We start from the raw sequence: 63,667 nt of genomic DNA on the forward strand, positions 1-63,667 counted from the left end.
GTAGGCTAAATTGATGGGCACTGGTGAGCTCCATTGATGGGCACTGGTGAGGCTGCATTTGATTGGCGCTGGTAGGCTGCATTGATGGGCACTGGTGAGCTGCATTGATGGGCACTGGTAGGCTGCATTGATGGGCACTGGTAGGCTGCATTGATGGGCACTGGTGAGCTCCATTGATGGGCACTGGTGAGCTGCATTGATGGGCACTGGTAGGCTAAATTGATGGGCACTGGTGAGCTCCATTGCTGGGCACTGGTGAGGCTGCATTTGATTGGCGCTGGTAGGCTGCATTGATGGGCACTAGAGAGCTCCATTGATTGCCGCTGGTGAGGCTGCATTGATGGGCGCTAGTGAGGCTGCTTTGATGGAGGCTGGTGAGGCTGCATTTGTTGGGCGCTTCATTAAAAAGGAATGGGGTATACATGGGCAAGGCAAAGGGGTGGAGTCAGGGGTTGAGCCGGGGGGGGGGGGGGGGTTCAAAATTAGGTTTCGCCTAGGGTGTCAAAAATCCTTGCACCAGCCCTGACCGCCATACCTTAAATTCGGCTTTAAGGAACTGGACTCCTGTAGCTTATGGACTTTATCTTATAGAACAGAAGTCGGCAACCCTGGAGAACTGGAGATCTACCTGAACAGCATGGAAGAGATCAAAGATCACCGGGGTGCAGCACGTTTTCTTTAATACAGTGCAAAGATTACAAGAAAGGTTCATTGTATTTAACAGTATTAGACTGGAGGATGAGAAGAAGGGACGTTTTTCAAGTACTGCTGCCTAGAGTTTTAGGGGAACTAAAGGTCTCATGGTCAATTCTGGTGAACCATATGTAGTGGTCAGTGATGATAGGAGATGATCATTTGATTGACAAAGTGCCCAGTTATTACGGTAGAGGTATAGGTGTTCCTTTTGGAACATATTAGTTTCTATAATTGGCACATGGAAACCCGTTCCTGGGATAGCATGGTCCACCATGAGTTGAGAGGTTGTGAGGACTGAGGATCATCCTATGCCATCTTCTCCATAAGCGTCAGTCAGTAGAGCTGTGTCCTAGTCCAGCATCCATAGCTTAAGCCAATGGAAGCAAGACTGCGTTGGGTAGCCCTATCTCACATGTGAGCAGGGTGCAGGTTGTGTGATGGGCAGTAAACACATAGAGTCCAAGTTAATTATTAGCAATATATTGTAGAAAGGTCCAACACAAAACAGCCTGGCCCGGCAGGTAACCACGACCGCCTGCAGCCACTTATGAACTGAGACAGAGGTCTGGAGACTTAAAATAGGCCAACACTGTCTGCAACGAGAAGCGGAATGCAGCCTGGATGGTCCTCGCTCGAAAGGGGGAGACTTCTGGAAGACAGATAGATGTAATCCCTGCGCTGAACCTACTCCTCCGGAACTTTTCCCTACAGCTAAGCACTGTTCCTGTCCCGATATTAGTCACCCGCATAAGGCACAACAAATCCAAGAGCTGGAGTCTTTAAAGACTCTGCCTGACCCAAGATGGCCACTGAAGTCACGTAGGGCACCAGCATAAATTATATAGCTGCCTGCACTGACCCTACTCCTCCGGAACCTTTCCCTACAGCTAAGCACTGTTCCTGTCCCGATACTAGTCACCCGCATAAGGCACAACAAACCCAAGAGCCGGAGTCTTTAAAGACTCTGCCTGACCCAAGATGGCCACTGAAGTTACGTGGGGCACCAGCATAAATTATATAGCTGCCTTCCGTTGACCAAGTTCCTCACAACGTCCTTCCCCTTATGCATTGCCGCTTCAGTCGAGTGCCACCTGCCCTGAGGAGCACAGAGTGCACCTGCCTACACACATAGGGTGGGAGATGAATGGGGAGACTGTCTGTTGCCAGTAGCTCTGTGATGGCCCATGAGGGGAGGCCCAATGGGGTCGTGATTTACCCGTTAGAGGTTATGAGGACTGAGGATCATTCCATGCAATCTCTGCCATTAGTCAGTACAGCTATGTCCTAGTCTGGAATCCATAGTGGTTGTCAATGAAAATAGCACTGTGTTGGGTAGCCTTATCTTGCATAGAATGGCAGATGAATGGGAAGACCACAAGGTGCTTTGACCACAAGGGGAAACCTGACCCCCCCATCACATGGCCACCATCGACAGGTAGACCGCAATGGACCTGTTGCTGACCCCACTATAGAATATACCTAAGAAAAAGGTAATTCCTTGAGAAAAATAAATCGAATGGGCATGTATGGAATGGAAATTGTGTGTTTTTAAATATGAAAGATAAAAAAGACAAGAAATATTTTTAAAGTAAGCATAAAAAAGTTTTATTGTATATTTTATGTAGTGCCGGTACTCCTATGGAGTACGAGCTATATGTTAAATTTAGTTTTTGCCCAAAGCTTTAATGAGTTTTGGGACTAATTGTGCTAAATTTGTACTTTGGCATCAGTTTGGCTGGGCTGTATAGAAGTTCTGCCTGGTCATAGGTGGGGTTGTACACCTGTGAGAGGCTTTAGAACGCAGTCTGGATGGACACATTGGTTCCGAAACAGAGATTGGTACCCAATCAGTGGGCACATTTGTCTCACTGCATAATCCGGGAAGGGGTACTTAAGGTGCCGAAGTCACGTATTTTGGGGTTCCGGTCCAGAAGTTGTTGCTGACTCCGTGGTCCTGGTCCTCCTGACCAGCCCCCAGGGGCCCTCGTGGCCTGGGGTGCGGATCCATCCATTCCCGAGCCTCAGAACTGGCTAGTTCGAGGCGCAGTAACTGGAAGGAGGATTCTAAGGTGTTCCGGTGCTGTCTCGGGTTTTGGAGAGGCCCACCAACTCTACACACGACCAGGGGAGGACTCTTCAGTAAGAGGGCCACGCACAAGGCTGGCTGCTCGGTAAGAGCCTGGAAGCTGAGCTGCCATGGACGTTGATTGAATCCACAATTCTTACGGTATCGCCGGACCGGTTGAAAGATTCTGGTACAGTAAGAAAAGTTCCAACTTCTACCCTTCCAGTTGTAACCAAGTTTCCAACTTTCCAACCAAGTCTGTGTGAGAGACTTTGAAAAGCTAGAATTACCTGTTGGCTGCTAAACCCAAAACTTAAGGATTTATCCAACAGTTAAAGAGTCCAGTTGCGAGCGGCTGTTCCCTGGACTGTGTACATAGAAAATTACTTTTATTGAAGTCAACAGGTTCCGAGCACCTGAGCTAAACTTTACCCCGATACCCTCTATTCCCAACTAAGAGACCGAGTTTGTTCAAACGTTTCATGCAAAATAAAAATCCTAACAAGGAACTCAAGTGTCGGTCTCTACAGTTACTGGGTCATCAACCCTGGGAACCCCTAGACAAGAACAACGAAGTACGAGCTGGCGGAGGTAACTGGTAAGACCGCATCAAACTCAGCCGCTCCTTCGGGGGTAAGTGCTACATTTATATGGAACAATGCTACTAAATAAATCCCAAAAAGCACAGAGGAACGGGAGCTAAACTATCCTGCTTTCACAGTACACAGTACTCTACTGTTGGGCTGTTCATCATTTTTTCTGGGTGGTTTATCTCACAGCTGGGTTTATCTCAGCAGTTCAACAGAGGCACAATTTGGAGGATTTTTATTTTCATGTTTCGAGTAGGGAAGGATTCGATTTTTTGCTGCCTGTGCCCCAATAGAGGAGATTTCTCTTCATTTCCTGTTCTGTCTCAGTGTTGGCAGAGGTTCTCTGGTGTGGAAGAGTGCCAAATGCCGCAATGCTAAGCTCTGTTCAAAAAAAAAAAAAAAAAGTGACATTATTCATTAACCAGAGCTGAGGAAGCCAGAAACATCCTCAATGGGTGTCACCTGGCCCAGAGTTATATTGTCACGTCACTCCTCCTCAGAGTACAGGTGTGTCGTGTGTGTGTGTTCCATCACAACATAGAACCAGCAGCACAAGTTCTACAACTTCTGGATGGAGTGCAGGTTTCTCTAGGAGAGGTCTCGCCGCATACAGCCGGATTTGACAGAACGATTGCCTGGGAGGACCGCACCACCTGGGGTATCCAAGTCCTTCAGGACCACCATGACTAACCTGGGGGTGGCCTCGCTGATTGTGCTGGGACTCATGCCAGGTAGGATTGTTTTGGGTGCTGACATTTTATGACTTTCATATAAGAGAGAGCTAAAGGTACAAAATGCAAGGTGCAAAGTGGCAGGACAAGCCAACATATGTGCCGCCAGTATTGGTCCATTGTTCTGTCTATCATTGTTCTGGACCCCCCAAGTGTCAGTGTGTCATTGTTCTGGACCCCCAAGTGTCAGTGTGTCATCGTTCTGGATCTCCAAGTCTCAGTGTTGTTCTGGGACCCCCAAGTGTCAGTGTGTCATTGTTGTGGAGTCCCGAGTGTCAGTGTGTCATTGTTCTGGGACCCCTAAGTCTCAGTGTTGTTCTGGGACCCCCAAGTGTCAGTGTGTCATCGTTCTGGATCCCCAAGTGTCAGTGTGTCATCGTTCTGGATCCCCAAGTGTCAGTGTGTCATTGTTCTAGGACCCCCAAGTGTCAGTGTGTCATTGTTCTAGGACCCCCAAGTGTCAGTATGTCATTTTTTTGGATCCCCAAGTGTTAGTGTGTTATTGTTCTGGACCCCCAAGTGTCAGTGTGTCATCGTTCTGGACCCCCAAGTGTCAGTGTGTCATCGTTCTGGATCCCCAAGTGTCAGTATGTCATTTTTTTGGATCCCCAAGTGTTAGTGTGTTATTGTTCTGGACCCCCAAGTGTCAGTGTGTCATCGTTCTGGATCCCCAAGTGTCAGTGTGTCATTGTTCTGGACCCCCAAGTGTCAGTGTGTCATTGTTCTGGACCCCCAAGTGTCAGTGTGTCATTGTTCTGGACCCCAAGTGTCAGTATGTAATTTTTTTGGATCCCCAAGTGTTAGTGTGTTATTGTTCTGGACCCCCAAGCGTCAGTGTTGTTCTGGGACCCCCAAGTGTCTGTGTGTCATTGTTATAGGACCCCCAAGTGTCAGTGTGTCATTGATTTATATCCCCAAGTGTCAGTGTGTCATTGTTCTGGACCCTAAGTGTCAGTGTGTCATTGATCTAGACCCCCAAGTGTCAGTGTGTCATTGTTCTGGACCCCCAAGTGTCAGTGCATCATTGTTCTAGACCTCCAAGTATCAGTGCGTCATTCTTATAGACCTCCAAGTGTCAGTGCGTCATTGTTCTGGACCCCCAAGTATCAGTGTTGTCCTGGGATCCCCAAGTGTCAGTGTGTCATTGTTCTTGACAGTTTCTTTGGTCATCATGGGTATCTGAACTCCATATTATTCATTGCTGACATCTTCACAGCACCCAGTTGTCAGGACTCCCAATTTAAATCTCTAATATTTATTGCACATTCCTCTTGAATACATCCTATAGAAGTATGGTATAACAAATCCACACAAGTCATGTCATAGTGTACAGGTATCGATGGCTGTAACAACAACAGTTCCTGTTTGCCTCCCCATTACTTCCCGTCTTCATAGAACAGTAGTTACTGATTAACTGCACTACCTTTTGATTCAGTGGATGGAAAGTGATAACAGCTTTTTACACGATGTTGTCAAAAGTATTGGGACACCCGCCTTTACACGCACATGAACTTTAATGGCAGTTAAATTTGGGAGAACCTATATATTCAAGTAAGGTCAGGTGATCCGTGTTCTGTGCCACCTTGATGGCTGTCTGGGTCGACGTGTGTCGTACGCCCCAGGCTGCTAGCCCCGGAGATCAGGCCTATCCCGTGGGGGCATCTGGCTCCTTGGCTGTGTGAGGGCCTATCCAGAAGTAAGAGAGCAGCATAGGGTTGGGTCTGCGACTTGCAGTCCAATCGAAAGTGACGGTTCTGCAGGCCGGAGAACCTGTCGTGGTCGGAGGTAGAAGGTGAGCGGTCGCCACAAAGGGACCAACCAACTTTTCCAGGGACCACAGTGAGTAACTGAAACAAGTACCAGAGCAGTACTCTCACCGAAGGTGCGCGGTGGAGAATCGGGAAAATTCAGGCGGTGATCAAGTCAGGGACCCAACCAGTGGAGGAGACGCTTGCAGGGCAGCCTTGTGTGTCAAGCCAGGGACTGAGCCATGTAGCAGGGGTGAAGCTTGAGAAGTATCTGGAGTGCCAAGCTAAGGACCCAGCAGGGAAGTGTGGGTGACGGTTGAGGGAGATACCAATGCCAACCTTCTAGGAGCTCAAGGGATTCAGAGTCAATGAATCAGAGGGTCTAGTGAGAGTCCGGAAGCTCGGTGTTGAAAAACTAACAAGAGGCAGTTGTAGTGAAGCTGAAGGAACTGTTACGTTTGAGTTAGGAACTGTTAAAGAACTGTTGCCATAGGAGACAGCATTCCTGCATGTGCAGAAGTGGTGCCTTGCTGGAGGCCTTTCCCTGCACGGCTGTCCTCCTATTGAAGTCTCTGAGTCTGCCAATTGAATCTATAACTACTAAGGGTGTCCTGGAGTCCTGAAGGACTGTCAAAAGAAATAAAACCTCGTTTAAATCCAAGAAGTGTCTGGCGCCCAATGACTTTCACCATCCGCTATGCCTCACAACCCACCACATATTGAAGGATGTCAGCTGTCTTTGGCCTTGAAGGTCCTCATTAGACTGGACAAGGCCGGAGACCTTGCTAAATCGGTAATCTTCTAGCAAAAAATACGGATTTTAACTTGTAAGCCACAAATGTCAGAAATCGGTTTAAGCATGAAAGGGATGAACAAGAGCGAACAAAGTTCACATACAAATAATGTATAGAATAGAGACAATATGTAAACTCAGTGTAGTACCCCATCATTGGTATCAGTGGGAGGAATAGTGTCCCATCATTGGTGTCAGTGGAAGGAATAGTGCCCCATCATAGATATCAGTGGAAGGAATAGTGCCCCATCATTGATATCAGTGGAAGGAATAGTGCCCCATCATTGGTGTCAGTGGGAGGAATAGTGCCCCATCATTGGTGTCAGTGGGAGGAATAGTGTCCCATCATTGGTGTCAGTAATAGTGCCCCATCATTGGTGTCAGTGGAAGGAATAGTGCCCCATCATAGATATCAGTGGGAGGAATAGTGCCCCATCATTGATATCAGTGGAAGGAATAGTGCCCCATCATTGCTGTCAGTGGGAGGAATAGTGCCCCATCATTGGTGTCAGTGGAAGGAATAGTGCCCCATCATAGATATCAGTGGGAGGAATAGTGCTCCATCATTGATATCAGTGGGAGGAATAGTGCCCCATCATTGGTATCAGTGGGAGGAATAGTGTCCCATCATTGGTATCAGTGGGAGGAATAGTGCCCCATCATTGGTGTCAGTGGGAGGAATAGTGCCCCATCATTGGTATCAGTGGGAGGAATAGTGTCCCATCATTGGTATTAGTGGGAGGAATAGTGCCCCATCATTGGTGTCAGTGGGAGGAATAGTGTCCCATCATTGGTGTCAGTGGGAGGAATAGTGCCCCATCATTGGTGTCAGTGGGAGGAATAGTGCCCCATCATTGGTGTCAGTGGGGAAATAGTGTCCCATCATTGGTGTCAGTGGAAGGAATAGTGCCCCATCATTGGTATCAGTGGGAGGAATAGTGTCCCATCATTGGTGTCAGTGGAAGCAATAGTGCCCTATTGTTGGTGTTAGTTGGAGGAATAGTGCCCTATCATTGTTGTCAATTGAAGAAATTTTGCCCCATTGTTGGTGTCAGTAGGAGGAATAGTGGCTCATCATTGTTGTCAATGGAAGGAACTGTGCAACATCCTTTGTGTCAAGGGAAGGAATAGTGCCCCATTGTTGATGTCAGTGGAAGGTATTGTGTACTTTATTGGTGTCGGTGGAACGAACAGTGCCCCATTGTTGGTGTCAGCAACAGGAATTATGCCTGATTGTTGGTGTCAGTGGATGGAATGCCACAAGGGCCTGATAAAGGCAAGCAAAGGGCCACATCCGGCCCCCAGACCACAGTTTGGAGACCAATGATCTAGAGCAGAGAAGTCAAACTCAATTTAATTTTGGGTGGCATCAGCATTAGGTTGCCCTCAAGGAGCTGGTTGTATCCGTAAAACTAGATGTCCAGAGCACCCCACTTCCCTTACATCAGATATCAAGAGCCCCCCCCCCTGCTATCATAAGTCAAGAGTTCTTCGTCCTCCCTTACATCACAGTGCACCACCTTACCTTGTTCTGCTACAGGGAAGAAGCTAGGGGCAGAGCTGGGAAGCAGAAAGTGGGGAGTCTGGAGGAGGACCAGAGGGGGGCTGGATTCTGCTGAATGCTGATGAGACCAGGGAAGGTGGAGAGGAGGGGGTGCTGCGGCTGCACAGAGAGGCGCATGTTCTGTAGGAGGAGTTCTGTATTCCTCTCTGCTACCGACTGCTAAGGGTGGGGAGGGCAGATACGAGCCTCCCCGTGGCTGCATGAAGGATTGCCGGATCTGGTTGAGGAGTTCTGTCCTCCTCTCTGCCGCTGACTACTGAGACAAGGTGAGGACAATAATGAAGGGGTTTCCGCAGCTGCAGAAGAGGTGCGAGGGCCACATGAAATGGCCAGGATTCGACCCCCCCGGGCCTTGTGTTTGACAAGAACATGAAGGCATTATCGGGGGGATTACTATGCAAGGCCGGGACAAGGGGTGGGCAGGAGGGACAGCCGCCCAGGGCGCAGTGTTAGCGAGGGCGCCTCTTCATCACATGCAATTCCCAGATCAGTGGCTACCAATCAGCAGGGTGCAGATTCATGTCTACTATGACAGCTACTAATGTCACACACTCTCCGGCCCATCTGCCTACAGCTGATACAGGAAACACACTGGGCACGTGCAACTACCTTGTTTTTACTTGAAAGCAAGCAATTGGCCAAACGTGATTTTGCCCCGTTCACAGAGAATGAACCCACCAGCAGTTTTAATGGTTGAATAGCTATGCAATTTTTTTTTTTTTTTTATAAATACACCCTTGTGTTCTTGCAGCTTGACATATAAATCCCATTGTCCCAAAAGCTAGCTACACTTTAGCATGCCAGCTAGAAGTGAATCACATTTCCCTATAGCCGTCATCAATAAAACATTATAGGCATTTTAACAAGTGTTTTTAATTAGTTTATTTAACGCGTGTTTTATGAACATTTGTTTACAATGAATCCTTAGAAAGCGAATAATTAGCGGTGTTGTGTGTGTGCTAAACCGACACACAATACTAGAACAGTGGTCATCAATGTACAAGGTATAGGGGGCCTCAAATGTGGCCCCTGATGTCTCCAAAAGGGCCAAATATAATATATTGCTACTGAAGAGGAATTTCAAGGAACCCTTGAAATAATTACCAGTTCTTGGAGAACCCTCCTAACAACCAATTCTTTGGTGGGAAGAATTCCCCTTACATTGGTGGTCAATGAGTAGAATGTTCCTTACATTGGTGATCGGTGGGAAGAATGTTCCTTACATTGGTGATCAGTGAGAAGAATGTTCCTTACATTGGTGGTCAGTGAGAAGAATGTCCCTTACATTGGTGATCAGTGAGAAGAATGTTCCTTACATTGGTGATCAGTGGGAAGAATGTCCCTTACATTGGTGATCAGTGAGAAGAATGTTCCTTACATTGGTGATCAGTGAGAAGAATGTTCCTTACATTGGTGATCAGTGGGAAGAATGTTCCTTACATTGGTGATCAGTGAGAAGAATGTTCCTTACATTGGTGATCAGTGAGAAGAATGTTCCTTACATTGGTGATCAGTGAGAAGAATGTCCCTTACATTGGTGATCAGTGGGAAGAATGTCCCTTACATTGGTGATCAGTGGGAAGAATGTTCCTTACATTGGTGATCAGTGAGAAGAATGTTCCTTACATTGGTGATCAGTGGGAAGAATGTCCCTTACATTGGTGATCAGTGAGAAGAATGTTCCTTACATTGGTGATCAGTGGGAAGAATGTCCCTTACATTGGTGATCAGTGGGAAGAATGTTCCTTACATTGGTGATCAGTGAGAAGAATGTTCCTTACATTGGTGATCAGTGGGAAGAATGTCCCTTACATTGGTGATCAGTGAGAAGAATGTTCCTTACATTGGTGATCAGTGGGAAGAATGTCCCTTACATTGGTGATCAGTGAGAAGAATGTCCCTTACATTGGTGATCAGTGAGAAGAATGTTCCTTACATTGGTGATCAGTGGGAAGAATGTCCCTTACATTGGTGATCAGTGAGAAGAATGTCCCTTACATTGGTGATCAGTGAGAAGAATGTTCCTTACATTGGTGATCAGTGGGAAGAATGTCCCTTACATTGGTGATCAGTGAGAAGAATGTTTCTTACATCGGTGATCAGAGGGAAGAATGCTCTCTATATTGGTGGCCGTTAGGAAGAATGCTCCTTACATTGGTGATTAATGGGAAGAATGCCCCTTACATTGGTGGTCAATGGGAAGAATGCTCCTTACATTGGTGGTCAGTGGGAACAATGCCCCTTACATTGGTGGTAAGAATATCCTCCTTACAGACAGCTGAAAAGATCATTAGTAATGTTTTTTTCGTGCTGCCAGAGTGAAACACATTTCCATGACCCAATACATTGTATCTTCTAAGCAGGACTCTTCTTCAACTTCAGCTTCCTCCCATAGGCATAAGGCCTGATAGGCAAGGATCCTTGGACTCACTTCCTCCCCAGGCAACAAACCTGGGAGGCAGGAGTGGATTGCTGGCAAACATACCTCATTGATTGGCCAGAGTGAAATACATTTCCATAACCCAATAAATTGTATCATCTGAGCAGGACTCTTCTTCAACTTCAGCTTCATCCCCCAGGCAGCAGGCCTGACAGGCAAGGATCCTTGGACTCCCGTTCCCCCAGGCAATGGACCTGGGAGGCATGAGTGGATGGTTGGCATACATTCCTCAGTGATTGGCCAGAGGTGAAATACATTTCTATAACCCAATACATTGTATCTTCTGAGCAGGACGCTTCTTCAACTTCAGCTTCCTTCCGCAGGCAGTAGGCCCGATAGGCAAGGATCCTTGCATTCAATTCCTCTCCAGGCAACGGACCTGGGAGTCAAGAGTCATTTATTGGTACAAACTCCTCTGTGATTTGCCAGGGTGAAATACCTGTAAATATTCAAATAAGGAATAAATATTCTACTGCTGTCTTTATCATGCAGGCCCTTTGTTCTTTTATATGTGTGTTGTAGCCCTGAGGAAGAGTGCCAGGGGCCCTGAAACATGTCGTAAATTTTTATCATACCGTCATGTGAATCAATTAAAAATCACTTGGTCTCAGCAATTATTGGTTTAGTGTTATTATTACGTTTTTTATTGCTGTCTTTATTATATAGACCCCATTGTTCTTTTTTAATGTTGTCCAGGGTCTCTGAAATGCGCTGGTTGTTTTATCCTACCCTAATATGAATTCATTAAACCAGCTTGGACACTTGGTTTAGGGCTCTTGTCTCATTCTCATTGTTTTTATTGCTGTCTTTATCACTTTGTTAATTTATTCTTCTCTTTGGGCCTTGCAGCCCTGATGAAAGGGGAGTGCAGGTCCCTGAAACCCATCAGCCCCATAATTAATAAAAAAAAAAAAAAAAAAGCTTGGGCTCTAAGAATATTTGTGTGGCACTCTTATTAGATCCTCAAGGTTTTATTGCTAACCCTTATCATATAGAAGACCCTGTTGTTCTTTTGTTCTTCTCTTTGTGTGTCGAGTTCTGAGAAAGGGGGGGATTGACAGGACCTCTGAAACACGTTAATTGTTTTATCCTACCCTAATTTGAATTAATTAAAACTGCTAGGGTGCTTGGTTTGGTGTTCCTAATCCTTTCTCACTGTTTTTATTGCTATCTTTTTCATATAGCCACTTTGTTCTTTTGTTGTTCTCTTTTTGGGTCTTGCAGCCCTGATGAAAGGGCAGTGCAGGCCCCTGAAACGTGTTGGATACAAATTAATTTAAAAATGCTTGAACTCTAATGCAGCGTACACATGACTGGACTTTCCGGTAAACTAGGTCCGACGGTCTTCCCGACGGACTTTCGGCGGAGTTCCGACGGACTTTCAGAACGAACGTACTTGCCCACAAAAGATTGGACTAAGTCCGTTCGTTTTGAACGTGATGACGTAAACGGGACTAAACAAGGAAGTTTAGTAGCCAATAGCTTCCCTTGCGTCGTATTTGGTCCGTCGGATCAGCACACAGACATAGTTTTTGCCGAATTAAGTCAGTGGGAATTGAGTCCGTTGGATAGATTTGAAACATGTTCTATTTCTAGGTCAGTCTGATTTTTCTCCCGAAAAATGAACGGATTAGCCCACACATGTTCGGATTGTCCCACGGACTAATCCCGTTGGACCTAGTCTGCCGGAAAGTCCGCTCGTGTGTACGCGGCATTAGAATGTTTGTATGGTTCTTATTACATATCAGTATAGATTAATTAAAAAAAATGCTTGGTGGTCTTTTTTTATCATTCTCAAGTTTTTTTACTATTATCTTTATCATATGGACCCTCTGTTCTTTTGTTCTTCTCCTTGGGCTCTGTAGCTCCCATAAAAGATAGGGCAGGCTCCTGAAATGCATTGGATACAAATTAGTTTAAAAAGCTTACACTCTATGAATATTTGCGTGGCTCTTTTATTGCATTCTCAATAATTTTATTGTTTGTTCTTATCATTTAGTTTTTTGTTTTTTTTGCTGTTTTGTAGCCCTGATGAAGGGCAGTGCAGGCCCCTGAAACATGTTTTGGTTTTGTGCTCTTATTATATTCTCAAGGTTTTTATTACTGTCTTTATCATATGGACCCCCTGTTCCTGTGTTCTTCTCCGTGCGTCTTGTAGCACTGATGAAAGGGGGGCACAGGCCCCTGAAACTTGTTGGATACATATCAATTAAAAAAAAAGCTTGAACTCTAAAATTATTTCTATGGTCTCTTTTTCCATTCTCAATGTTTTTTCTAAGTATCTTTATCTTATGGACCCTTTGTGCATTTGTTCTCTTTGGGGGTTGTTGCTGTGATGAAGGGTATTGCAGGCCTCGGGTACAAATTAATAATAATAAAAAAAAATGCTTGGACTTTTCGTGTGGTGTTCTTATGTTGTATTACATTCTCAAGCTTTTTATTGCTGGCCCTTACCATATGGACCCTTTGCTCTTATTTTTGTTGAAGGGGGAAGTGTCAGGGCCCCAAAACGCGTCAGTAAAGATTCATTAAAAACCACTTGAACTCTAATTATTATTATTTGTGTGGTGCTCTTTTTTCATTTGCAAGGTTTTTATTACTGCCTTTATCTCATGGACCCTTTGTTCTTTTCTTTGTGATTTGTAGTCTTGAATAGGGTGTGCTACGGCCCCTGAAATGCATTAGATTAAATTATTTTAAGACCACCTGGACTCTAAAATGATTTGTGTGGTGCTCTTTTTCCATTCTCAAGGTTTTTATTAGAGCCTTTATCTTATGGACCCTTTGTTCCTTTGTTATTCCCTTTGGGTGTTGTAGCCCTGATGAAGGGTAGTACAGGCCCCAGAAACCTGTTGGGAACAAATTAATTAAAATGCTAAAACATTTTATGTGGTGCTCTTACATTGTATTATGATCTGAAGCTTTTTTTTTTATTGCTGGCCCTTATCAAATGGACCCTTTGTTTTTTAGTGTGTTGAAGGGGGAAGTGCCAGGGCACTTGAAACACATCAGTATACATTAATTTAAAACCACTTGGACTATATAATTATTGTTTTTGTGCTCTTATTCCAGTTTCAAGGTCTTTATTACGGTCTTTATCATATGGATCCTCTGTTCCTTTGTTATTCTCTGTGGGTCTTGTAGCCCTGATGAAGGTTAACGTAGGCCTCTGAAATGCGTTTGATACAAATCAATTAAAAAATCTTGGGCTCTAAGATTATTTGTGTGGTTCTCTTATTACATTCTCAAGGTTTTTATTACTGAACCATGCGTCATATAGACCCTTTGTTCTTTTTGCTCTTTTCTTTGTGTGTGGTAGCCCTGATGAAGGGGGAGTGGCAGGGCCCCTGAAATGCTTCAGTATAAATTAATTTAAAACCTCTTGGACTCTAAAATTATTTGTGTGGTGCTCCTTTTCCTATTCTCTAAGTTTTTATTACTGTCTTTTTATCTTATGGACCCTTTGTCCTTTTGTTTTTCTCTTTGGGTGTTGTAGCCCTGATGAAGGGTAGTGTAGGCCCCTACAAATTAATTAAAAAATGCTTGGACTCTGAAATTTTCATATGGTGCTCTTATGTTGTATTACGATCTCAAGCTTTTTATTGCTGGCCCTTATCATATGGACCCTTTGTTATTTTCTTTGTGTGTTGCAGCCCTGATGAAGTGCCAGGGACCCTGAAACATTTTAGTATAGATTAATTTAAACCCCTTGAACTCTAAAATTATTTGTGTGGTGCTCTTTTTCTATTCTCAAGGTTTTTATCAGAGCCTTTATCTTATGGACCCTCTGTTCTTTTGTTCTTCCCTTTGGGTGTTGTAGCCCTGATGAAGGGTATTGCAGGCCCCTGAAACGCCTTGGGTACAAATTAATAAAAAAAATGCTTGGATTGTAATAATTTTCATTCTCAAGGTTTTTATCACTGTCTTTATCATATGGACCCTCTGTTCCTTTGTTCTTCTCTTTGGGTCTTTTGTGTTGCAACCCTGATGAAGTGCCAAGGACCCTGAAACGTGTCAGTATAGATTAATTTAAACCACTTGAACTCTAAAATTATTTGTGTGGTGCTCTTTTTCTATTCTCAAGGTTTTTATCAGAGTCGTTATCTTATGGACCCTCTGTTCTTTTGTTCTTCCCTTTGGGTGTTGTAGCCCTGATGAAGGGTAGCACAGGCCCCTGAAACCCATTGGGTACAAATTAATTAAAAAATACTTGGACTCTAAGAATTTTGTTGTGGTGTTCTTATGTTCTATTATGATCTCAAGATTTTTTTATTGCTGACCCTTGTCATATGGACACTTTGTTCTTTTTCTTTGTGTGTTGTATCCCTGATGAAAGGGGGGGGGGGGGGTGCCAGAGCCCCTGAAACATGCCATTATACAATCATTTAAAACCACTTGGACTCTAAAATGATTGGTGTGATGCACTTTTTCCGTTCCTAAGGTTTTACTATCTTTATCTTATGGATCCTCTGTTCTTTTGTTCTTCCCTTTCGGGTGTTGTAGCCCTGATGAAGGGTATTGCAGGCCCCTGAAACGCCTTGGGTACAAATTAATAAAAAATGCTTGGATTGTAAGAATTTTCATTCTCAAGGTTTTGATTACTGCCTTTATCATATGGACCCTCTGTTCCTTTGTTCTTTTCTTTGGGTCTTGTAGCCCTGATGAAGGGTAGTAGAGGCCCCTGAAACCCGTTGGGTACAAAATAAATAAAAAATGCTTGGACTGTAAGAATTTTCATTACGTTGTATTACGATCTCAAGATTTTTATTGCTGGTCCTTATCATATGGACCCTTTGTTCTTTTCTTTGTATGTTGTAGCTCTGATAAAGGGTAACACAGGCCCCTGAAACCCGTTGTTTACAAATTAATTAAAAAATACTTGGACTCTAAGAATTTTGGTGTGTTGTTCTTCCGTTCTATTTTGCCAAGGCTTGTTGCTTTGTGTAGGTCTGGAGACCAGTGCTACAAAGTAACAGTTGTCTATAGACAACCTGGACCTGTTTTCAGAATCAACTCAGCTGGAGAACCCGCGCCTCAAGGTGAGGCAGCGCTTACCAATGCAGCAACCTGGTGGCATAACCCAGGAGAGGAAGAGTCAGGGGGAAGACGGGGCCAACAGACAGAGATTGCAGACGAGATTCTTCAAATAGCTCCCAGGTTGCTCAACCAGTTCGCAGTTTCTGTTGATCCTCCTATAAATGCGGGTGAAAGTGCCTCGTGCCTCCTTCTTATCTACAGACAAATATTTACCAGGATTGCGGTAGTGACAGGTCTCGCCGATGATCCGTGCGCTCACCGCAAGAACGCCATTGTCCTCGAAGAGCAACGCAGTTCATAGAAGTGATCGGTTCAGAATACTTCTGTAAATGTCTCATAAATGAAGTCCTGGTCTTGGTGGGGAAGCGTCTTTTCCAAGCACAGCTGACTTCCTGTACGTCTTTGAGCTCCACTTGGTGCATCTGGGGTGCCAAGGTTCGCCATCACTGGTCTACGCTGAGATGTCGTCACCAGTCTGCTGCAGGCAGGAGGAAGCAGTTCCTCAGTCTCCTCTTCCCCAGTGATCACCCAGACTGTACACTGTAACTTTGTAGCAAGTCACAAGCTGAGAGGCTGCAGCGGAGGGTGGGAGGGGACGGAGAGATGGACGCACGAACCATGGTCTGTTCACAGTGTGTGCAGGCAGGCAGGAGCAAAATAAAATGCAGCTTCTACAGAAGACCCAGCCACTGTAGGGAGCGTTGCCCAATTGTTACTAGAATACTGCAAGTGGGGTGGCCTTGAGTCCCCAGCCACCTATCTGTGGTAGCAGCCCTGAGACTACTGCAGCTGATCGCCTGTAGTACCAGCCATGGGACTTGTCCAGCTGCTCAGTTGTGGTACTAGCAATGGGACTCTCCCAGCCGCTCACCTGCAGTAGCAAATCTGGGACTTCTCCAGTTTCTCACCTGTGGTACCAGCAGCCGTGGGACTGCTCCAGCCACTCATATTTGGTTCCAGTTCAGGCATACTTCCAGCGCCTGCCTGTGGTACCAACTGTTGGATTTTTTCAACCCCTTGCATGTGGTATCAATCCTGGTATTTCTCGAGCTGCCCACCTGTGGTACCACACCACAGATAATTCCAGCTGCTCGCCTGTGGTACCAGCCCTGGGACTTCTTCAGGTGCTCACCTGTGGTACCAGCAGCCATAGGACTGTTCCAGCCACTCACTTTTGGTACCAGCTCAGGCATCCCTTCAGCCCCTGCCTGTGATACCAGCTGTTGGACTTCTTCAGCCCCGTGCATGTGGTATCAGTCCTGGTATTCCTCCAGCTGCCCACCTGTGGTACCAGCCCTGGGAGGGACTCTTCCAGCTGCCTTACCTGTGGTACCACACCACAGATACCTTCAGCTGCTCCCTGTGGTGCCATCCCTGGGACTCCTCCAGCTGCCTACCTGTGGTACCACACCACAGATACTTCCAGCCGCTCGCCTGTGGTACCAACTCTGGGACTCCTCCACCTGCCTACCTTTGATACCACCCTAGAGATCACTTCCAGCCACTCACCTATGGCACCAGCCATGGGACATCTTCTAGCTGCTTACCAGTGGTATCAGCAAGTGGACTTGTCAAACCACTCTTCTGCTATAGCAAACTATTGCAGCTGCTCACTTTTGGTACCAGCTCAGGCGCCCCTCCAGCCCCGACCTGTGGTACCAGCTCTTGACTTTCTTCAGCCTTTTTCCAAATTATGCACACTAGGTGGAGCTGGTGATCATAATAAATAGATATATATGACCTATGATCATCAGCTCCATCTAGCCGACACAATGTGGTATTTTCCTTATTCACTTTATTTTTAAGAATAAATAACATTAAATCCAAAAAGAAAACGGCCTAATAACATTAGATTTTTGCCCCATTTGCATTATGGCCACTAGATGGAGCTGATTATATGAGTAGATAAGTATTTCCAGTGATCATTAGCTCCATTTAGTGGCAATATATAGTGTTCATTTTTCCTTATTGACTTTATTCCTATGATGACTAACATTCAACCTGGAGAGAAAATAGCCTAATAATATTCGTAGCTGAAGATCTGAGTAGATACCTATTTCCTGTGATCATCAGCTCCATCTAGTGGCAATATATATTGTTCATTTTTCTTTATTGACTTTTTTCCTATGATGACTAACATTCAACCTGGAGAGAAAATAGCCTAATAATATTCGGAGCTGAAGATCTAGAGTAGATACGGTACCTATTTCCTGTGATCACCAGCTCTATCTAGTGGCAATAAATATTGATGTTTTCCTTATTCACTTTATTCCTATGAATGAATAACATTCAACCTGGAGAGAAAATAGCCTAATAATATTTGGAGCTGAAGATCTAGAGTAGATACATATTTTCCTGTGATCATCAGCTCCATCTAGTGGCAATATATATTGTTCATTTTTCCTTACTGACTTTTTTCCTATGATGACTATAACTTTCAACCTGGAGAGAAAATAGCCTAATAATATTCGGAGCTGAAGATCAAGAGTAGATACCTATTTCCTGTGATCATCAGCTCCATCTAGTGGCAATATATATTGTTCATTTTTCTTTATTGACTTTTTTCCTATGATGACTAACATTCAACCTGGAGAGAAAATAGCCTAATAATATTCGGAGCTGAAGATCTAGAGTAGATACGGTACCTATTTCCTGTGATCACCAGCTCTATCTAGTGGCAATAAATATTGATGTTTTCCTTATTCACTTTATTCCTATGAATGAATAACATTCAACCTGGAGAGAAAATAGCCTAATAATATTTGGAGCTGAAGATCTAGAGTAGATACATATTTTCCTGTGATCATCAGCTCCATCTAGTGGCAATATATATTGTTCATTTTTCCTTACTGACTTTTTTCCTATGATGACTATAACTTTCAACCTGGAGAGAAAATAGCCTAATAATATTCGGAGCTGAAGATCAAGAGTAGATACCTATTTTCCTGTGATCACCAGCTCCATAATATTCGGAGCTAAAGATCTGAGTAGATACCTATTTTCCTGTGATCACCAGCTCCATCTAGTGGGAATAAATATTGGTGTTTTCCTTATTCACTTTATTCCTATGAATGACTAACATTCAACCTGGAGAGAAAAAAGCCTAAAAATATTTGGTTTTGCCCCAGTTCATTTAGAATGAGTAGCTTTGCAATTTGTTTTAGAAATACACCCCTCAGTATTGTGCATCATTAGTTGTAGATTGGATTAGGGGTCCCACCGTGTCTTGGTATGCCCCCCCTGTGACCCCCCCCCTTACATAAGGTTACCGCCCCCCCCCCTCTTTATTATTGGCATTACAGGTCCTCTTTAAAATACAGAGGAGGAACATGTTCTTCCACTGTTTTGAATTCCAGAGATTGCCTTAATGAAAAGCATGGATCAGCCGTGTTTACATACCGGTCACGCTCTGCGGTCCGTGTTTTACCGTGTGATTTGATAGCCTGGCACACGTGTACATGTGTAATAATAAGTGCTGCATTGTGGGTACAGAAATCCTATTCACAGACAATGAGGCCAATGTGTGGCAGAAGGTAATTAAGTCGTGTGTTATTGTTGAGACACCTGGAGGAATCCCCCCCCACAAACTCCATGCAGACGGTGCCACTAGTGGCAAGGACTGAGCACAGCATGCTATATATTAAAGTAAAAGCCACACTGCATTTCATTGACTACACATTCTCCATAATTATCATAGCACCTGAATTTTGCTGTTGCATATTTTCCTCATTTCATCAGCCCCTGCTGCTGGCGGCTACAAAGTTACAATGTACAGTCTGAGTGATCACTGGAGGGGGGGGGAGGGAGGAGACTGAGAAAAGGCCTTCTGTTTTCCGCAGCAGGTTCATCTCAGCCTAGGCAGTGATCTGGTGTCCCCACCTAACCGAAACTGCTGTTTTTGGGTAAGGTGTGGGTCATATTTTGGCCTCCTCCCCTAAAGGTGATCTGAGAGCGGAGATGAGAGTATTGCACACAGGGTGTGTTATTGGGAGGAACATCTGATCTACCGGTTCTGTCAGACTGAAACGTGAGCAGATTGTGCATCTATAACAACATTCCAATGTCGCTACTCATCATACGAGAGAAAGGAGCAGAGTCCTCCAGAAGACTATTCAGTGGCCTGGGAGATGAGAACTTCCCCTGTATTTCTGTACAGATCTCGTTTAGAGGAAGGAGCAGAGCCCTCCAGCAGTGCAGAGTATTTCAGGAGAGGAGAGTTATAGAGGAAGGAGCAGAGTCCTCCAGCAGAGCAGAGTATTTCAGGAAAGGAGAATTATAGAGGAAGGAGCAGAGTCCTCCAGAAGACTATTCAGTGGCCTGGGAGATGAGAACTTCCCCTGTATTTCTGTACAGATCTCGTTTAGAGGAAGGAGCAGAGCCCTCCAGCAGTGCAGAGTATTTCAGGAGAGGAGAGTTATAGAGGAAGGAGCAGAGTCCTCCAGCAGAGCAGAGTATTTCAGGAGAGGAGAGTTACAGAGGAAGGAGCAGAGTCCTCCAGCAGAGCAGAGTATTTCAGGAGAGGAGAGTTGTAGAGTAAGGAGCAGAGTCCTCCAGCAGTGCAGAGTATTTCAGGAGAGGAGAGTTATAGAGGAAGGAGCAGAGTCCCCCAGCAGAGCAGAGTATTTCAGGAGAGGAGAGTTATAGAGGCCGGAGCAGAGTCCTCCAGCAGAGCAGAGTATTTCAGGAGAGGAGAGTTATAGAGGAAGCAGCAGAGTCATCCAGCGGTGCAGAGTATTTCAGGAGAGGAGCGTTATAGAGGAAGAAGCAGAGTCCTCCAGCGGTGCAGAGTATTTCAGGATAGGAGAGTTTTAGAAGAAGGAGCAGAGTCCTCCAGCAGTGCAGAGTATTTCAGGAGAGGAGAGTTTTAGAAGAAGGAGCAGAGTCCTCCAGCAGTGCAGAGTATTTTAGGAGAGGAGAGTTATAGAGGAAGGAGCAGAGTCCTCCAGAAGACTATTCAGTGACCTGGGAGATGAGAACTTCCCCTGTATTTCTGTACAGATCTCGTTTAGAGGAAGGAGCAGAGTCCTCCAGCAGTGCAGAGTATTTCAGGAGAGGAGAGTTATAGAGGAAGGAGCAGAGTCCCCCCAGCAGTGCAGAGTATTTCAGGAGAAGAGAGTTATTGAGGAAGGAGCAGAGTCCTCCAGCAGTGCAGAGTATTTCAGGAGAGGAGAGTTACAGAGGAAGGAGCAGAGTCCTCCAGCAGAGCAGAGTATTTCAGGAGAGGAGAGTTATAGAGGAATGAGCAAAGTCATCCAGCAGAGCAGAGTATTTCAGGAGAGGAGAGTTACTGAGGAAGGAGCAGAGTCCTCCAGCAGAGCAGAGTATTTCAGGAGAGGAGAGTTAGATAGAGGAGCAGAGTCCTTCAGCAGTGCCGAGTATTTCAGGAGAGGAGAGTTATAGAGGAAGGTTCAGAGTTCTCTAGTAGTGCAGAGTATTTCAGGAGAGGAGAGTTACAGAGGAAGGAGCAGAGTCCTCCAGCAAAGCAGAGTATTTCATGAGAGGAGAGTTAGATAGAGGAGCAGAGTCCTCCAGTAGAGCAGAGTATTTCAGGAGAGGAGAGTTATAGAGGAATGAGCAAAGTCATCCAGCAGTGCAGAGTATTTCAGGAGAGGAGAGTTATAGAGGAAGGAGCAGAGTCCTCCAGCAGAGCAGAGTATTTCAGGAGAGGAGAGTTATAGAGGAAGGAGCAGAGTCCTCCAGAAGACTATTCAGTGACCTGGGAGATGAGAACGTCCCCTGTATTTCTGTACAGATCTCATTTCTTTGTCTCCTCTCAGAAGACGTTGGCTATGTGCTGTGTTGGTGGTGGGTTGGCTGCGTTGGGATCGTTGTGTCTCCAGGCGGTTGGGCACCCAGGAGATGTCATCACTCATCACGGACAACTTGTTGACATTTAAAAAGCTTGATTACAACCTTTGGCTTCCAACCATCCTGTCCAGCCCGGGGGCGATGGATCTGGTCAGGTTGGTTTTTTGACAAAATGCAGTGAGTTATGTAACCAGACAAGAAACCTTCATTTACAGTATCTGATCAGGTCGCCCGGGAGTGGAGATCACCTGACCATTTAGATTAGATGGTGGAACCATCTGGCAGCCAATTGTTCGGCAAAATATAATCCCAGGTCTGTACACCTGCTGTGTCCACTATGAGGGGTTCCCACCATCCCTGTTCTGAGTGCCCAGGTCTGTACACCCACTGTGCCCATTATGAGGGGTTCCAACCATCCCTGTTCTGAGTGCCCAGGTCTGTACACCTGCTGTGCCCATTATGAGGGGTTCCCACCATCTCTGAGTTGAGTTCCTGGGTCTGTACACCTGCTGTGCCCATTATGAGGGGTTCCCACCATCCCTGTTCTGAGTGCCCAAATCTGTACACCTGCTGTGCCCATTATGAGGGGTTCCCACCATCTCTGAGTTGAGTTCCCAGGTCTGTACACCTGCTGTGCTCATTATGAGGGGTTCCAACCATCCCTGTTCTGAGTGCCCAGGTCTGTACACCTGCTGTGCCCATTATGAGGGGTTCCCACCATCCCTGTTCTGAGTGCCCAGGTCTGTACACCTGCTGTGCCCATTATGAGGGATTCCCACCATCCCTGTTCTGAGTGCCCAGGTCTGTACACCTGCTGTGCCCATTATGAGGGGTTCCCACCATCTCTGAGTTGAGTTCCCAGGTCTGTACATCTGCTGTGCTCATTATGAGGGGTTCCAACCATCCCTGTTCTGAGTGCCCAGGTCTGTACACCTGCTGTGCCCATTATGAGGGGTTCCCACCATCCCTGTTCTGAGTGCCCAGGTCTGTACACCTGCTGTGCCCATTATGAGGGGTTCCCATCATCTCTGAGTTGAGTTCCCAGGTCTGTACATCTGCTGTGCTCATTATGAGGGGTTCCAACCATCCCTGTTCTGAGTGCCCAGGTCTGTACACCTGCTGTGCCCATTATGAGGGGTTCCCACCATCCCTGTTCTGAGTGCCCAGGTCTGTACACCTGCTGTGCCCATTATGAGGGATTCCCACCATCCCTGTTCTGAGTGCCCAGGTCTGTACACCTGCTGTGCCCATTATGAGGGGTTCCCACCATCCCTGTTCTGAGTGCCCAGGTCTGTACACCTGCTGTGCCCATTATGAGGGGTTCCCACCATCCCTGTTCTGAGTGCCCAGGTCTGTACACCTGCTGTGCCCATTATGAGGGGTTCCCACCATCCCTGTGCTGAGTTCCCGGGTCTGTACACCTGCTGTGCCCATTATGAGGGGTTCCCACCATCCCTGTGCTGAGTTCCCGGGTCTGTACACCTGCTGTGCCCATTATGAGGGGTTCCCACCATCCCTGTGCTGAGTTCCCGGGTCTGTACCCCTGGTGTGCCCATTATATTGATACTTTCCTGAATACTATTTGCATACATTGTATAGAATGTCGCGCTTTGGCTTCCTGGTGCTGACCAATCATTCCTCTTTGCAGCATGGCTGAATGCTATCAAAATCCAGGAGATGAGCACCGAGACCATTATGAAGGCAAAGGGGGATGCTGTAACGCTTGGCTGCACCTACGTGGTGGCTCCCTCTGAGACGGGGAATCTAGACATTGAATGGGCAAAGATGAACCCAGACAGCACCGGCCTGGACACCGTGGTGGGTATCAAAGATATCTATTTTATGGGGAAAACTCCAAAATCAGGAAAATTCCAACTCTACCTGCACCAAATCATTTCCCAGAAGTCGGGGGCCGGAAATATATCAATTATGTTTTAAAGGGAATGACTGCTGTTGGATGGAACGGGATTGTGGGAAATGACTGATAGGTGTAGAATCAAGATTAAGCCCCACCCCTCACTGTGCTAACACCCATTTAATTATCAAATACCAGACCTACTGCATCCAATTGAGATTCTTGCACTTGAATAGAAGGGGGTGGGGCTTAATAGTGGAGGAGCATAAATTGCACCTATGCTTAGCCCACCTGCAGTGTATACTTACCTCCCATGGTGCTCCAGAGAGAAAAGAACGAGTACTTTTGAGTATGAGGACCATGTGACTAACTCCCTAACTGACCAGCACCAATGCTTGGTCATTGGCTGCTATCAAGCTTCAAGCTAATAATTAAAGAAGCCAATGCGTTTCAGGGGTCCAAAAACGCCCCCTTTATCAGGTCTCAAGGTAGATCCCGACCAACTGCTGAGAAGACCGGTGCTGGGAGACAGAAACATTGAAGGTCCAGTTAACTTATAGCCCCCGATGAAGGGGGTGTTTTTGGAATTCCTAGCCTGACCATTACTGGACTAAAGTTTTATCTTTTCCCAGGCAGACAGCTCCTACATCCTCGAGGAGCACCACAGTCTCCTTGGCTTGTAGTATAATGTACCAGAAATTTGAATTGAAGTGCCAAAGCACTGCTGAAGGGTCAAGATAAGATTTTATTCCAGTACGGGTCAAGAGGACCATCAAAAGTTTAACTGCCGCTTTTCAGAGGGTCCAAAAACTCCTCCTTTATCAGGTCTGGAGGTAGAACCAAACCAGCTGCTGACAAGACCTGTGCTGAAAACAAAAAAAAACATTGAAGGTCCAGATAACTTCTAACCCCTGATGAAGGAAGAGGTTTGTGGACTCCCAAGTCTGCTGGGGACATTTAATTGTCTGCCCGACCCTTACTAAACTAAAGTTGTATCTGGTTCCTGGGCAGGCAGCTTCTACACCCCTGAGGAGCGCCATAATCTCCTTGGGTTATAGTTTAATGTAACAAAAATGCAAATTAAAGTGCCACACCACTGTTGCAAGGTCCAGATAAGATTTTATTCCAGTATGGGTAAGGCGGACAATCAAAAGGGTAACTGATGGGTTTCGGGGATCCAAAAATGCGTTCTCGAACTCCCTAGCCTGACCTCTACTGGACTAAAGTCGTATCTGGTTCCCAGGACCATTGAAGGACTAGTTAACATCTAAAGTTGTATCTGGTTCCCAGGACCATTGAAAGACTAGTTAACATCTAGTCCCTAATGAGGTGGGCATTCTCGAACTCCCTAGCCTGACCTCTATTGGACTAAAGTCGTATCTGGTTCCCAGGACCATTGAAGGACTAGTTAACATCTAGTCCCTAATAAGATGGGCGTTCTCAAACTCCCTAGCCTGACCTCTACTGGACTAAAGTCGTATCTGGTTCCCTGGACCATTGAAGGACTAGTTAACATCTAGTCCCTAATGAGGTGGGCGTTTTCGAACTCCCTAGCCTGACCTCTACTGGACTAAAGTTGTATCTGGTTCCCAGGACCATTGAAGGACTAGTTAACATCCAGTCCCTAATGAGGTGGGCGTTCTCGAACTCGCTAGCCTGACCTCTACTGGACTAAAGTCGTATCTGGTTCCCAGGACCATTAAAGGACTAGTTAACATCTAGTCCCTAATGAGGTGGGCATTCTCGAACTCCCTAGCCTGACCTCTACTGGACTAAAGTTGTATCTGGTTCCCAGGACCACTGAAGGACTAGTTAACATCCAGTCCCTAATGAGGTGGGCGTTCTCGAACTCGCTAGCCTGACCTCTACTGGACTAAAGTCGTATCTGGTTCCCAGGACCATTAAAGGACTAGTTAACATCTAGTCCCTAATGAGGTGGGCATTCTCGAACTCCCTAGCCTGACCTCTACTGGACTAAAGTTGTATCTGGTTCCCAGGACCACTGAAGGACTAGTTAACATCCAGTCCCTAATGAGGTGGGCGTTCTCGAACTCCCTAGCCTGACCTCTACTGGACTAAAGTCGTATCTGGTTCCCAGGACCATTGAAGGACTAGTTAACATCTAGTCGCTAATGAGGTGGGCGTTCTCGAACTCCCTAGCCTGACCTCTACTGGACTAAAGTCGTATCTGGTTCCCAGGACCATTGAAGGACTAGTTAACATCTAGTCCCTAATGAGGTGGGCGTTTTCGAACTCCCTAGCCTGACCTCTACTGGACTAAAGTCGTATCTGGTTCCCAGGACCATTGAAGGACTAGTTAACATCTAGTCCCTAATGAGGTGGGCGTTCTCAAACTCCCTAGCCTGACCTCTACTGGACTAAAGTCGTATCTGGTTCCCAGGACCATTGAAGGACTAGTTAACATCTAGTCCCTAATGAGGTGGGCGTTTTCGAACTCCCTAGCCTGACCTCTACTGGACTAAAGTCGTATCTGGTTCCCAGGCAGGCGGTTTCTACACCCCCCCGAGGAACACCACAGTCTCCTTGCCTTGTAGTGTAATGTAATAAAAATGTGAATTGAAGTGCCACACCACTGCTGAAAGGTTCGGGTAAGATTTTTATCCAGTATGGGTCAGGAAGACAATCAAAAGAGTAGCTGAAGCCTTTTGGTGGTCCAAAAAGGCCTCCTTTATCAGGGCTTGAGATAGGACCAAACCAGTGGCTGACAAGTCCTGTGCAGAAAATCACACTGGAAGAAACAAAATACTAAAAAGTCCAGTTGATTTGTAGTCCATATGCATTCATTCAAGACATGACTTTATTTCGATATGGGTCAAGGGGACAATTGAAAAATTATCCAACGCATTTGGGGGGGGGTCTGCTAAAAGGTCCAGATAAGACGTTATTCCGTTATGGGTCAGGAAGACAATCAAAAGCCAGGGTGACAATGGTGTTCCTCAGAGATGTAGAAGCTGCCTGCCCGGGAACTAGATACAACTTAATTTCAGAAAGGCTCCCGGAGGCAATTGAAAGAGCAACCAATGCATTTTGGCGGTCCAAAAATGCTACCTTCATCAGAGCTTGAGTCAGAACCAAACCAACTGCTGGCAAGACCAGTGTAGATAATCACGCTGGAAGAAATACCATTGACTTCCGGTCTATATAGATTGTTTTCAATCTCAAGCCCATGATGAAAGAGGCTTTTTTGGACCCCCCGAAACTCTTTCAAATGTCTCCCTGACCCTTACTGGACTAAAGTCTTATCTGGTTCTGGGGCAGGCAGCTTCTACACCCCCGAGGAACTCCACAGTCTCCTTGGCTTGTAGTGTAATGTAACAAAAAATGGGAATTGAAGTACCACACCACTGCTGAAAATTCCAGATAAAACTATATTCCAGTATGGGTCAGGAGGACAATCATTAGAGTAGTTAACGCATTTTGGGGGCCCAAAAACACTTTCCGTTTATCAGGACTTGAGATAGACCCAAACCAGTTTTCTATCTCAAGCCCCTGATGAAGGAGGTGTTTTTGGACCCCCAAAATGCATTGGGTAATTTTTCGAATGTCCGCTTGATCCTTACAGGAATAGTGATATCCAGACTTTCCAGCCAAGCTCAATCAATTTGAAGACTGGCATTGATACTATTAGATGCCACAATGTTCCTTCTTCATCACTGTTGTTGTACTAGAAACACTTTAGCCTGGGTCAAGTTTACGTTAAACTAGGTAGGCATCGGGGCATGGCTGCTCAACCTGTGGCCCTCCGGTTGTTGCAGAACTACAAGTCCCATCATGCCCCTGCCTTTGGGAGCGATGCTTGCAACTGTCAACCTTGAAATGCCTCATAAGACATTCGCCTTGCAATGCCTCATGGGACTTGTAGTTCTGCACCAGCTGGAGGGCCACAAGTTGAGAACCCCTGCATTAGGGTAAGGTCCAGCAATGACCACCCCCTTCAACAACTGTGGAGCTTAAGACCTCTCATATTCTCCATCATCTTCTTCATCAGATCCTCACCTACATGGACAACCAGGTCGTCGCCAAAGGCCCTTCAGGCCTCATGAGCCGCCTTACGTTTGTTCAACCAGATCCCAGCATGGGTGACGCCTCAATCCACATCACCTACCTCGATGTTGGAGATACAGCAACTTACCAGTGCAAAGTCAAGAAGAACCCTGGAGTGGATTCTAGAAAAGTCACTTTAAACATTCAAGGTATGTAATTGTGTTCTTACTCTGATTGTAGGTGCTAGTTGTGTGTGAGCATGTGCAAAAGGGCTGGGCTCTCAAGCTCCACCCCTGAGCATCCCATGGATGATCTTCCTCCGAACAGCCCATGACAATCTGCTGCCATATGGAATGAGAAGACAGTAGTAACAGGATATGGTGGTAGCAGGATCAGAAGCTAACAATTGTGGCTTCACGTACATAAACTATGAATACTTAAACCTGGCAACCTGAATGAGGATAGGTTCAATTCACTGAGCCATGGCAAGCTCTACAAATAGGCTCTGTAGGGGGGAGAAACGCGTCAGTCAGGTGCTAATTACATATTTAAAAACAAGCCTTCCATTTACATTACATAGCATATTTTGGACCCCGTGATGTCATCACTGGGTCACTGTGCTTCCCACTGTGTAGTCAGGTCATGGCTGGGGGGAAGGGCTGGCAGGGTCCTGAAAACATCACATTAAAGCAGGACTCTACTGGAACTTTTTCTGGAGTGGCCTAGTATGTTAATTATTGTTGTTCTAATAATAGAACCTTTATTTCTCTAATTATAGTAGTACCTACTAATCCTCGCTGCTCGATCGAAGGTGAGCAGAGCTATGGAAAAGACGTCACCCTGAAATGTTCATCTCAGGAGGGAACCCCACCTCTGACCTATACATGGCAGAAGATAGCCGGACCCTCAAATCCTGCAACGCCGATTCTCAACCTGAGTAAGTGTGCCGATGTCAGTCCTGTATAATATATCTTATATCTGGAGAGCGGTGATGTCACTCCTGTATAATATATCTTATATCTGGAGAGCGGTGATATCCGTCCTGTATAATATATCTTATATCTGGAGAGCGGTGATGTCACTCCTGTATAATATGTGTTATATCTGGAGAGCGATGATGTCACTCCTGTATAATATGTCTTATATTTGGAGAGCGGTGATGTCACTCCTGTAAAATATAATATATCTAGAGAGTGGTGATGTCACTCATGTATAATATGTATATCTGGAGAGCAGTGATGTCACTCCTGTATACCGTATATACTCGAGTATAGGCCGACCCGAATATAAGCCGAGGCCCCCAATTTACCCCCAAAACAACTGGCAAACTTATTGACTCGTGTATAAGCCGAGGGTAAGACATGCCTGTCCATCCCTGTGTGTGTGTCCGTCCATCCCTGTGTGTCCGTCCATCCCTGTGTGTCCGTCCATCCCTGTGTGTCCGTCCATCCATCCCTGTGTGTGTGTGTGTGTCCATCCATCCATCCATCCCTGTGTGTGTGTGTCTCCATCCATCCATCCATCCATCCCTGTGTGTGTGTGTCTCCATCCATCCATCCATCCATCCCTGTGTGTGTGTGTCTCCATCCATCCATCCATCCCTGTGTGTGTGTGTATCCATCTGTGTGTGTGTGTGTGTGTGTGTGTGTGTGTGTGTGTGTGTGTGTGTGTGTGTGTGTGTGTGTGTGTGTGTCCAGCCTACCTGTGTCCTGAGCCTTTGTCCCGAGCCTCCGTCCCGTGCCGAGCCTCCTTGCCTCCGTGCCTCGCCGCCGTGCCTCGCCGCCGTGCCTTGCCTCCGGTCCCGTCCCGTCCCGTCCCGTCCCGTGCCGTGCCGTCCTGTGCCTTGCCTCCGTCCCGTGCCCTCTTCGTTCGTCGGCGCCTCGGCGGCCATTGTAAAATTCAAAAGCTGCGCCGCCGCCTTCGCCTGTGATAGGCGGAACACTGAATTTCCCAGCAGCCTGTGTTCCGCCTATCACGTACATCGTATCATCCTCGTCCGTAGTACGAGGATGATACGAAGTCCGTGATAGGCGGAACACAGGCTGCTGGGAAATTCAGTGTTCCGCCTATCACAGGCGAAGGCGGAGCCGGAGGCGCGGCTTTTGAATAGAATGGCCGCTGTCTGTCTGCTCGACACGCTGATCGAGCGGGCAGACAGCGATGACTCGAGTATAAGCCGAGGGGGGCACTTTCAGCCTCAAAAAAGAGGCTGAAAATCTCGGCTTATACTCGAGTATATACGGTAATATATCTTATATCTGGAGAGCGGGGATGTCACTCCGGTACAATATATCTTATATCTGGAGAGCAGTGATGTCACTCCTGTATAATATGTCATATCTGGAGAGCGGTGATGTCACTCCTGTATAATATATTTTATATCTGGAGAGAGTTGATGTCACAATCGTATAATATGTCTTATATCTGGAGAGCGGTGATGTCACTCCTGTATAATATATCTTATATCTGGAGAGCGGTGATGTCACTCCTGTATAATATGTCTTATATCTGGAGAGCGATGATGTCACTCCTGTATAATATATCTTATATCTGGAGAGCGGTGATGTCACTCCTGTATAATATATCTTATATCTGGAGAGCCGTGATGTCACTCCTGTATAATATGTCTTATATCTGGAGAGCCGTGAGGTCAATCCTCTATAATATATCTTATATCCGGAGAGCGGTGATGTCACTCCTGTATAATATCTTATATCTGTAGAGTGGTGATGTCACTCCTGTATAATATATCTTATATCCGGATAGCGGTGATGTCACTCCTGTATAATATATCTTATATCTTTAGAACGGTGATGTCACTCCTGTATAATATATCTTATATCTGGAGAGCGGTGATGTCACTCCTCTATAATATATCTTATATCTGGAGAGCGGTGATGTCACTTCTCTATAATATATCTTATATCTGGAGAGCGGTGATGTCACTCCTGTATAATATATCTTATATCCAGAGACCGGTGATGTCACTTCTCTATAATATATCTTATATCCGGAGAGCGGTGATGTCACTTCTCTATAATATATCCTATATCCGGAGAGCGGTGATGTCACTCTTGTATAATATATCTTATATCTGCTGGATGTAAGTCTGGCTATGCCTCATATTTTCTTTTCTGTGCTCATACAGAACCTTTGAATGGAGATTTGCTGATTAAGAACCTCTCTGACGCCTATGTGGGAGCCTATCAGTGTAAAATAGGGAATCAGGTGGGGAGCAGCACTTGTGTGGTCGATCTGACGGTGTCTTCAGGTGAGACGAGTTACAATAACATTGTCCTATGTACTTGCAAAGAGCATATATGCCAATCAACCAATCAGATCTGTCAGTGTAAAGCAATCTGTAATATGAATAATGATGATGATGATGAAGGTGGTAACTGTGTCTCCTCTCTCCCTGTGGCAGGGAATCGTACCGGGATCATAGTCGGGGCCGTTTTTGGGGCCCTCTTCCTCCTCCTTCTTCTCCTCCTGCTCATTTGGTGCCTGATTTGCTGCTGCAACAAAAGGCGATACGAAAAGGAATTGGCTAACGACATCCGGTAAGCTTCGGCAGCCAGGAAATGAGGCGGGGGGGGGGGGGGGGGCTCTATCTGACTTGCTGCAGCTTTCTAATGCACATTGTGAGAAGCTCACAGTGTGCGGTGAAATCAGAGTAAGCCATTTTAGTCCAGGAGAGGAGCCGGTACAGCTGTGCAAGTATGCCCCCTGCTTGGCTTTTTCTGTACTGCACACAGTTGTTCAGCAAGGATGCTGAGTGCAATGGTAATATTATGGATAACTATTGGAGGACCAACTTAAAAAACTGTATTTCAAAAATTCCTATTGAGGACAGCAATTGATCAAAAATTTGGGAAAAAAATACTGCGCTAAAGAAATCTCTCAAAAATCAGTCTAGATATCTAAAGGCTGCGATTGATACGATGTGATACACACCTATAAAGCATATAAGTCAGGAATTTCAACCGCGCTCACAATTACAAAAATCTAAAAAAAATATATCTAAAACCTATAACAGAATAATATGTATACACTATAACTAGTCAAAAGTTATAATATAAAAACCCAACTAAGTGAATAATAAAAATATACTCTATAACTCATACAATAATCAAGTGTACAAAAAAAAAAAATATATATATATATATATATATATATATATATATATAGTGCTCAAAAATTATATATAAGCAACAGTTCCTCATAAAGACGTAGTCATGAGCATACAGTGGTAAAGTGTACAGAATTTTTGTGAACAATCAGAAATATTATGAATAAAGTGCTCAAAAATTATATATAAGAAAACAGTTCTTCATCAAGATGTAATTGTGGGCATAACAGTCCAATAATCATAAGTGTTTCTTCTCAAGAAATCCTATGCGGGTGCAAGAGAGAGAATTTCCTTCACCAACACCGTGCTGATAAATGGTAAAAATGCGCGCTTACCAAATCCCAGAATCAGAAAGGCATTTGATATCAGAAATCTTAGGGGTCATCACACAGGGACATCACCTCGTTTTCACGTGGTTGGACCATTCATAAGAAGCAATCAAAAACTCCCATAGCGTAAAACCGTAAGCCAAAATCTTTTATTCCATAATAAAAAACATACTCACAAACATAAAGGTCAAATCAGCGTTAAGAAAATCCGGCCGGCAACGCGAACGCCCAAATGTCACGTCAAGACCACCCTACGTACGTTTCGCCATATGTGGCATCGTCTGGGGCAGGGTGGTTTTGACGTGCTTGGCGCAAATAAAAACTTTTATACTGGCAGAGCAAAATGGAATGTTCTCAGTCTTGGTTTATCTGATATGGCTGCTTTAGGTAAAGTGTCTGGGGAATGGCAGCCTGTCTCCAATAAAGTTCTACAATATCTCAGTTAGCAAAGTGTCCACTAGATGGCAGTCAGACACCAATAAAGTCCTCCATTGTCTCTGTTAGCAAAGTGTCCACTAGATGGCGGTCAGACACCAATAAAGTCCTCCATTACTACACTTTTATAGTATTTAGAAACATTGAATAGAACATCTTAATAGTGCTGTCCCCCATAATTCATTTCAGGTCCCCTCCAGGTGCTCTGTCCCGGGCTGTGCCCTGGGATCACAGCGCTGTCATTATTTGAGTTACTGGGCATGCTCAGCAACTCAAACCAGGGAAATAATTGAGTAGGAGGCTACTGCATAATTAGGGGTGGGACTAGGGTTACCACCTGTCCAGAATTCACCCGGAAAGTTCAGGTTTGAAATCATGTGTCTGGGTTTCAGACTGCCTGAAACCCGGACACATTATTTAGACTGGGCTATATCCCAGCAGGGTTGCTGCATGCAGTTGTCTAAGCTGAGAGTGTCAGGGTTCTCAGGTCACCCCTTACATCAGAGTTCCCCTTTACACCAGAGGTCACAGTGTTTCCCCTTACATCAGAGTCCTCTCCGTACATCAGGGTTCTCAGTGTTACCCCTTAAATCAGGGTTCCCAAAGCATCCCTTAGTCCCCAAGAGTTCTCCCTTACATCAGAGTCTGCAGAGTCCTCCCTTACAGTGAAAGGGAACTCTGCGAGTTCAGATGTAAAAGGAGAACTCTGTGGACTCTGATGTAAAGGGGGGCCCTTGTTATGAACTTCATATGATTAGAAATGTTATTTAATAGCAAAATATATGTATAAAAACAAATTTCTGTGCGCTGCTAAAGTGTTCAGGTTTGACTTGAAGAAAAGGTGGCAACCCTAGGTGGGACTTGCGCAGAAAGTGCGCATGATCTTGGCAGGGACACCTGGGAAAGTAGTCATGGCTTGGTTGAAACCATATAGAAGGTGAACATTTTAAGCATGGGCTGTGGGCACAGTTGACATGGTACTTCTTACTTCTCTCCCCTTGGGAGAGAAGTAAGATGTGAGGGCATCTCCCTGGCCACTTCTGGACCTTTGTGGCAGATTTCAGCAATAGAACAGTGAAGGGAAGGGCCTACAGGAGACATTTAGAGCAGGCCTTAGAGGGAATTGTTGGGTTCTTTACGGGTTTAGGCACCATGCAACCATCTCTTGTTTCTCCTATTTGGTGTTCCCTACAGTAGGTGGACCTCATTCTTCTCCCGATTCTAGCGATAGTTTTATATGACACAAGGGTTGGAGGCCACATTATTTAGGTGCACCTAGGGCACCATGATCCCCGGATATCCCTAATAAATTTGGTCTTTTCCACCTGCAGGGAGGATGAGAATGCCCCACCGCCAAGCCGCACAAACAGCCGGGTCAGCTCTGTCCGTACAGCAGCAGGCTACCGGCCACACAACATCAGCTACTCCCTGAGAAGGTCCTACAACGCAACACCCAGAGTGGAACCAAACGCTCCGTCTTCGTCTGGAAGCGATCCAATTAAAGTAAGGTTGGAGGAGAGTCCTGTGCCGACCCCGGAACCCATCCTGATTATTCCAGAAGCAACCAAATTTAATCCATACAACATCCAGAGAGTCGGGGGGATCCCAGTGATGGTCCCGGCACACAGCAGAGAAGGATTCATCGTGTAGAGAGGACATTCTTGTAATGTTTACTTTCTGTAAGAACTTTTTTCACCATGAAGATCCCTTCCAAACAGCTCAAGACATTTGTGATGGACATTGTTGGCCTAACCTTTTCTATAATGTACATATCGAGGGAGGGGAGGGGGGGATAGAAAAGGATGGATCTGGTGATGCGGTTGTGTCACAGCCTTGACCGTTGATGAAATGGACATCTTATCTGTAGACCCCGAAGAACAAATGTTTTTGCAGCCTTGCAATTCATGATCTATTGCTAAACTTTACTGATGCATTTTTGTATTCGGGGGTTGGATCTGGATTATTTTGAAGCTGAAAAATGATATTTTGTTATATAAATATGATATGTGATATCCGTGGGTTCTTTACTTGTCTATGTAAAGTTCTAAAGTGTGTTTGACGTCACCAGCTTAGAGGGAAAGCAGTGCTAGAAAACTGTAAAACGGACACTTGGGGGTCCCATAAAAATGACATACTGACACTTGGGGGTCCCAGAACAATGACACACTGACACTTGGAATCCCATAACAATGACACACTGACACTTGGGGGTCTGGAAAAATGACACACTGACACTTGGGGGTCCAGAACAATGACACACTGACACTTGGGGGTCCCAGAACAATGACACACTGACACTCGAGGGTCCCAGAACAATCCCGCACTGACACTTGGGGGTCCAGAACAATGACACACTGACACTTGAGGGTCCTAGAACAATGACACACTGACACTTGGGGGTCCAGAACAATGACACACTGGCACTTGGGGGTCCAGAACAATGACACACTGACACTTTGGGGTCCAGAACAATGACACTCTGACACTTGGGGGTCCCAGAACAATGAAACACTGACACTTGGGGGTCCCAGAACAATGACACACTGACACTTGGGGGAAGTGGCATCACTAAGGGGTAGCTTTTGGGGCTATAGTCCCGAATCTGGGGCCCATAGCCCTGAGTGTCTGCAGGGGTCCCCAAGGGGAGTGGCGGCTCTCTGGAGACCCTTATGCAAGGGGGAGGCTCTCTGATGACCCTGATTTTAAGGGGGGAGGCTCTCTGGGGAGCCTGATTTAAGGGGGGGGGCTCTCTGGGGACCCTAATGTAAGGGGGGCTCTCTGGGGACTCTGATGTAGGGGGGGGGGGCTTTTTGGGGACTCTGATGTAAGGTGGGCTCTCTGGGGATACACACAAACATGCGTATATTTCTGTATCTACATGTGTATATGGGCTCTAGCCCCAGATCTTTTCCCAACGCCCCTGCTTGGGAGTCTAGAACAATGACACACAGACACTTGGGGGTGCAGAACAATGACACACTGACACTTGGGGGTACAGAACAATGACACACTGACACTTGGGGGTCCAGAACAATGACACACTGACACTTGGGGGTACAGAACAATGACACACTGACACTTGGGGGTACAGAACAATGACACACTGACACTTGGGGGTCCAGAACAATGACACACTGACACTTTGGGGTCCAGAACAATGACGCCTAGAGGCGATTCAGTTCCCATTGTGCGCTATACAAGTATTTCATTCATTCACTTTGGGGTCCAGAACAGTGACACACTGACAGGTCCCAGAACAATGACACACTGACACTTGGGGGTCCAGAACAATGACACACTGACACTTGGGGGTCCAGAACAATGACACACTGACACTTGGGGGTGCAGAACAATGACACACTGACACTTTGGGGTACAGAACAATGACACACTGACACTTGGGGGTACAGAACAATGACACACTGACACTTTGGGGTCCAGAACAATGACGCCTAGAGGCGATTCAGTTCCCATTGTGCGCTATACAAGTATTTCATTCATTCACTTTGGGGTCCAGAACAGTGACACACTGACAGGTCCCAGAACAATGACACACTGACACTTGGGGGTCCAGAACAATGACACACTGACACTTGGATGTCCTAGAACAATGACACACTGACACTTGGGAGTCCAGAACAATGACACACTGACACTTGGGGGTCCAGAACAATGACACACTGACACTTGGGGGTCCAGAACAATGACACACTGACACTTGAGGGTCCTAGAACAATGACACACTGACACTTGGGGGTCCAGAACAATGACACACTGACACTTAGGGGTCCAGAACAATGACACTCTGACACATGGGGGTCCAGAACAATGACACACTGACACGTGGGGGTCCAGAACAATGACACACTGACACTTGGGGGTCCAGAACAATGACACACTGACACTTGGGCGTCCAGAACAATGACACACTGACACTTGGGGGTCCTAGAACAATGACACACTGACACTTGGGGGTCCAGAACAATGACACACTGACACTTGAGGGTCCTAGAACAATGACACACTGACACTTGGGGGTCCAGAACAATGACACACTGACACTTGGGGGTCCAGAACAATGACACACTGACACTTGGGGGTACAGAACAATGACACACTGACACTTTGGGGTCCAGAACAATGACGCCTAGAGGCGATTCAGTTCCCATTGTGCGCTATACAAGTATTTCATTCATTCACTTTGGGGTCCAGAACAGTGACACACTGACAGGTCCCAGAACAATGACACACTGACACTTGGGGGTCCAGAACAATGACACACTGACACTTGGATGTCCTAGAACAATGACACACTGACACTTGGGAGTCCAGAACAATGACACACTGACACTTGGGGGTCCAGAACAATGACACACTGACACTTGGGGGTCCAGAACAATGACACACTGACACTTGAGGGTCCTAGAACAATGACACACTGACACTTGGGGGTCCAGAACAATGACACACTGACACTTAGGGGTCCAGAACAATGACACTCTGACACATGGGGGTCCAGAACAATGACACACTGACACGTGGGGGTCCAGAACAATGACACACTGACACTTGGGGGTCCAGAACAATGACACACTGACACTTGGGCGTCCAGAACAATGACACACTGACACTTGGGGGTGCAGAACAATGACACACTGACACTTGGGGGTACAGAACAATGACACACTGACACTTTGGGGTCCAGAACAATGACGCCTAGAGGCGATTCAGTTCCCATTGTGCGCTATACAAGTATTTCATTCATTCACTTTGGGGTCCAGAACAGTGACACACTGACAGGTCCCAGAACAATGACACACTGACACTTGGGGGTCCAGAACAATGACACACTGACACTTGGATGTCCTAGAACAATGACACACTGACACTTGGGAGTCCAGAACAATGACACACTGACACTTGGGGGTCCAGAACAATGACACACTGACACTTGGGGGTCCAGAACAATGACACACTGACACTTGAGGGTCCTAGAACAATGACACACTGACACTTGGGGGTCCAGAACAATGACACACTGACACTTAGGGGTCCAGAACAATGACACTCTGACACATGGGGGTCCAGAACAATGACACACTGACACGTGGGGGTCCAGAACAATGACACACTGACACTTGGGGGTCCAGAACAATGACACACTGACACTTGGGCGTCCAGAACAATGACACACTGACACTTGGGGGTCCTAGAACAATGACACACTGACACTTGGGGGTCCAGAACAATGACACACTGACACTTGAGGGTCCTAGAACAATGACACACTGACACTTGGGGGTCCAGAACAATGACACACTGACACTTGGGGGTCCAGAACAATGACACTCTGACACTTGGGGGTCCAGAACAATGACACACTGACACTTGGGGGTCCAGAACAATGACACACTGACACTTGGGGGTCCAGAACAATGACACACTGACACTTGGGGGTCCTAGAACCATGACACACTGTTACTTGAGGGTCCAAGTGTGAATGGAGCCTAACTATATCTTTTTTTGAAGTATGTTTAGCTCTGTGCACTCCTGATACTTTATAGCCCAAATGTGAACTTCCATCCAACTTTTAAAGACTTTGTATGTTCCATTGATGGAAGAATAAGTTTATTCAATTTGTGTGAGACAAAGGCTACATTTAGCATCTTCAGATGTCCAGTGGCTCCAATCAGCCGCATTCTAAAACTAAGGCTCGGATCACACAGGGGCAACTTGTCCAGGCGACTTCGCCGCCTGACAAGTCGCCCCCGTTCTGTACTACGGAACCGTTCTAATAGGAGCGACTCGAGTCGCTCCGACTTAGAAAAAAGGTTCCTGTACTACTTTTGCGGCGACCTCGGGCGACTTGCATTGACTTCTATACAGAAGTCGTTTTGCAAGTCGCCGCTGAGGTCGCGGCAGGTCGCGGCGCGGCAAGTCGTGCCGCATACGGTGTGAACCGAGGCTAAACCTTTTTATTTCTTCTACAAGTACGATAAGAGAGACAACAATCCAAAACAAGGTCATCCGATTTATAAACAGTAACGTTAATATTATGTACAAAACATAGTAACAAACACAATATACAATAAATATGATACACGGCATAGGCACACATCCAATGGTGACCAACTGTAATACAATGTACAATATCAAGACAAACTATATACCGGTACACATCATGTCCAAAATAAAATGATCATATAAAAATAAATATTAATACTGTTCAGCAGGAGTGAGTAGAATTGGGAAGTTTCGATTCGCCCAAGTTTTAGCAAAAAATGTTAACATTTTTGTACAATTTCAGTTTGAGGAAGGCTACACTCAGGTGGTTTCCCAAGAGCAGGACGGACTTCCAATTATGTGACCACTGGGATTGGCTTTCACAATGGTCACGTGATCTGGAGCCCATCCCGGTAGCTCTCAATCATCACTAGAGACAGGGAGCTATGTTTCTGGATAAAGTGGGAAAGGGTTAGACCAGGGTTTCTGAATCAAGGTTTCCGTGGAACTCTAGGGTTCCTCCAGAGGTTGCTAGGGGTTCCTTGAGCAATGAGCAATTTCTGCCTCTCAGATAAGTTCCCGCTGACACCATTGGTCTTTTTAGCTATCTGTAAGGGGGTAATTCTTCCCAGTGACCACAAGTGTAAGGACCATTCTTCCCACTGATCATCACACTAATGTATCACGAGTTGTAGATATAGTAATTTTTAGCAGGGGTTCCCTGAGACCGGAAGGTTTTTTTCAAGGGTTCCTCTGTGTTGAAAAGGTTGAGAAAAGCTGGGTTAGACCCTCTTCCAAGCTTTAAATGCTGTATGTGTCCCCACTGGGGGGGGGGGGGGGGGATTTACTCCTCAATTTGTCCTGGTGAACATCATTACTGAAACATGGGGAAATCCTACATTTATCATGAGAGCAAAAGGTGAAGGGAACCTTCCAATGGGGACAAATATTCTGGTGGAAAATATCTAGTATGGGAATTCCCCACACGTTAGGGCGATATCTCCTCTTCCTATTTCTTCTTCAAGCAAGGGAGTGAAAACAATCTCCCCCATTAGGATGAAGACATCATAAAAAATCCCATAGGGGTTTTAAGCTATCCTTAAGCCAGGGCCAGGAAAAGGGGTGGGCAGGAGGGGAAGCTGCCCTGGGCATGAGGGGAAGCTGCCCCGGGCACTATGGTACCATGTGAGGTGGAGGGTGCTAGTAGGGGTGATTTTTTTGGGGGGAGGGGCATTTGTACTGGGGTGGGGTAAAGATGCTCATACATCTTGGGGGAGGGCACAGTTTGGTATGTTCGTCCTAGGATCTGGATGGCCTTGTCCCGGCACTGCCTTAATCAATAAACACTTTAGCCATACAGTACATATGCTATAAAAACATTGACTCGTTTGTCAACATTTTTGGGCTTCACCAAATGAAAATTTTCAGTCCTGGCCGGGATTTTTCCAGCTCTCTTAAGCTTTCTTTTGATTCTGCAGACAATGTTTCAATATCGAGCCTAGAAGGAAGATAAAGAAGATGTTAGCAATAAAGAATTTATACTGTGGATTGTATTGATGAAAATCGGCCAGCTTTTGGATTCGGAGCCAAGAGTTGGCCACATTTGGAGACCATTCAATGGCTTTCACCCTGGAGTCATAACATGGATCTATAATGGTTGGAGAAGGGCATATAGGGACCTTTAAAAACTATGTCAAAATCCTCATTTGCAGGACATGGAGTTTACAATGAATGTGTACGAGGACTGCAACAGATCTTCTATAGCAGAGATTTTCCAAATCATTGAGACCAGGGCCTGAAAAATTCTTCCAAAACCATCAATGCTCCAACAAGAAGAAAAAAACAAAAACTTACACAATAAAATAGTGGAATGCAAAATATGTATTGCAATGCTGGAGAGCCCTGGGTGGGCATGACTGTAAAAGTGGCATGGGGGTTCTGGAGGGGTCAGGAGATTTTGGAGCAAAGCTGGTGGCCCTGTCAGGGATGAGTTTCCTGGAGGGGGACTGGGGTCTGCAGGGGCACTGTAGAAGACAGGAGGGCACTGCTTGGGCTTGGAAGCACTGTGGGATTTTGGAAGGCACTGTGGGACACTACGGCATTATGGCAGCTGGAGCCTCTGCCACAAACTGTGGGAAATTGAGGGGCACTCTGTGGGCTGGGGGCTCTCACGGGACCTGGGGAACTGTGGAGGGCGCCGTGGGCAGGTATGGAAGGTTGAAAGCACTATTAGTGCTGGAAGGTACTGTGCTAGCTTAGGGGACCTGTAGCTGACTGTGGGCCCAGGAGGAGGGAGTAGTGGCTCAGCAACAGGCCACAGCCTGGTGTTTGAGAACCACTACTTTATAATAACCAATGAAACTGGGAGTAAAGTGTTCATTGTCTTTAAACCGCTTTAACAACATATTCATAACAATATTAATGATTGCCACCTTGTATATTTAGGGCAAAGTGGACCTCGAATCCCTCTTCTTGCTAGCAACCTCTAACCCTGGTGTTCGTGCTTTCATTGCTGCTGGCATCCAGGTATGGGGAAGCATGTTACCACCTCCCCCATGGCAGTGCTTGGGTCCAGCAGGTAACCTTTAGACCTGAGCACAGTCATAGGACCGAGGGGGGTGACATTACTACCCCCTCTCTTGGGTCCAATCTAAGCCAAAGTTTTAGTGGTGAAGGAGCATTGGCCAGGTGAGTATAAGGGGATCAGTCGCAGTCTCCTTGCAATAACCATTCCTCTTTTTTAGTTTTAGCTTTTGGATAGAGAATTGAATGGAAAGGGTGTGAATTCATAGTTGCAAAATATGTATTGCAATCACTGTAAAAGTGGCATGGGGGTTCTGGAGGGGTCAGGAGATTTTGGAGCAAAGCTGGTGGCCCTGTCAGAGATGAGATTCCTGGAGGGGGACTGGGGTCTGCAGGGGCACTGTAGAAGACAGGAGGGCACTGCTCGGGCTTGGAGGCACTGTGGGATTTTGGAAGGCCCTGTGGGACACTGCAGCATTATGGCAGCTGGAGCCTCTGCCACAAACTGTGGGAGATTGAGGGGCACTCTGTGGGCTCTCAGGGGACCTGGGGAACTGTGGAGGGCGCTGTGGGCAGGTATGGAAGGTTGAAAGCACTATCAGAGCTAGAAGATACTGTGCTAGGTTAGGGGACTTGTAGCTGACTGTGGGCCCAGGAGGAGGGAGTAGTGGCTCAGCAACAGGCCACAGCCTGGTGTTTGAGAACCACTACTTTATAATAACCAATGAAACTGGGAGTAAAGTGTTCTTTGTCTTTAAACCGCTTTAACAACATATTCATAACAATATTAACGATTGCCACCTTGTATATTTAGGACCTCAAATCCCTCTGCTTGCTAGCAACCCCTAACCCTGGTGTTCCTGCTTTCATTGCTGCTGGCATCCAGGTATGGGGAATCATGTTACCACCTCCCCTATGGCAGTGCTTGGGTCCAGCAGGTAACCTTTAGACCTGAGCACAGTCACAGGACCGAGGGGGTGACGTTATAACCCCCTCCTCTCTTGGGTCCAATCTGAGCCAAAGTTTTAGTGGTGAGGGAGCAATGGCCAGGTGAGTATAAGGGGATCAGTCGCAGTCTCCTTGCAGTAACCATTCCTCTTTTTTAGTTTTAGCTTTTGGATAGAGAATTGAATGGAAAGGGTGTGAATTCAAAGTTACAGAGTTAGTAAGGTTGAATAAAGACACCAGTCCATACAGTTCAACCTGAATGAGTGTCTACAATTGTCCCTATCCCTGTACATTGCACACTCACATCAGTCCTTACCCTCAAGGAGCCCACAATCCAAGTTCCCCATCCATATACTAGGGCCAATTTGGGACAGAAGCCAATTAACCTACCTGCATGTCTTTGGAGTGTGGGAGGAAACTGGCGTACCCAGAGGAAACCCACGCAGGCACAGGGAGAACATGCAAACACCAGGCAGGTAGTGTTGTGGTTGGGATTTGAACCAGCGACCCTTCTTATTGCTAGGTGAGAGTGCTAACCACTACACTACTGCGCCGCCCCCTCATGCACAGAGTAAGTGAGGACCTCAGTCAACTGACAATTTTACTCCAAGAGAATAGACCTGTAGCACTTACCTGATCTCTCGAAGGCTGGATGAGGCTCGTATTAGCTTCCTGATGTAACCAGCACTTCTGTCAGAAACCGCTTTGCTACTAAACTCCAGATACTTGAGACTCCTGTTATTACTCAGCTGTGCCAATAGCGGAATTTGTTCATCGGCCAGATTGATACCACACAGCCTATGAAAAGCAGAAACAGATCATAGTTTATATACTTAGGATGAATTCCAAATGAATATACATCAATATTCCAAAAAGATCGAAATAATTTTCCATAAAAAAAAAAAAGAATCGAAAGGGTCAGACCACCTAAATCTGAAATCTTAACGTTTTCTAGACAGCGGAGAGTTAAATAAATATTTTACCCCTCCATGCGCTTACTTTAGTTCCTCCACCCTGCATGTAGGACTGGACAAAGCTGTGATGAGGTCACTGAAGTGATCGCCGGCCAGTTTGTTTTCAGACAGATCAAGTCTTCGCAGTGACTGGTTCTTACTTATTCCATCCGCCAACTGGATGAGGGACCTCACTGAAAGTCCTGTGTATCTCAAACTGTATATTGAAAATCAAAACAAATAAGAAAATGCTTTCAATTATATATTTAACAGACCAAAAGGGACATAAATGTAGTCCATTGTTGGGCTTTAAGGACCATGTACAATGCATCTCACTTATACTTACAGTAACTCTTCCAGCCTGCATGATGGACTGGACAAAGCTGTTACCACATCAGCAAAATCAGGTCCCTCAAGATTGTTGTAGGACATATCAAACTTCCACAGGGTTTGGTTATCAAGGATTAATGATTTCAGTTGGGGGCAGGCACTGTTTGTCAGACCAGTGCCTCTTAAACTGCAAAATAAGGAAATATCTTAATCTGATACTTAGGACTGCTATAAAGACAGAAGTTTAGTTATAGTTATGGTTGGATGCTGAAGTAGTGAACCACCCATTAGTCTTTTGTGTGTCTTGAGGACTCCAGTAAAGACATCACCTTATCACAACATGAAAGCTTCAGCTTGGACAGTGATGCCATTTACGATATACAGCAAAATGTATGTTGACGCCCTTCCAAATTATTGTGTTCAGCTGTACAAGGTGAGCTCCATAGAGACACGGTTCAATCAGTTTGGTGTGGAGGAACTTGAGGGTCCTGCACAGAACCCTGACCTCAACCCTACTGAACACGTTTCGGGTTGAATCGGAAAGCTGATTGTGAGCCTGGTCTTTTCATTCAACATCAGTATTTGACCTCATAAATGGTGTCCAGCTCCATAAATAAATGATTTGTCCCGTGTGGAATGGAGGAACTCAAAACCTATGTAAGCAGATGGGAAAGAGACCTCTACTGCATGTTTAACCAATGTTTAACCAAGCTGACTGGTCATCTGTCTGGCAGCCAACGAAATCTTCGTCCCCAAACATCGCCGCACTAGAAACCAACTATAAGGTGCTCACGTCACGAGGTGGTACCTGGTCCCCTCCAGGATACACTAATTCCTTCAACAGTATCCGCACTTCTTCCATGGCTGTAATGAGACAGATACGCACCTCCACATATGGTGGGACTGTCCTGTAGCACAAGCCTCCTGGTCAGAGATTTTCTCAGTCATGACAAAACTATTTTCCACTACCCTACCACCTGAGCCAACAGTGGCTCTCCTGAACAACAAACCCATGTCCTTGACTCTTTGCCAATTCAAACTGCTATATGTCACTACTCCTGCCAAACAGACCATAGCGAAAGCTTGGAAAATGCCCTCCTTGAGCGTACTAGGAGCGTAGCACGAAATCACGCTAAGATAAAGGCAACATCACTGGACAAAATCACAAAATTCAAGAAGCTCTGGAACCCTTGGATGACCCACTTCTTACCCCCTGGTTTTGATGAGACATTATTGTGCCCATAACCAAAGCGACTTGCTTCTTTTAACCTACCCTCTGAGCCGGCACCTCCATCCCCAACCCACCCCCTTCCTCTCTCTCCCCCTCCCTTTTTCCATTTTGTTTGCCCTCCCCCCTCATTTTTGATTTGTTTCTCGACTGGCCACTAGATCCTCATGATACTTGCTCAATTATACCCATTAACATATTGTACCTGCTTCACATATACTGCTACATTATAATGTGTGAATTTACTCCGGGAACTATTGTTCCACTTTCTCACACCTGTTTTTATTAAGTACCTTATTAGTTGGACGGGTGGTCTCCCCCCCCCACTCCGTAAAGCTTTAATAAAAATATTGAACAAGGAATGGAGGAACTCAAGTGGACCAGACCTCAACCCTACTGGACACCTTTTGGATGACTTGGAACCCCAATTGTGAGCCAAGTCTGTGAGTGTACACAATTTCTCCCAGACACCCTCCAAAATCTTGAGGAAATGCTCCATACCTCAAGTTTAGCCTCTGGATTTGCTCACATTGGTTACATATGTTGACTATTTTTACCTTGTCATTTATTCTTCATAGCATAACTTTTTAAGTGCTCCTACTATATATTTGATAAAGTTCACTTTATTATTGTAATCTCCTTAAAGCTTCAATAAAAATATTGAACAAGAAATGGAGGAACTTGAGTGGACCAGACCTCAACCCTACTGGACACCTTTTGGATGAATTGGAACCCCAATTGTGAGCCGGGTCTTCTCAGTCAACATCAGTACCTGACCTCATAAATGTTCTTTTGGCTGAATGGACACAAATTCCCCCAGACACCCTCCAAAATCTTGCGGAAATGCTCCATACCTTAAGTTTAGCCTCTGGATTTGCTCACATTGGTTACATATGTTGACTATTTTTACCTTGTCATTTATACTTCATAGCATAACTTTTTAAGTGCTCCTACTATATATTTGATAAAGTTCACTTTATTATTGTAATCTCCCTAAAGCTTTAATAAAAATATTGAACAAGGAATGGAGGAACTCAAGTGGACCAGACTTCAACCCTACTGGACACCTTTTGGATGAATTGGAACCCCAATTGTGAGCCAGGTCTTCTCAGCCAACTTCATAAATGTTCTTTTGGCTGAATGTACACAAATTCCCACAGACACCCTCCAAAATCTTGAGGAAAGCTTTTCCAGAAGAGTGTAGGCTGGTATAGCCACAAAGTGGTGGGGACAACTCCATATTAATGGTCATTGTTTTAGAATGAGATGTCTAACAAGCTTATATGGATGGGGTGGTGCAACAAACAATTGGGCATATAGTATCTATTTATCTATCTATGGAAAGCCTTCCCAGAAGAGAATAGACTGCATATAGGTGGCCAACTCCATCAAATGGTTTTGCAATTTGGTGACTTGCAAGCTTGGTCCCCAAAGTGTTGATTATATGTTGGGGAGGGGCGGCACAGTGGTGTAGTGGTTAGCACTCTCACCTAGCAGCAAGAAGGGTCACTGGTTCAAATCCCAACCATGACCACTATCTGCCTGGAGCTTGGAGGTTCTCCCTGTGCCTGCATGGGCTTTCTCCAGGCACTCCGGTTTCCCCCCACAATCCAAAGACATGCAGGTAGGTTAATTGGCTTCTGTCCAAAAAAAAATGGCCCTAGTATATGCATGGGGACCTTGGATTGTGGGCCCCTTGAGGGTAGGGACCAATGTGAGTGTGCAATGTACAGGAATGGGGGCAATTGTAGACACCTCACGCAGGTTGAACTGGATGGACTGGTGTCTTTATTCAACCTTACTAACTATGAAACTATGTTTGTACCCACATACAAGAAGTTAATGAACCAAGACTACAATTGATTCAGAGAATATAAATATGCACCAAAAAAGCCTTCAAGTCAAGAACCACAAGAAAATGTCTGATCCATATTACATAAATATTATAGTCAACTCTTTATCTCACCTCAGTTCCTCTATCTGGCAAAGTGGACTGGACAGATTTGTGATCAAGTCAATAAAGTCATCACCAGCAAGACTGTTGTAAGACAGGTCAAGTGCCTTCAGTGTCTGGTTCCTCCCGATTCCATATGCCAACTGGGAACAAGAGTTGCTTGTGAGGGCATTATCACTCAAACTGAAACATGAAAGGAAAATAAGTAATTGGATGAAAATGGTAACAATAATTGAACTCAATAAGGAACAATAAGGCTTAGCCTCTCACCGCAACCTCACATTTGGTCCAAAAGAAGGCAACCAAATAAACCCGGGCCAAGTGCTGCCAGTTTTTGCGAGATGGGGTAATTAAAAAACCCTTTCTCATTTAAAAAATGTGCTTGAATTGACTTCCTGAAAAATAAGTGTAGCCACCCTGCCTCACGCATTTTTCAGTTATGCTTGGCTGTAGTAGCTGTGTCTTGTTCAGCTTCCCTTAAAGCGGTTATTTTCAGTCAGTTCTGCAAAAATTAAAAGTCAGCACCTACAAAAATGTAACCGCTGACTCTTATTAAACAGATGCACACCTGTGCCAAGATCCGGTGCCATCCTCACTCGGGGCTGTTTTTTTCACCGGTCTTTGGGTCCCCGACACCGGCAGTGCTTTGTGAATGGACCCGCAGCCTCATGGGACCTGTGAGGTGTCCCAGAAGGTTGCGGACAGGGAGCAGCAGAGGAGAACTTCAGCTTGACTCTAAATTAGTAACCCCTCCCCACCCTCCGAAATATATGTTTCAAATATGAAAGAGGAGGAGGGATGAAAGAAAAAAAAAGAAAACAGTCGTTTCTGAATTTCCGGCAGAAAAAAAAAGACTTACTTGAGTTTCTGGATTTTGCACTGATCATGAGTTAATGCAAAGCATATGGATTCCATAGCACTATCCTTCAAGTCATTGGTATAAAGGCTGCAGAGAGTGAGAGAAAAAGTAATATCATACAGACGTCGAAAGTAAACACCACATTATAAATTTGTTTTATTTGTTAGAAAATAATAATAATAATGATAATAATAATAATAATAAAAATAATTAATAATAATAATAATAATAATAATAAAATTATTATTAATATTATTATTATTATTATTAATAATAATAATAATAGTAATAATAATAATAATAATAATAATAACAATGCCAATACTACAGCCACCGTAATTTCTCTTGCATATCCAAACCAAAGAATAGAAATTGAACATATTGCAGCTTACCAGACCTTAGATGTGGTGGCTACATTAATTTTTTTACATTTTTATTTTATTTTATTTTTTATGGCTATGCTCCCTTGATTTTCACCATGTCACACTGCCAGTAACACCCTTCCTGTCCCAGTCTGGTTACGCTAACTCACTAAAATGTATCTATGGAGGAGCAGCATTAGCACCCTAGGACAGAACTACAAAATTACTCCCTTCTCTTCTTCAACACATGGATGGTATCTTGTATGTAGACCTCATAGCAAATGATAAGGGGGCAGCACAGGCAGAGGACACAGGATAATGCTTTTAGCTCACTAGAATCTGGTAAGATCAACAAATATTTCTTTGCACAGATATAACAAAATGCATTTAATGGTATACTTAAAGGATGAAAATGAAAGAAGTGATGCGGCGTCCATAAAACACATGGAGTCCAAGTGCGGTAAGAGGTATATATGGACAATGGGCCCAGCGGGGAGCCAACGCAACCGGGAACACTCACAAGATATTACAGCGATGGAACAGTAGATTGGAGACCTGGACATGCCGACAGCGTCTGCCACGGGGAGTGGAGTGTGCGGCCTGGCCAGTCCGTACCCAAAGGGAAGGCTTTCCAGAAGGTTGGCATGGTCCCTGCATTTTCCCTACTCTTTTCCCTGGCTCTGCATGTTGTGCCTGACGGACAGGTGACCTGTCCCTACTCTATCCACTCACAAAATGCGTGCCATACCTAGGAGCCAGGGTTATAACCTGTTCCCGCCAACACTATAGCTGAAAGACAGCTACATCGCGGGACTCCAGTTCTGGGGGGGGGGATGTCTATGAACATCCTTCCACATGTGTGCCTTCCGCGCGCCCCCTAGGATACGCAGCAGGCACGCTCTGTTACTGCTGTGTCCTTTGGACACAGCTGTTCACAGATTGCAGTAAAGGGCCAATTACAGCTGCCCTTTACCATATGATCAGCTGTGTGCAATCCCAGCTGGTCACATTTAAACAGGCTTGCTGTTTATAGGCAATCCTTTTCTCACATGCTGTCTCTGTGTGAGGAGAGGAGAGCTGATAACCGGCATCTTGACAGGGCACAATGAGTACATTGTTTACACTGATGATCAGTGCAGCCCCATCAGTGCCAATCAGTGACCATCAGTGCAGCGTATCAGTGCCCACCACTGCAGCATATCAGTGCCACCTTTTCCGTGCGGCCTCGACAGTGTCTCCTCAACAGTGCCCATCAGTACCTCCTCATCAGTGTCCATCAGTGCCGCCTCATCATTGCCCACCAGTGCCCAACAGTGCATCCTCATCAGTGCATCCTCATCAGTGCCCATCAGTGCCGCCTCATCAATACCCACCATTGCCCATCAGTGTCACCTGATCGGTGCCCATCAGTGCCGCCTCATCAATGCCCACCAGTGCCCATCAGTGCAGCCTCATCAGTGCAGCCTCATCAGTGCTCATCAGTGCAGACTCATTAGCGCACATCAATAAAGAAGAAAAATGACTTATTTTCTAAATTTTATAATAGAACATTTTGAAAAAAAAAAGTTTTTCTTACTTTCTGTCTTTTTCCTTTGTTTTGCAAAAAATAAAACAGAGGTTATTAAATACCACCAATAGACAGCTCTATCTGTCTAAAATATATATATATAATTTGGGTACAGTGTTGCATGACTCTGCAATTGTCACTCAAAGTGCGACAGCACTTAAACCTGAAAATTGGCCTGGGCAAGAAAGGGGTGCCCGGTATTAAGTGGTTCAATATACTTTGCCAGACCCAAGACGGCTGCCACCTGGGGCACCAGCATCCAAATGGATAGCTGCCTCCCTGTGAATGAGGAAACCATAGAGGAATTAGGTTCCTCTAGACCAGGGATATGCAATTAGCGGACCTCCAGATGTTGAAGAACTCCAAGTCCCATGAGGCATAGCAAGACTCTGACAGCCACAAGCATGACACCCAGAGGCAGAGGCATGATGGGACTTGTAGTTTTCCAACAGCTGGAGGTCCGCTAATTGCATATCCCTGCTCTAGACGTTCTCTCCCCATCTGCATTGCCGTTGTGGACAAGCGCCACCTGTGGTGGAGAAAATAGACTACACCTGCCTACGGGTTGACATGCACTTTAAATGGTTACATTACAAAAGACTGAATGAAAACTATATTTATTACCTTATGTCTTTAATGGTATGTAGAACTGGCTTAAGCCTCTCCAGGCCCTCACTCTGAATATTACATTCATTGAGATGAAGTCTTTCAATGTCTGTGCAGCAACTGAGTATGAATGCCAACACGGCACAGTGCAATGGGGTGTGATGCACCCGGAAAAATTCAAAACACTTGAAAGATTTAAGGGTCTGGGAGACAAGAGCCTTGTTCCTGCTCTCAAAGAGATAGAAAAACACATTCAGAAGCCTCCTCTTGTCCTTTTTGTAACTTTCCAGCATCTCACTATTAAGAATGGACACCAGCCAGTTGACGACCCTTCTTGAAGCTTCGGTGGACAGCTCCCCCACGTAAGGTTTTAACATTGCTCTTGTTGTATTGTCTGAGAGACCGCAAATGAATCTGAGAACCAGTTCCCCATGAACCTTTGAGCATAATTGACCTTCAGTCAGTAAATCAGTGAGGTTCCGAGAAGAAAACCGAAGGTAATGGATCAAAGCGGCAAAAAACTCTTGAAGGATGAGGTGTATGAAGGAAAATGTCACGTGGTCACTTTGATCTGATTCGGTCATAAAACTTGACAAGAGATGTGAGGCCGCGTCAACACGAAAGGATTCCAGATGACGTTTATCAAATATGATAATGTGATTCTTGACTCCATGGTCAGCCATCTGCCCAATTGATGCCAACATTTCTGGAGCACGGTTTGTATCCTGGGTGTGATTGGAAAGAATGTGTGTCAGAAAAGTCACAAAAAGTTGTGTCAATGTCTTGGGCAAGGATAACAACAGCTGCTTTTTGTCTGTTGGATGGGCTTTAAAGCACATCGATAACACCGTACAAATGATCCAGCAGTATGATGGGATGTAACAAAAAGTGTACAGGGAATCATTTTCACGCACATACTGAAAAGCCATTTTTTCGATTTCTTTGTCTTCAAAGAAATTTTCAAAATATAGCTGTTTTTCCTTGGCGGAGAACCCCATGATCTCAACTAATCGCTGAAACACATTGATGTCAATTGAAGACAGCTTAGTGGGTCGGCTAGTCATCAGCACAGAACAACCTTCAAGAAGGGTCTTCTTTAGCAAGCTAACCACAATCGTACCAACAGAATCCTTCTGTTTGGTGTTGGAGCATAATTTGCTTTGGCTAAAATCCATGTGGTGGGTATTTTCATCCAGTCCATCAAAAGTGAAGAGAACATTTTTGGGATCTTGCAAAATGTTATCAAGCTGACCCTGCAGATATGGATACTGGTCAAGGATCATGTCCTCCAAACTGACTAAATTGAGTCTGTTGAGTTTACAGAATTTGAAAGAAAAGATGAAGGAAAACCTTTGGTAGTGCTTTTTATTCACCCAGTCATAAACAAATTTCTGAATTAGTGTGGTCTTACCGACACCCGCTACTCCACTTACTATTACTATGTGTGGCACGCATTTTAACCGGTGGCACCAGTGAAACAGTCTGCTTAGAGCCAGGTTTTGTAGCCCGCTCCTTGTTTCCTGAAAACAACCCTCAAACGCTTCTCCTGCTTTGGTTAGCTCATCCCCGGAAGGTTGTCGAAAATGATGTGTGGCGACTACAGCTAAGTTCACATAGCGGTTTGATATATAGAAACTTTTTTGTCCGTGGGTGGTGCCCGGTGGTTTCTTCTCTGTGAGATTCTGAGTTTCCTGCTGCAGATGTGCTCTGTGCTTTGTCTGGATCTCTAAAAAAAGAGGCATGGAATTTGTAATTTTAAAAGACAAGAGGGTGTAAAAAATGTAACATTAGGGATATACAGTACAATGTGACATACTGTGCACCAACAAGACTAAACTATATAGCCAACGTGTCAGGACCCGAGACTGAACCTGCAACCTCAGCAATGTCTGGCAGTGGATTTTCTTGCTGAGTCACTTGGAATGCTGGACAGTGCCAAAGACAATTCCTTGAATGATCCTGCCTTGAACCATGTTTCTCTTGAACTTTGAACCCTGAACTTCGCCCATGAACTACCTATTTTAGCCATTCCTTTGCACTTCCTGTTTGCCAGATTATTCTGCTCCCTCCAGCCAATATGTCACTCTTGTTTCTCCTGCTGGCACTCGTATCTCTGCTACCACTCGTTACTGACCTTTGGCTTGTTCCTTGGCTAGGCTTCTGCTTGATCTCAACATGCAACTACTTGTTACTGACCTTTGGCTTGTTTACCGACTAAGTTTCTGCTTGATCCTTACCTATATCTGCTAGTGGACCCTTTCATCTCCTGGTGGGTCAATCCTGAGGACCTTGACCTGGTACTAATAAGCAGCAAAACCCATCTCCACCATCAGGAGCTCTGGTAAATACTGGTTAGTGCTAAGACCAGTCACCTCAGGCGAGCCTGTATCATTTGGCAGGGTTATCTGCTCATGTATTTATCTAACTGGTCAGGGGGAGCTTCTCTACTGCTATAGCTACTGGTCTCTGACCTTGATCCCCGGACCATGAGACAAAATGGGTTGCACACCTACGTATCATACTTAAATTAGCTTGTTGGTAGTCCCATTCCAAAACCATTGCCATAACAATGGTGGTGGCTCCACTTTGTAGCTATGACAGCCTCCACTCTTCTAGCAAGAACTTCTACTAGACTTCAGAGGATCTTTGCGGGAATTTGTGCCTCCTCAGGTAAAAATAGTATTGGAGTGGTCAAGTGCTGATGGTGGATGAGGAAACCTGGCTCCTAGTTGGCGTTCCAGTTCAAGTGCTCTGTATGGTTGAGTTTAGACCTCTGTGTAGGCCACTCAAGCTTTTCCACAACAAACTGGTCAAACCATAAATAATATACTGGTGACTTACCTTTCAGCTCTGTAGTCATTGTATGTCCATATTTGTCCAGAAGAATATTGTTCACTAGAGTTTCACCTAAAAATAATAAGGATGATTTACCATATGTTGTCCATTCATAAGCATTTAAAGAAGTAGTCTATGAAGGGGCTTCTGCAAACTACAGTAATGATGCTGAAAGCACTGCAAAACTCTGATGCCACAGTTCCCATAGTCATTCATTAGAATAAAGTGCCCTGTCTTTCCTAATATTTATCTTCTTCTCAGGCTGGGACAGTTGCCATGTGTTGGTGGCGAATGGGGTGGTTGGGCAGCAACATGGACTGTGTGCAGCATTGGCTGTAGAAACAGTGGGAGGTGGAACAGTTACTTCACACCATTACCTCCCTCTAGCCATGGTGTTGAAGACTGAAGTTGCCTGAGACTGGGTGGGTTTGGACCCCCTTACCCTCCTCGTATCTATACCTCAGATATAAGCTCATTTTAGACAGAAGTGGTGGTGGTTACTACTTTTCCTCAGGATTATTCATACAGAGTGCTAAGCAAGTGAACCAGTAGTAAACATTTTAGGTTTTTGATCCCAAGAAATATCAAATTTTGAGTCCTCTATTTGCAATTTGCTTAGCGTTGACCCTCCTGAAATGCCTTTTAAAGGGCTGTCTGTAATTCTACTTCATTCTCTGGCAAATCTGGGATAGCAAGCCATTCACATGATCAGGGGATAGGTATTTTGGGGCATTCTGTACACAGATCACAGAGTGGCCCAAAGTTACAGTTTCAAGGTTTCAAGGAAAGGAGATTCGAATTTCTGAGCACTTTTGGAAAATAGCACTAAAGGTCAGTTAATCACAAAAAGTCTACATACATGAAATCACCTTTCTTTACTAGAAATTCAGTTATTATGAAAAAGTAGCAGCAAAGTAAAGTAAAAAAGTAAAGTAAAGTAATATAACAGTATAAAAACAAAAAATGGCTACATGGGTTTTTACCTGTGTGAATGATTTCACTCAGCAAAGCAGCAAGATTTGGATGGAAACGGCAACATTGCAGGATGTAGAGACTTTTCCAAAATCCTAAAATGGCTTCCCTTCCATGTTTCAAAATGTGATTTAGCAAGGTCTTCGCACATACTGAATCTCCAAGATAGTTCTACAGAAGTAAAGAAATTATATAAAAGGAAAAAGATAGACAAAAGGAGAGAGATGGAAACTATATGGCCAAAAGTTTGTTAACATCTCTACATCATAACCATATAGTTTTGTTGTTGGACATTCCATATCCATAACCATTAATATAAGGTTTTGTCCCCTCACTTCCTTTTTGGAGGCTATGACATCCTCCAGGAAGACTTTCCACAATATTTTGGAGGCAGTCTGTGGGAATTTGTGCCCATTTTGCCAAGAGAACAATTGTGAGGTCAGATACGTTGTTGGACAAGAAGATCAGACCTTCAACTGATGTTCCAATTCCACACAAAGCTGTTTGGTAGGGTTGAGGTCAGAGCTTTCAGTAGAGTTGAGGTCAGAGCTTTCAGTAGAGTTGAGGTCAGAGCTTTCAGTAGAGTTGAGGTCAGAGCTTTCAGTAGAGTTGAGGTCAGAGCTTTCAGTAGAGTTGAGGTCAGAGCTTTCAGTAGAGTTGAGGTCAGAGCTTTCAGTAGAGTTGAGGTCAGAGATTTCAGTAGAGTTGAGGTCAGAGCTTTCAGTAGAGTTGAGGTCAGAGATTTCAGTAGAGTTGAGGTCAGGGCTCTATGTAAGCCATTTGAGTTCCTCCACACTAAACTGGTCAAACCCAGTCTTTAAGGAGTTGACTTTGTACACAGGGGCACAGTCATGCTGGGACAGAAAAGGGTCTTAGGCCGCGTACACACGCGCGGACTGTTCGCCCAACTGTGTCCGTCAAACAGTTTCGGCAAACAGTCCGCTCAAAATTAGCATGGACGGACATGGCCACACACGACGGACGAACAGTTTGCTGAAACCGTGCGCGATGACGTGAACGGCACGTACGACGGGACGAAAAATACGACGTCCTATACACTGCATTATAACTTTCGGCGTGTAAATCCTTTCTGAGCATGCGCGGAACTTAGTTTGACGAACAAGCCTACACACGAGCGGACTGTTCGCTGAAACAAGGTTTCAGCGGACAGTTTTTCGGAAATTCCGTAAAACCTTGTTCGTCAAACTGTCCGCTGAAACTGTCCGCTGAAAGCCCACACACGAGCGGACTGTCCGCCCAAACACTGTTCAGCGGACAAAGTTGGGCGAACAGTCCGCCCGTGTGTACGCGGCCTTACCAAACTGTTACCATAAGGTTAGAAGAGCAACTTGTATGCTGTTGCATTAAGAGTACCCTTTGTTTTAAACACCTGAGCTCTATCACTTGGGTAGGTGTCCACATTTTTTGGGCATATTGGAAGTTCTGATTGTTAGATGTACACAAAGTTTTTGCCATGTAATGTAACTGAAATGAAAAAAAAAAAAGACTTCTGATTACCTCCACCTTGGGGATATTATGTGATTTCAGTTCGCTCAGGAGCCTGTGGGTGTCCAAAGATTCCACAATATAGATCAGATCGTCCCAGAAATATTCATATATTGTCCCCAGTTCACAATCTCGATACATACACAACTGCTTTTGAAACTTCTGAATTTCATCTGCATAAAGGTGGGAAAAACTATTGTTTTATTTTCACCATACTGTAGATATGTTCTGTGACATTCTATGGTGCATTGTACATAACCATAAAACAGTGTTTTGCAAGGTGCAGAATCTGTGCTATGACTTATCCATCAGTGTTGTGAATCCTAGCACTAAGGTATGCCATATTTGTATTGGAAGGGCAGCCCAGCAAGGCCACCAGTCACCCGCAAAATTAGGATTTGGACACTATTTTTCAAAAATCTCTGTTCAAATCCAAAAGGGTGTACCAGGTCACTATTTTCAGGAGGAATGTTTTACACAAGTGGAAATGAGTAAATCTGCGTTTTTAAACATAGTATAAACATTTTAAAGCAGAACTTCACCCTCATTGTGAAGTTCCTCCCTCTCCACTTCTCCTCGTCATGTAAAGCTAATAAAGTAGGAGATAAGCGAACAGATTGGGGTAGGGAATTCCATAGGATTGGAGAGGCTTTGGAAAAGTCCTGGAGGCGGATATGGGAGGAGGTGACGAGGGAGCTAGAGAGCAGGAGGTCTTGAGAGGAATGAAGAGAACAAGTAAGTTGGTTTTTAGAGACTAGGCTAGTGATGTAGCTGTGGGCTAAATTGTGGATGGCTTTGTACGTAGTTGTTAGTATTTTGAATTTAATTCTTTGGCCGAAGCCAGTGGAGGGATTGACAGAGAGGAGTAGCAGACACAGAGCGAATTACAGGCATTATGCCTGCTATGGCTCCTCGGGTATGCCCGTCACATGTCCCAGTCGGCATAGTGTTTCATAGAGAAAGGAGGAAGGGGCAGGCTTAGCGACACATCATCCTGAGGCCCATCAGCTGCACCCGGAAGAGCTGGCAGGCCTTGGGTTGACGTCAAACAAAAGAGGGCGGCGCGGGACCGAGCGGGGGCAGACTTCTGACAGGATTCTGCAAGACACTGCTGGATCACTGGGCGGGTGAGTATCTGAAACATTCAGTACCTACCACAAGGTATGCAGGGGCAGCACTTAATACAGCTTTCACTGCAATACTCACCTTCAGTCTGGCACCATGCCCACAGAAGGTCTACTCCTCTAGTACATGGCATATTTCATTTGGATTGAATGATGACCAGCCCCATTCAACCCACTCTTTCTGGGCCCAGGCTGTCAGGGACACACTTCTTGTATGGAATCATTCCACTCGGAGCTCAGAATACTTTTGCACTTGTAAGCCCTTGTACACACGGTCGGAAATTCTGACGGAAAATGTCCGATCGGACCGTGTTGTCGGATAATCCGGCCATGTGTGGGCTCCATCTGACTTTTTTCATCGGAATGTCTGACCAACAAAGTTTGAGAGCTGGATATAAAATTTTCCGACAACATGATCCGATCGGACTTTGTCCGATTGTTTGTGGAGAATTCCGATCGGACAAAGTGCCACGCATACTCAGATCAAATTACGAGACAAAAGTTATTGACTACTAGCCTAAACATAGCCCCGCTGTAACAAATGAACGTCATCACGTTCTGAACGATCGGATTTTTGGACAACTTTGTCCGACCGTGTGTATGCAACACCAGTTTCGGACAAAATCCGTTGGAAAAAAATCCGATGGATTTTGTTGTCGGAATGTCCGACCGTGTGTACAAGAGCTAACAGCATCTGAGTGCCGTTCAATGCAGGAGCAAGGACTGTCAACTGCCTGAGAAGGATCCAAAAACTGTTGATGGGCCAGCAATGATGGATGATGGATGAATGTATATTATATAGGAGGAGGATGGAAGAAAGAACCTGGAGATCTGCTTTAAAAAATTTAAAAGCATCGGTAAAAAGAAAGAAAGCAACATGGAGGGATAGGAACAGTTAGAGCAGTGCCTAAAATTAACCTAGTGGTGCCCACACATATTTTCAGCGGCCTTCAATTTCTGCCATCTACTTCTGAATCCCAGGCGTTCTGAGCAACAAAAACCTTGACCCTTCCTAAAGGTTTTGAAGTTTGCCCATCACATTCCTATTGGCTTAGTGCAATGATATGGCACCCTCATTGGGCAATAGAAATGTACAGGAAACGGGAGGGATAGGCAACATTCAAGACTACCAGCAACTGTTGAAGCTTGGCAGATCAAAACTGCCTCGAATTTGGGAGTAGTGGTCACATTGCGAGTAGTGGTCACAACTTTTCCTAAGCACTCTATATGCAGTATTTTGAATGTATCTTTTTTGAGGAGAACATGTACAAAAATGGAAAATCAAAAAAAAATAACTAACATGTACCTTTGGAAGTTTCCAAGTTCTTCGGGCTATTCTTTTCTCGGAAGCTTTGATACTTCTCCTCACACTTCTGGCTCCTATGCATTCCTTTTGGCCAGCGAGGCTGCCATCATAGTAATCAGCCAACTAAAATGTGTGGAAGCCAGGTGGAGATGGGTAACCTTCAACGTTGCTTAGAAGTGTCCAGTCTTCTGTCTAAGTTAAGAACTTGAATCTGTCTAATGCCACGTACACACGTACTTAAGCCGCGTACACACGGGCGGACTGTATGGCCAACTTAGTCCGTCGAAACACATTTCAGCGGACAGTCCGCTTGTGTGTGGGCTTCAGCTGACTTTTTCAGCGTGCAGTCTGGCGTACTAAGTATTTCGGAATTTCCGTAATACTGTCCGTCATACTTTGGTTTCAGCGGACAATCCGCTCGTCAGTAGGCTAGTTCGACAGACTAAGAATGGCGCATGCTCAGAAAGGATTTACACGGCGAAAGGTTGCATTGCTGTGTATTGGACTTCCTATTTCTAGTCCCGTCGTACGTGCTGTACACGTCATCGTGCAAGCTTTCGACAGACTGTTTGTGCATCCGTGTGTGGTCAAGTCCGTTCATTCGAAAGTATGACGGACTGTCCGTCGGATTGTATGACGGACTAAGTAGGCCATACAATCCGCCCGTGTGTACGCGGCTTTAGTCCGCCGAAATGCATTTCACCGGACAATTCGATCGTGTGTGGGCTTCAGCGGACTTTCTCAGCGTAAAGTCCGGCGGACTTAGAAAGTATTTTTGCACTCCAATCTTTCCGCCGGACTTGGGTTTCAGCGGACAATACGTTCGTCAGTATGCTAGTCCGGCGGACTAAGAATGACGCATGCTCAGAAGCAAGTACGAAAAGGAAGCTATTGGCTACTGGCTATTGAACTTCCTTTTTCTAGTCCCGTCGTACGTGCTGTACGTCATCATGTCCGTGTGTGGCCAAGTCCGTTCGGTAGAAAGTCCGCCAGACTATCTGCAAAATTGTTTGCCAGACTAAGTACGCCGGACAATTCGATCGTGTGTACGTGGCATTTCAAATACAGTTTTGTCTTAATTGATTATTACCTATGTTCTTTCAACTAAACAGCTCTGCCAACCAAGTTGACCAATGGTAACACATGTTGTAGCAGACTCCCAGTCAGTTTCTAGGAGAGGTAAATTTAGTTTGGGCCCATTGAAGTCAATAGGGTTAATCTGTTCTGTTAGGCAAATTTAGTTCGGCTCACTGTTCCCAGTTGGGCTGGAATTCTGTTTGGGATTAATAGTTATGTCTTATGCCCCGTACACACGATCGGAATTTCCGACAACAAAACCGTGGAATTTTGTTCGAAGGTTGTTGGCTCCAACTTGTCTTGCATGCACACGGTCACACAAATGTTGGCCAACAATTACAAACGTAGTGACCTACAAGACATACAGCAAGCCGATAAGAAGGAAGTTCAATAGTCATGGGATATCTCCATTATGAACTCTAGTTTTCCAAGACCGATCGCTTCCGGTTCGTACTTGATTCTGAGCATGCATGGAATTTTGTGCGTCCGACAACAAAATTTTGTTGGTGGAAAATTTGAGAACCTGCTAGCAAACATTTGTTGGTGGAAAGTCCGACAGTAAACGTTCGATGGAGCGTACACACGGTCGGACTTTCCAAAAACAAGCTCACATCCAACATTTCCTGTCGGACAAATTTCCGACAACAAAACCGTGAAATTTTATTCGAAGGTTGTTGGCTCCAACTTGACTTGCATGCACACGGTCACACAAATGTTGGCCAACAAATACGAACGTAGTCATGTACAAGACGTACGGCGAGCCAATAAGAAGGAAGTTCAATAGTCATGGGATATCTCCATTATGAACGCTAGTTTTACAAGACCGATTGCTTCCGGTTCGTACTTGATTCTGAGCATGCATGGAATTTTGTGCGTCAGACAACAAAATTTTGTTGGTGAAAAATTTGAGAGCCTGCTAGCAAACATTTGTTGGCAGAAAGTCTGACAACAAATGTTCGATGGGGGATACACGCGGTCGGACTTTCCACCAACAAGCTCACATCCAACATTTCCCCTCGCAAAATCCCATTGTGTGTACTAGTGCAAATTTAGTTTAGTCCACTATAACCAGTGGAGTTGGGTTTGATTATTTTAGTCTGGTCTGTTTTGTAGAGGCTGCATGATTGTTTGCTTCTTCCCATTCAGCTGGAGGAGCTCTGGGTAATAGAGATGAGAGCATACCAATCAGCAGCCTAATATTTATGTAGCCCCAGCCAATCCTTGGGAGGTCTGGCCCAGAAGATTCTGGGAGAATGCATAAATACCTTGGAGCAGAAAGCAGCCTTGTCTTCTTCCATAGGGAAAGAATAAACGCAAGAGGGGGCTTATTTGGCCTCCCTGGGCACTGCTGCCATGTGCTCGTCAAGTAGAGGCCCCAGCTGGGTGGCTGGAGGGCCCAGAGCCACTGTCTGTTGCTGAAGGTTGGCTGAGAGGCTTTCGCCCGAGGATCTAGTCTGATACCACTAGGAGAAGCTGTCTGCAGGATACTGGTAGGAGGTCACAATTTACCTAAAGGCATTCCGTGAGTACAGGCGGGAAGAGATCCTAGAAACAAAGTGCCATCACCCCTTTTGTGTGCTAGAAGGTCACCTATGTGTTTGCCAAGAAGTTTTGCCCTGAAGAGCATAGTTGTTCCATTCCTTGTGAAGGGGCTGTTGCTGGACCTGTTCTCTGAGGAAGGCTCAACCTCCTGAATACTGTATTGCAGTACCTGCCCACTATCTGCTGCACAGGGACAGTGTTCAGGGTTTCAGAAGCATGTTTAGTGTCCTCAAGTTCATCATAGCAATTTATTGAAGTATCCTACTATCCCCATCCAAGTTCTACCCTTTAATAAAACCTCAAAACCTACAATCCTAGACTGTTTCATGAGCCAAAAGAGTGCCTGGCTGTGCCGGGCAACTACTGGGAAAAGAAACCCCGGGCATATCACCAGTGCCCCTGGGGGTAGCGCTACATACAATATGAGGCTTCTTACTAACCAGCAGCATCAGAGCCAATATAATTGAATGTTGATGTATCTAACTGGATGTGATCGAGAATAATGGAAAAAATTTAATTGTCCTTCAAACATCTGCAGCAGTATCGTGTTTGTTAAAACAGTAAAACCAACCTTCATCGCTAGTTCTTTTGAGTGGCCGATCCATTTTCTAAAACGAAAAAAAAAAACAGGTATAAAAACATCAATTTATGAACCATAAAAATTAATAAATGTGGCCAAAAACCATTATAAGTCATTTAAACATTGGCAGTTAGTTGTTAAATCTAACAATGTTTTGAATAACAGACTCTGTTCCATCTAGTACGGCTGAATAGTAATGACTCCATCCCTTTCCTCTTGCCTCCAGGCAACAACCAGGCTCCCTTTGGCAGAGCCTCCATTGTGACTCCAGTCAACTACAAGGCTCCTTCTGGTAGAGCCACCCTGGTGCCTCCGGGCAACATCTGGGCTCCTTTTGGCAGAGCCTCCCCGTGCCTCTAGGCAACCACCAGGCTCCTTCTGCCAGAGCCTCCCTCGTACCTCCAGGCAACAACCAAGTTCCTTCTGGCAGTGCCACCCTTGTGCCTCCAGGCAACAACCAGGGTCCTTCTGGAAGAGCCTCCCTCGTGCTTCCTGGCAATAAACAGACTCTCTCTGACCAAGCATCAAGCACACAGCCAGGCCTCATCCAACACAGCTGTTCCTTGCACATCCACTCCAGGCCAAGGTCTGGGTGGGAGGACCCAGATCACCTGACTTCTTCCAAATATATACTCTCTCCCAGCATGCTCAGTGGCCATGAAACTCCTACTGATTGGCTGAGAGCAATATACATATTCATAACTTAAATTCACTGCAGCTCATCATACTAATGACAAAGGCAACAGTGCCACCTATTGATAGATGGGAGGAACCATAGCTAAACCAGGCTTAGAAGAAAACCCCAATGATCACAAAGATTACAAATTAGCTAGGTTAGTTACCACCTAGCACAGCTAAATTTACTAGTAGCCCCTGTATAAGACAAGGGGGCTACACAAATGTACGCCAAGTCTGGGAGCCAGGGCCTTAAATAAGCTCTGCCTGAACCAAGATGGCTGCCAGAGTTACATGGGTCAGCATTATCCAAACCCGGATTGTTTCCACAATGACCCAGATAACCATAGAAGAACCATGTTCCTTTTAACTTTCCCTCCAGCTGCAATGTCGGTGCAGTTGAGGACCACCTACAGTGGAGCGGACAGGGACCTTTTCTGCCCACATTCACCCTGTTATTCGTTATTGCTATATTTCTCTTTTTGTCACATTTTTGAGAGACTGTTTTTTTGGATTTGCCCAAAGACTACACTGTGACTGTGGGGTGGCACAGTGGTGTAGTGGTTAGCACTGTCACCTAGCAGTAAGAAGAGTCGCTGGTTCGAATCCCAACCGTGACACTACCTGCCTGGAGTTTGCATGTTCTCCCTGTGCCTGCGTGGGTTTCCTCCAGGTACTCCGGTTTCCCCCCACAAACCAAAGACATGCAGGTAGTTTAATTGGTTTCTGTCCAAAAAATTAGCCCTAGTATATGAATGGGGACCTTGGATTGTGGGCTCCTTGAGGGTAGGGACCAATGTGAGTGTGTAATGTACAGGGATGGGGATAACTGTAGACACTCAGGTTGAACTGGATGGACTGGTGTCTTTATTCAACCTTACTAGCTATGAAACTATGAAACTATACATAGTTTGTTTAATTCTGAACAATACATGATCATTGAAAGAGATGGCCACATTCAGGGCTGGATTAACGTAGGGGCTATTGGAGCTGCAGCTCCAGGCCCCTACCTTAATATAGGCCCAGTCACCCAAAAAGGACATGGAAAGCAATGGGTCAACAGGAAGAGATCTCCCCTGACAGGCCCTGCATTCCACATGCACCGCCTGGGCAGGGTGGTGAAATTGATACTGGGCACTGCATGAGCAGTCCTAACAGAAGCCTGGGGCACACCAGTGCAGGGCTCTTACAGAAGTCTGGGGCTTCCATAGTGTTAGGCCTGTGCAGCTGCACTCTTTTAGCTCAGAGTGCACGCCAATGCACGGCCCTTACAGAAACTTGGCAAATCAAATGCCAGGCTTACTTAGTGTTATGCCTGTGCGGCTGCACACTTTTGAGTTTGGGCGCATGCCAGTACAGGCTCTTGGAAAGCAGAAGGGTGTCCAGTAAAAGGCCCACAAAAATCCTCAGCACCAAGCACATGATGCTCTTAATCCGGCCCTGGCCACATTGGCCTCTGGAGACAGGCAGTCTTATCACCTGGGCTGGCTTAAAGCGGAGGTCCACCCTAAAGTGGACCTTCCGCTCATCGGAACCCTCCCCCCCTCCGGCGCCACAATTGGCACCCTTCAGGGGGCAGGGGGGTGCAGATACCTGTACAGTACAGGTATTCTGCACCCACTTCGGGGATAGCCCCTTTCCGCAAGTGCCCCGCTGCCTGCTGGGAAACACACAGATCCCAGAGGCAGCGGGGGCCGTCCTTATTGCGCAGCGCAACTCGCGCATGCGCAGTAGGGAACCGGGAAATGAAGCCGAAAGGCTCCATTTCCTGATTCCCATACCCAAGATGGCGGCGGCAGGACCCGAGAGACGATCTAGAGATCGGCTTCGGGTGCTGACATAGCGGGCGCGCTGGACAGGTAAGTGTCACTATTTTAAAAGTCAGCAGCTGCAGTATTTGTAGCGGCTGGCTTTTAAAAAAAAAAAAACGCGGAGTCCCGGCGGACTCCCGCTTTAAGTGCTGTGTTAATTAACATGTTAATTATATAGTTGTCAGCTAAGTTTTTGCTGGGGGGGGGGGAGGGGGGTAGTCATGAGTCCGCCCTACCTCGTTATCTAATCCCTTGCCTTAAAAAGTGTATAAAAAAGGCTGTATTACGTTTAATAAATCATTTGAGATTCATACAAGCTATTACCGGCTAGCCTTGTATTCAATGCAGTTATAATTATTGTATCTCTCTGATGGTCTGACTGGAGGAAGTGGTATTACCGACGGAAGAACTCAGCGGAGTGTGGGATAGGATCTGTCACACTCACCAAAATTGGACAATAGAAGATTGGAAAAAACGTTGCCTGGTCTGATGAGTCTCGATTTCAGCTGCGACATTCAGATGGTAGGGTCAGAATTTGGTGTAAACAACATGAAAGCATGGATCCATCCTGCATGGTATCACCAATCCAGGCTGGTGGTGTAATGGTATGGGGGGGGGGGGATATTTTCTTGGCACACTTTGGGCCCCTTAGTATTGTTCCTGACCATGTCCATCCTTTTA

The 63,667-nt window shown here is 45.5% G+C and overlaps 2 protein-coding genes across 2 annotated transcripts in view; one reads left to right on the forward strand and one right to left on the reverse strand.

The window, feature by feature from the left end:
• Positions 1-3,848: 3,848 nt before the first annotated feature.
• VSIG8 (V-set and immunoglobulin domain containing 8) lies at positions 3,849-34,237 on the forward strand. Its single transcript, XM_077464127.1, has 7 exons — positions 3,849-4,082; positions 23,121-23,290; positions 27,337-27,541; positions 28,111-28,269; positions 30,481-30,603; positions 30,757-30,892; positions 33,557-34,237. The coding sequence occupies exons 1-7, from the start codon at positions 4,034-4,036 to the stop codon at positions 33,873-33,875; spliced, it is 1,161 nt and encodes a 386-aa protein (XP_077320253.1). The 5' UTR covers positions 3,849-4,033; the 3' UTR covers positions 33,876-34,237.
• Positions 34,238-38,243: 4,006 nt separating this feature from the next.
• Positions 38,244-63,667, reverse strand: part of LOC143942192 (uncharacterized) — a 116,505-nt gene continuing 91,081 nt past the window's right edge. The window contains exons 14-23 of the mRNA XM_077463446.1: positions 54,884-55,044; positions 53,377-53,536; positions 52,400-52,465; positions 49,577-51,284; positions 47,024-47,110; positions 46,177-46,347; positions 42,999-43,169; positions 42,699-42,869; positions 42,333-42,497; positions 38,244-39,726 (exon numbers count right to left, since the gene is read on the reverse strand). Coding sequence (XP_077319572.1) covers positions 39,636-39,726; positions 42,333-42,497; positions 42,699-42,869; positions 42,999-43,169; positions 46,177-46,347; positions 47,024-47,110; positions 49,577-51,284; positions 52,400-52,465; positions 53,377-53,536; positions 54,884-55,044 — 2,951 coding nt within the window. The 3' untranslated portion in view covers positions 38,244-39,635. The remainder of the gene's footprint in view (positions 39,727-42,332; positions 42,498-42,698; positions 42,870-42,998; positions 43,170-46,176; positions 46,348-47,023; positions 47,111-49,576; positions 51,285-52,399; positions 52,466-53,376; positions 53,537-54,883; positions 55,045-63,667) is intronic.

Source organism: Lithobates pipiens, unplaced genomic scaffold (genome assembly GCF_037356315.1).
Source record: "Lithobates pipiens isolate NorthernLeopardFrog02 unplaced genomic scaffold, aLitPip1_a1.2 Scaffold_30, whole genome shotgun sequence".
Classification (NCBI taxonomy): Eukaryota; Metazoa; Chordata; class Amphibia; order Anura; family Ranidae; genus Lithobates; species Lithobates pipiens.

What these genes read in the sequence shown, in the direction of transcription:
- VSIG8 (XM_077464127.1), top strand. Translation starts at nt 4,034, where the DNA reads ATGACTAACCTGGGGGTGGCCTCGCTGATTGTGCTGGGACTCATGCCA. An exon ending in GCACCGGCCTGGACACCGTG is followed by an intron (nt 23,291 to 27,336) that starts GTGGGTATCAAA and finishes CTTCTTCATCAG; the next exon opens with ATCCTCACCTACATGGACAA. An exon ending in AGTCACTTTAAACATTCAAG is followed by an intron (nt 27,542 to 28,110) that starts GTATGTAATTGT and finishes CTCTAATTATAG; the next exon opens with TAGTACCTACTAATCCTCGC.